The sequence below is a fragment of the Camellia sinensis genome, chromosome 10, assembly GCF_055761805.1.
Source record: "Camellia sinensis isolate YWXY chromosome 10, ASM5576180v1, whole genome shotgun sequence".
Taxonomy (NCBI): Eukaryota; Viridiplantae; Streptophyta; class Magnoliopsida; order Ericales; family Theaceae; genus Camellia; species Camellia sinensis.
The window spans coordinates 65,772,168-65,844,256 of NC_138970.1; the positions used below are offsets into that span (position 1 = coordinate 65,772,168).

Consider the following 72,089-nt stretch of genomic DNA (forward strand, 5'->3'; position numbering starts at 1 on the left):
GGAGATGCTCTTAGGCAGCATTTGGTTCTGTTTTAGAATTGTGATTTGGATTAAAAAAATTCAAAACTCATAATAAAAAACACAACTCAAAACTCAGTTCAAAAATTAATTTCAAACCTCATAACTAAGCACACAATTTAAAACTCAATTCAAAAAACTCTTTTCAAAATTTATAACCAAACTTTTTCCAAAACTCTTTTCAATTTTTTTTTTCAAAACTCTATCTAAAAAAAAAAATTCAAAAAAATATTTTTTTATTTTATATTTTTTCCAAAAAATTTTTTTATTATTTTTTTAAGAAAAATATTTTTTATTTTTTATTTTTCAAAAACATTATTTTGTTACTTTTTTCAACTGTTGATCAAATAATTTGTTATGATTTAGATATATATGGACGATTCAAATTTTTTTTTAAATTTAAAAAATTAAATATTTAAAAAAAATAAAATATTTTAAAATATTTAAAATATAAAAAATAAAATATTTTTAAAAATACTTTAAAAATAAAAAATATTTCAAATAAAACCATAAAAAATATTTAAAGTAAAAATTATATATTTAAAATAAAAAAATAAAATATTTTAATTTTTAAATATTTAAAAGATTTTAAAAAAATATAGCACACAAATGTAGTAAATATAGCTCACATTAAAAAAATATTTACCATAAAAAAAAATTAAGAAAATTTTTAAATATTTTAAAAAAAGTCAATTCAAAAAATTTCAAAATACAACTCAAAACACAAAAACTCAAAAGTAAAAACTTAACTTTTTTTCTTTTCAAAAATCAAAACTCATAACTAAACAATTTTTTTTCTTCTCAAAAATCATCTCAAAAACTCAAAATAAAACTTCACCCTCAAACTAAACTAAACAGAGCCTTTAGTGATGTAGGAACACTTGGTGATAGTAACTGTTTGCACTATAAATAAACTTTTTGTCGATTATAGTTGGTTTAAATTTTTTATTACTTACTATTATTATTGTTATTGTATTATGATTATGCAGGAAAATCTTAGAAATTAAGAGAAGTTAAGTTAAGGTTTGAAGATTCATGGGATGGAGGACAAGTGGCAATGTAAAAAGGTGAAACTTATATTGGTGGTTAGATGGTTAATAGAAGTTTTTCCCCCTACATTTCTTTGTATAAATTGCCATTAATGGCTCTATTGTAAATGTACCAACAAATTAATACATGACTTAATTTCTATTTCTTTTTTATTCTAGGAGTATATCTAATCTAGATAGGAGTAGTTCAAACTTAGATAAAAGTAGTCTTAATGTATTTTATTTGTAATTTAATTGTTTATTCAATCTTTTACTTTATCATATTCTTCTTCTTCTTCTTCCCCCCTCCCCCTCTCTCTCTCTCTCTCTCTCCTTATTTGTTTTGTCATTATTTTTACTCCAAGGAAGCCCTTGAAACTTTCAAGGTATAGAACCTCAACACAATTGTTTGATCATTGTGTTGTTTGGTGAGATTTTAGTTAAGACTCTGCCAATCTAAGCCTAATAAAAATTTTATTAATAATTTAAACCCAGTGGGACATTGTCCTAATTTAGAAGAAAAAAAATGGTACAAAAAAAATATCAAGAAATTATGCCATCAAGTGGCATGTTTACATCTTGTGCACCCATGGATGCAAATCACTAATGGAGTGGTAATGTTTTAATGGGTATAAATTATCATTGGAATGTCTCATCTTCAATGCATAATGATTGTCAATATTGTGGCAATGATTCTACTGCCTATTGCTAACATAATGGCATGACAAAAGAAATGGAAAGAATGATTCCGCATTGTAAGGATGAAATTTATTAGTACAAGAGTGAAATTTTGGCCTTACAAAAAGCAATTAATTCTCTTGATTGGGAAAATTTTCCTATAATTTCGTCACCACCATATTATTTGATGCAAAAAGATGTAAATTAATGTGATGGAAAAATTCATCAACTTAGTTGTCAAGTTTATCAAGTTGATAGAGAAATTCAACAATGGAGTAAAAAATTAGAAAATCTTAAAAAGTACAAATTTTATGAGTTACTAAGAGGTATTTCCAAGCAAAACTTTCTATCTACAAAAGTCATGGCCAACAAAAAATTAAGTTTTGAAAATGTCATGACGAGGGAGAGGGGAAAGGGGGGAATTTTTCAAGCCATTAAATGAAAAAGAAGACCAACTTCTTTTAGTAGAGGATATTGAGTATTTTAATATTAACAATCCAATTGGAGGGCATGGTTGTAAGTGAAATATGACAAAGAATGTTGAATAATCATCACAAAATGATAGTGAAAATTCAATTGGAGGACATGATTTTATGCCAAACATAGCTAAATTTGATGAACAACTAATGAAAATTCAATTAGAGGACATGGTTTTAAGCCAAACATGGCTAAATTTGATAAACAACTATCACAAAATGATGGTTTTAAGCCAAACATGGCTAAAAATTGTGAACGACCCACATTTGATGACTTTGAATTTTTTGACATTGTTAATTTTGTCAAAAAACTTAATTTTCTAAAGTTAATTGACATTATGATTTCTGTCATTCAATAACCACATTGCCTCTGTGGTTCCCATCAAAAATTACTTTTGATGAATTGGTTTACAAAAAGAAATTCTGAATTTTATTTCTATTTTTTATGTAACAGTAATGGAGGAGTATTTCGATGTGGTCACAACAACCAAAAAACTATATATATATGGCCAATAGTTTATAATTTTCATAGTTTTTATTATATATTTATGTTCATACAACTCTTCAAGAATTTGAGTACTTTCATTCTTAATAGTTGGGGGGCATTATTTGCATCATGAATAAAATTTCTGTCGATTATGACTAAGTTTAAACTTTCTATTACTTATTATTATTATTGTTATTATTATTATGATTATGTAGAAAAATCTTGAAAGTTAAGAGAAGTTAAATCAAGTTTTGAAAATTCAAGGATGGAGGATAAGTGGCAATCTAAGAAGGTGAAACTTATATGGATGGTTAGATGATGGTTAATAGAAGTTTTTTCCTATATTTCTTTGTATAAATTGTCATTGATAGCTCTATTGCAAAGGCACTAACAAATCAATACATGACTTAATTTCTATTTCTTTTCTATCCTAGGAGTAGATCTAATCTACATAGGAGTAGTTCAAACTAAGTATGGCAATTTGAACCCGGCCCGAGGGGGACCCGCCTCCCCGTCCCCGATAAGAGCGATTTTTTCCCCAAAAACATCCCCAACGGGCCGGGGATGGTATTCAAAATTGAATCCTCGATCAATTTCGGGCTGGGGACGGGGATAGCTTTCACAGTCCCGGATTCGACCCGGCCCCAACCCTAGCCCTGGCCCCGGCCCCGTTTCTCCCCGAAGTAAAATTACTTTTGTACCCCTCTCTATATATATGTCTGTCTCTTAGTTTGTTTTCCTCATTTTAGGGTTATATAGACACACACAAAACACATCAGTCCCTCACAGTGCTCTTTACAGCGCCGATCTCCACCGTTTCTTCGTGTTCTTCATAGCTCTCGTTTCTCTGCCACCGTCGCTCTTCCCTTTACTCTCTCTCACTCTCTCTCTGATATCTCACCGATTTCAATCCTTCACAGTGCTCTGATCACCATTTTTGACGATGGGAGAGAGCTTCACGCCGTGAGAAAAATGGGGAGAAGAGAGACAAAGAGAGAGAAGAGAGCTGCCATGGAGTTCTGTGATCGCCATTTCCGCCCCTCACAGTGCTCTTTACAACGCCGATCTCCACCGCCAATCTCCTCTACTCCTTTTCTTTGCCGCCTTCCTCCGCCGATCTCTTTTGCCGCCCTCCTCCGCCAATCTCTACAGCTGCCCTTCTCCGCTTCTCTACCGATACCTTCTATCTCTCTCTATTCCTTTCTCTTTCTCTATGTGCTATATATATATATATTATAGATTTTAGCTTAGATCTGTCAGATCTATGATGATCTGTTGTTTTTTGTTGATCTGTTGTTTGATGATGATCTATGTTGTTGATCTATGTTGTTAATAATGATCTTCTGTTGTTTTTTTTTTAATCTATTGTCAGGGATTTTTTGAGGTCGAGGAAACTTGATCCCTGTTAGGGGGTGGAAGCGGGGGAGATAATGGGTTCCCCGTCGGGGATTGGGGACAGGGGCGGGGGCGGAGATAGAGAATTGTATACCTTCGAGGATCGGGGAACAGGGAGTGTAATCCCCGGCCCGCCTCGGCCCGTTGTCATTTTTAGTTCAAACTTAGATAAGAGTAGTCTTAATGTATTTTATTTGTAATTTGATTGTTTAGTGAATCATTTTACTTCATCTTCTTTTTCTTATTCTTCTTCGTCTTCTTTTCTCTCTCTTTTTTCTTATTTGTTTTGTCATTATTTTTACTCCAAGGAAGTCTTTGAAACTTTCGAAGCATAGAATCACAATACAATTACTTGATCATTGTGTTTTTTTGGTGAGTTTTGGTTAAGACTCCGTTGATCTAAGCCTAACAAAAATTTTACTAACAGTAATGTTATTTCAATGGGATTTGCTCCTCACATAAATATGGTAGGGACTGTAGATATGTACTACACATTTATACAGTGGCGGAGCTAGAAAAATTGTTCAAAAAGGACACTTATTAATTACAATTTTAATTTTTTTTTCTTATAACCAATAACAATAGATAATAATTTTTTTTAGTTAATATTAAGCACGAAATCTTAAATATATAATATAAAAGTTTTATTTTTTTAATATTATTATAAGCAATACAAAAGAGTCATGTTTGTCTTATGATAAATTATATAATATATAAATAATAGTGATACCACAATATCATATATATATGGTATCATTAATCTGTAGTAAAATAACACATGGAGAGTTAATTCTACTTGTCAAATATAATTAATAATTTAATAATTTTGTATTTTCGTAATGGGGTTAACTACGTTTACATGTAAATGATGATACGGTATTACTATTGCATTGAATTTTTTTCGCATAATGTTCATACATAATAATATGGCTTATTATAGTTTCTTTATTTTTAATTAAAACAACTAGCATTATTTTCATAATTAGAAAAATGCCATTAACAAATCATTTTAAATATTATTTCTATACAATTTTTTTTATTTGTTGATTATTTTCCTTTAAAAAAAAAACTTACAAAATTAAGGGGGCGCGTGCCCCTTTGGCCCCGTCATAAATCTGCCCCTGCATTTATATAGGGGTGTTTGGGAACCAAAAGTTGAGGCTAAAATAACCTCAAATACAGAAAAAGCCAAATAGCCTACTAAACTAATAATTTATATTTATTAAAAAAAAAAACAAAAACCAAAGCACTGGCAGCCGGCAGTGGGTAGGCCCAACCTAGTTCCACAGGCCGAAAAGACACTTTTGCCCCTATACAGTAATTTTGGAAAAAGTAAAGTTAGGGACAAATTTGTCATTTCAACCTTAAACATCATTTCAAACACATTTTTCAATACAACAACTCAAATAAAAATCCATCCTATCTTCCCAAACACAAAAACTAAAATATTCTACTAAAATAGCCAAATAGCCAAAATGCTTCTAAAATAGTCACTTCCCAAACATGCACATATTATCAACCTCATAAATTTTATAATTGTACAATAACATTTTAAAAAAAAACACAAATAAAGAAGAGACAAACCTGTTGTGAGAAATTGTGGAGTGAGAGGGAGAGAAAAGAAACCCAAGAAAATAATTGAGAGGGAAATTTATATCTAAATTGGGCCGAGCTGAGTAGTGGGCCGTTGTGGGCCACGGTAAGAAGGGCTGAGTATAAAGGCCTTGGAGTTAGCCCGGCCCAAGATAGCCTTGGAGTTAGCCCGGTCCAAGATGGCCTTCAAGTTAGTTCGGTCCAAGAGAGCTTCGCACTTAGCTCGGTCGCCATGCTCAGAGTTAGCCTGGTCATGGTGTATTATTGTTAGCTCGGTCAGAACCTTGCTATTAGTTAGCTCGGTCTAAGCACACCATGGTTTGTACAGGGGAAACCGAGGTAAGAGCAGTGAAAGGAAGAACCAAACTAGGCATAGTTTGGTCTACTCTACGGCTTAGCATGGCCATGCTTACCTCGGTCATATTGGAATCCGACCATGCTAAAACCATCTCACTTGATTTAAACAGTGAGGGGGTGTTGAAGGATAAGCATTATCTTTCAAGAGTATGACTCCTAGGAGGACTCTACATGGAGGAGTAAAAGTCCTACTAGGATTGTGCCATGCGGAACCTATAAAAGCTCACAGCATCACCTATGGAGAGGTAACACAACTTTGATTCCTGAATACACAGAGCTTTTTGTCTATTTGTCTATTTTGTTGACTTAGGCATCGGAGAGGTATCCGGCACACACCCGCCGGCTAGCTCACGTTTGTGTTTTCAGGGAGTAAAGCGACGTCGTACGGAGGAGCACAGACTTGATCAACAGGATTATACGAGAAGGTTTATTTCTTTCCCGTACAATTGGCGCCGTCTGTGGAAAAATCAAAAAAAGAACAAAACCTCTTGATCAAGTTTCCCTCGCTAGTTGAATGGTGCACAACGAAGATTTGCCGCAGTCCGCCATCGACGGACAAACCCCAGAGGGGGGTGGGAGGTGCGAAGGATTGCCCTCCATCCCTCCCATGGCGGACTTAGAGCCCCAGCGACAGAATCCCCGGAGGGGTACAAGGGGGAGGCAGAACAACAGCCCCCGTCACTCTTGCTCACAAAGTCCTGAAAGGCAAAGGTGAAGAATCGACCCTCAAGTTCTGGAGGATCGCGTAAAAGAGCAAGATGAACTAATAAGGAAGATGGCGGCGGACATGGAGGCCATGAAGCGCCAGATCAAGGAAAAAGGGGTGGCGACAGGAGAGGGGCGCAAAGGCAATACGCCTCCTCGCCACTCAGAAGATCGTGGTAGGCATACCACGCCATCACAAGCAGAGAGTAGAAGCCTCAGGATAGGTGACACTCAATCAAGGATTTCCAGAACTCGTTACTCCTGGTCTGAAAGAACGAGATCATTGAGGTCTTACACTGAGGGAAGTACCTATTGGACCTCGCATACGCACCAGACGTCATCCAGGCAAACTGAGTTGCCTAGATCATTCAACTTACAGACAATGTTTGAAGAAAGGGCGCGACAGAAGGAGGATGCCAGGGCTCGCGACCCGCACAAAGTTTCAGCCCTTCAGCGGTTGGCTCCTCGGACACATGGAAGCGTCGAGGTTGGAATGCCAATACCGCACATTACCTACGAACCAACAGATAAAGCATTGGCAAGACTACATAGCTCGTCGTTCGTTCCGACGATTGAGAACGCACCATTATCCTTAGGCTTCATCCAGCCTAAATTTACCACGTACGAAGGGAAGACAGACCCTTACATGCACCTAAGCCACTTTCGCCAGGTCATGAGTATACCGGCGGAACGAAGCTTTGATGTGCATCCTATTCCCATCCAGCCTTGGCGACCTAGGTTTAACCTGGTTCGAAAGGCTACCAGAAGGCAGCATAGCCTCTTGGGCACAATTAGCAGAGGCGTTCGTGACAAGATTCAGAACAAACACCAAGACGCCAGTGGAGATTGATCAGCTACTCTCCATTGACATGGGCGACAAAGAAACATTGAGATCCTACAACGATCGTTACTGGGAGACGTTCAACCAGATAGGGGACTGCCCCACCAATCTCGCCATCGCACAATACGAAAGAGGACTTCCAGTCGGAAACAGATTAAGGGATTCGGTTACTATGACTCCATCCCTCACAATGGAAGCCTTGATGGAAAGAGTGCACCAACATAGTCGGGTGGAGGAGGATGGCGCCCGTGCCAAGGCAAAATCTGGCACAACAGCAACACCAGACAAGAAGACTACAGTGAAGGTCAATACGGTAGAACGTCAAAGCAAGAATGGACGAGGTAGGCGAGACAACGAAGAGGACCGAGATAAAAGATGGTTGAGAGTCCGCACTGCCATTACCACAGTATTCAAGAAACAATCTACCGGATTCTCAGTGAGATACGCGATGAACCTTTCGTCAAATGGCCAACCAAATTGAGAGAAGCACAGAAGGACTACGACGAAAGATCTCGGTGCACCTTTCATAAGGAAAAGGGGCACGCACTAAAAACTGCACACCGTTGAGACAGCATCTGGAGGAATTAGTGGTAGCTGGTCACCTGGACCGGTACATAGAAGGAGGGACGCAGCCAGCCCCCCAAAACCACGACCACCCAGACGGAACACCGACCGACGCCCCACCTCAAGGCGTGATAAACGTAATACATAGGGTATTCGAGCCTGAGCGAGTATGTGAGCTCAGGGGCATGATAAAGAAGGCTGAGCACTTAAGGGAGGTATTAAGTGCACAGCCCACCATTAAAAAGGGGAAAACAGAGGCCATGAACGTCATGTCTTTTTCAGACAAGGACTTGGAAAGGATATATTGCCCTCACAACGATGCACTGATCATCACTCTCCGCATCAAGGATTACGACGTCAAGCGAATTTTGATTGACCAAGGAAGCTCATGTGAGATAATGTACTGCGAAACTTTCAAACAGCTGAAATTAAAGGACAAAGACTTGGCACCCGCCGTATCTCCCCTGATTGGGTTCAACTCAATGCCAGAATGGCCAGTCGGCAAGATAATCCTCCCAGTCAGAGCTGGAAGCATGACTAAACAAGTGGAATTCTGGGTATTAAAAGTGCCCTCCACTTACAACATAATCTTGGGAAGGACATGGCTGCATGCCATGAGAGCGGTAGCGTCAACATACCATCAAGTCATGCGGTTCCCCAACGAAGCCGGAGTAATTGAAGAGGTCTATGGAGACCAAATTATGTCCAAGCAATGCTTCGTCACAGTAAATGGCAACTGAGCTGCCAAGGGGTTTGTTCAGATGGTAGAAGAGCTCAAAAATAATGAATTGTTTGCAGATGTTGGCAAAGTCGCTGAACAGAAGGCAGCGGAAGACTTGGTACAGGTAAGAATAGATGAAAAAAACCCAGATAAGTTCTTTTTGCTTGGCTCATCTATGTCCAGCACTAAGAGAATAGAGGTCATGGAATTCTTAACCTCTAACATCGAAGTGTTTGCCTGGACGCCGTATGACATGCTTGGCGTTAACCCAAGCTTCATCTGTCACCAATTGAATGTCCACCCAACTGCCAGACCCATTATACAGCGCACTCGCAGATCAGCACTCCACTATGCCGAGATAGTGGCGGAGAAAGTAGAAAACCTGCTAGAAGCAGGGGCTATCAGAGAGGTGCACTACCCCAGATGGATCTCCAATACAGTGGTAGTGCCTAAGAAGAATGGAAAATGGCGTGTCTGTGTGGACTACAAAACAGTCAACAAGGCGTGCCCAAAAGATAGTTTTCCTCTTCCACGGATAGACCAACTGGTAGATTTGATGGCAGGACACAACCGTCGTAGCTTCCTCGATGCGTACAGAGGCTACCATCTGATCACTATGTATGAACCAGACCAGGAGGTCATATCTTAACGCCAAGAGGACTGTACTGCTACAAGATCATGCCCTTTGGCCTAAAGAACGCAGGGGCAACATTCCAACGGATGGTCACCAAGATGTTTGAACCATTATTAGGCAGAACAATGGAGGCTTACATCGACGACATGGTGGTCAAGAGCAAGGACAAGAGTGACCATCTCAAGGACCTAGGTGAGATGTTTCAGATCCTGAAGAAACGCAAATTACGCCTTAATGCATCTAAGTGTGCGTTCGGCGTAGGATCTTGTAAATTCCTAGGCTTCCTGGTAACCAACCGTGGCATAGAGGCAGACCCTTCCCAAATCAAAGCAATCCAGGATCTAGAGAGGTCCAACTCAGTAAAAGAAGTACAACATCTCACCGGTATGGCAGCCGCGCTAAACCGGTTCATAAGTCGGTCGTCAGACAAATGTCAACCATTCTTTCAAGCATTGAAGGCCAAGTTTCAGTGGAATGAAGAATGCGACCGTGCCCTTGAAAGTTTGAAAGAATACATGTCTTTTCCACCGCTGCTAGTGACCCCAATACCTGGAGAAGAACTATTTTTGTACCTGGCAGTCTCACAGCACGCAATTAGCACAGTGTTGGTCTGAGCGGAAGGAATCCAACATCAGCCCATATTTTATGTCAGCAAGACATTACTGGGCATAGAGACCAGGTACTTGCCATTAGAAAAATTGGCCTTAGCCCTGATGATGGCATCAAGGAAGTTGTCACACTACTTTCACGCCTACACAATAATTGTCCTCACAGCTTTTCCAATAAAAGCTTTGTTTGAAAGGGCGAACTTTTCTGGACGAGTCTTGAAGTGGGCAGTCGAGTTGGGACAGTTCGACATCAAGTTCCAACCCAGAACCGTGATAAAAGCCCAAGCCTTGGCAGACTTTGTCGCAGAATTCACCCCAGGAAGTCATCATATCTGCCTAGTCAACCTGACTGATACAATCGAACTAGGGTTAGAAGTTGACGCCGGAATAGCGCAACCCCTGGTGCAGGATACCCAGTCAGACCTCAAGGCAGACCAGAGTAAAGTAAGGAAGGAAGAAGCAAACCATGCTACACCAAGCCAAGACTCACCAACAAATAAAGACTTGGTACAATCAGATAGCGAGGGGCAAAAAGCAAGTACGGACCTTGAAGAAAACACCAGCAACACTCTTGATCCCAAGGCATCATCTGATCCCTCCACTTGCTGAAAACTATTCGTTGGAGAGATGTGGAAGCTCTTCGTGGATGGAGCGTCCAACAGGCACGGCGCAGGATTAGGCATAGTCCTCATCTCACCAGATGACCTAGTGATAGAACAAGCAGTCAACCTTGGCTTCCCAGCATCAAATAACAAAGCGGAATACGAAGCACTTCTGGCAGGCTTAAAATCAGCATCCTATATGAAAGCCACCGAGCTAATGGTTTACAGTGACTCATAGCTGATGGTAAACCAAATTTCAGGTGACTACGAGGCAAAAGACGACAGGATGGCTAAGTACCAAGAATTAGTCAGAAAAGAGATCAAGAAATTTGAAGTAGTGTGGATAGAACAGATTGGTAGGGAAGAGAACAGTAGAGCGGACGAACTAGCAGGCTTTGCTTCAATGGCAGATACATCTGTCCCACATCCGTTACTGATTGACTACTTACCAAGACCAAGCATTGAAGAACCTGAAGTAGAAGAAGTATGTTGCGCCGAACTAGGCCCTTCATGGATGGATCCCATCATAGCATTCTTAAAAGACGGCGTCCTACCAGAAGAGAAGAAAGAGGCCAACAAAATAAGAACCAAGTCGCAGCGATTTTGGCTCTCCTCATCAATGGCCTTGTATAAGAAATCCTTCACAGGACCTTATCTAAAGTGTGTCCATCCTAGCAAAGTTGAAGCGTTCTTGTTCGAAATACATGAAGACCTATGCGGAAGCCACCAAGGAGGAAGATCACTAGCTTACAGAGCCATTTCGCAAGGATATTGGTGGCCATACATGCAAGCAAATTCAGAGAAGTATGTAAAGAGGTGCGAGAAATGTTAGAAGTTCACACACCAAATACATCAGCCAGCCAGAGAACTTCTACCATTAACTAGCCCATGGCCTTTCGCAATGTGGGGCTTGGACATAGTAGGGCCACTCCCAACAACACCCGGCAATAGGAAGTTCTTTCTAGCAGCAACAGACTACTTCACAAAGTGGGTGGAGGCAGAAGCACTAGCATCAATAAAGGAGAAAGATGTGAAGAAATTCGTCTGGCAGAATATCATTACTCGGTTCGGCATACCAAAAGCTCTAATATCAGACAATGGCACCCAGTTCGACGGTAAAATTTTTAGAGGCTTTTGTGAAGAGTAGAAGATAGAGTTTTACAATTCTACACCGGCTTACCCCCAAGCAAACGACCAAGCAGAAGCATCAAACAAAGTTGTCTTGGATGGATTCAAGAAAAGGCTAGAAAAAGCAAAGGGCAAGTGGGCTGAAAAGCTCCCTCATGTTTTATGGGCTTACCGTACCACACCTCGTCGATCTACTGGGGAAACACCTTTTTCCTTGGCCTATGGCATGGAAGCAGTAATCCCACTGGAAGTGGGCCTCCCCACAATTACAAGTGAGAATTTTGATCCAGACTTAAATGGAGAAGCCATAGCATTAGAGCTCGACCTTGCGGAAGAAAGAAGAGAACGAGCACTGGTTCACATTGCCTCGTACCAGCAAGAGTTATCCAGAAAGTATAATAAGACAGTGCACCCAAGGCAATTCAAGATTGGAGATTGGGTACTGCGCAAAGTAATGGGAAATACCGTGATACCTGGAGATGGCAAGTTGGGGCCCAATTGGGAAGGACCTTACAAAGTGGTCGGATTAGTAGGAAAAGGGGCATATCACTTGGAAGATGAGGACAGCAAAGCCATTCCTAGGCCATGGAACACTGCCAATCTCAAACTATTTTATTTTTAGCTTTTCTTCTAAGTATTTGTAATTTTCTTTTTTCTTTCTCAATAAAACAAGTAGCATCTTTTCAGCACAGTTGTTTCATTCTGTAAAAGATTGTTTTAGTGAGTTAGGGACATTGTAAGCATAGTTGGCCGGAAAAACACCCCTGTTAAGCCCAGGATCAGGATCTAGGCTGCAGGACGTTTGGTCGGAATAAACCAAACACTTTACTCTAGGTCGGCAGGAAAAACTAACTTAGAGGTTGGCTGGAAAAACCAACACCCTTCCTAAGCCCAGGATCAGGATCCAGGCTGCAGGACGTTTGGTCGGAATAAACCAAACACTTTACTCTAAGTTGGCAAGAAAAACCAACTTAGAGGTTGGTTGGAAAAACCAACACCCCTCCTAAGCCCAGGATAAGGATCCAGGCTGCAGGACATTTTACTCTAGGTTGGCTAGAAAAACCAACTTAGAGGTTGGATGGAATAACCAACACCCCTCCTAAGCCCAGGATAAGGATCCAGGCTACAGGACGTTTGGCTGGAAACACCAAACACTTTACTCTAGGTTGGCAGGAATAACCAACTTAGAGGATGGCTAGAAAAACCAACACTTAGTCCTCTTCAGCCGAGATAAAGATTCAGGGTGAAGAGTGGTTGGCTGGATAAACCAACACTTTGTACTCTTCAACCGAGATAAGGATTTAGGCTGAAGAGTGGTTGGCTGGAAAAACCAACTGTAGACACCCCATTTTTGACCGTCCTCAAGACTTGGACGTCACCGCTCGAACACTCGGTGATTACTCATGTTTGTGTTTCGTTTTGAGTTCCTGGAGGCCTTGGCTACGCGCCTTGCCTCAGGATCTCTCAACTCGACTGTTCTGTGTTTGGTTTTGCACCAAACACTTGTGTTTTTGCTTCTGAGGGTAGAAAGTAGCTTGTTAGCTACCCCTGACACCCACCGGCCTTGGTTTGAGGCCACCGGCCATGTTTTGAGGCTACCGGCCATTGGTAAATTATACCATTGGCCGGTCGACACTCAGTATGGCCGGTGACCTCCTTTTCTGGCCGGTAGCACCTTTTTACCTTTTTCAGGCATGGTGCATACCAGCTATGCCAGCTGGAATGCACCAAACCTGCCCCGGGGCATACATGTGGCTGTTTTGCCTTTTTTGCACCCTTTTGGTCAAAGCTTCTTGAGGAAGCTTGACCCTTTGTCAAAGCTTCCTCAAGAAGCTTGCCAGCTGTCCTAGCTTCCTCAGGAAGCCTTGCCCCGTTTGCCCCTTTTGACCCCTTTTTTGTTTAGCTTCTTTGAGAAGCTTCAAACCTTTGTTTTGTCTATATATAGAGCCCCCCTCCTCCATTGTTGGGGGTTGAACGAAAAAAACCAGAGCTTATACATATATTCTGATATACATCACTCTCTCTCTATATCTTTCCCTCTCTCTCCTCTTTTGTGTGTGTTTTGTGGCCTAAAAGTGTGTTTTGACCTTAGTTTTGCACTAAGACACACACCATTACACCACACTTCGACCTTGAGAGGCTTAGAGGGTCTGTTCTTGAGTTTTTGGACTGGTTTTGATCATAGGAAGGTGGCTTATCTTGCTGTTCCTCAAGGGTTCTTCAAGGGTAACATTTTTACTTTAGATTCCCCAATCTTGCACTAGATTTTTGCCTACCTTTCTTGCTGTTTTAGACTTTGTGTATAACTGAAAAAAAGTCTTGTATTTTCATGCTTGAGATCTTTCATTAAGGTCATTTGGTTGTTTGGGGCCGATCTCCCCCTCTTAGGCCTTATTTGGCCCTTTTTGTACTCTCTTTGTTAAGCTTTGGAACCTCTTGTGTATTGGCCTTCTCACCACTGAAATCCAATGGATTTTCAATGGTGAAGAAGGGGCTTTGAGGTCTTGCATAGGGGAGGGACACCCCTCTCCCTTGGTCTCTCTTTTGTTTGCATCTTTGGCTCATAAGGATAGCATGCATGATCAGTTGTTCTTAGCTCAATTTCAGAGGTTTTTGGGTGTTATTTGGGCATATCTTACCTCTATTTTTGGTCGGATTAAAGGTCCCTTGCATGCATAATATACTTGCTTTGTATTCCCCCATTTTGTCTAGAAGTGCATCATGCATTTAGCCTACCATGCTCTTATGTTTTGGCCTAACTTTGTGAAGTTCTTAGCCATGTCTTACCATGCTTAAGGTCTGTTGGGTACTGTTTTGATCATATTTTCCATGTTTGGTATAGCCCCTTTGTATTTTGGCTTGTGAGCCTTGAGTGTGTGAGTCACTAGCATGCTTTAGTTGGGTTGTTTCAATGATTTGGAGTCATTTCACATGCCATTTCAATCCCTAATCCATGCTTGTATGCTTACATTCATCATCACTTTCTTGCCTTGAAAGGTTGTTCTTTTGTGCCTTGGAAAAGGTCATAATGCATGCCTTGTGATTAAGTCATTTGGGCTGCCATATCAGTGGGTTTTGGGGCATATTTTGATGCATGTAAACTCTGTTTTTAGTTGTGTAGCCCATGCCATGAGTGGTTGAGGTGGTTGTGGTACAATGCCCTCTTGTTGGTCTTGAATTCACCTTTGTTTTGCATCCATTCCTTAGTATGATTTGGCCACTGTCTATGGCAAGGCTGAGGTCTGTCCTTTATGGTTTAAATCCACTATTACATGCTTGTCACACATTTATTGCATATTTGACTCATTTCGTGTTGTCACATGCTAGTCTCATTGCATATTTGTCCATGTTTGCTACATTGCATGTTGCATACTTTAGTACATTGCACATTGGCATGTTTAGTTTGCATGGCATTTGGCATGCCTTGCTTACTTAGTTTCATGATTGCATATTTGTCCCATGTTGCATACTTGAGGTACATTGCATACATGCATAGCATTTCGCTTGGTTTGGGGTGTCAAACTAAGCATGAGAGTTGAGGAGTGTTCATACTCAAAGTGATGAAACACGCCTCAACCCTCGGTCGCCAATACCCTTGACCTCAACATGATAGGGCATTGGTACTCATTTGTTTTGTTGCAAGCATTTGCATTGATTGGCAAACTTGGCCTCTTAGGCCATCACGCATCGAAATACGCAATTGATGACCCGAGGGTCGAGGGTCACACTCCCTTGAGTCCATAACATGATTGGGAGAGTGGCCATGCTCACATTTGCTTGAAAATTCCATGCCATACACTGCTTGCCCTCTGCTGCTGTCAACTGCAGGATTCTGCAGAAAGCAATGGCCGGCCGGCTACCTACAGTGCCGACCAACCATCGGTGGCTGGCCGGTGGTACTACATTTAGCCGATAAGCCCATCCCCATGGCCGGTGGTACTTTGAATTGGCCGGTGACATTCCAGGGTGATCAGGAATCAGTTCATAGGTGCCCCAAGAATTTTCACAGTCTTCAGAGGATCAGGGCAGTGTAAATAGAGGCAACAGTGCTATGGCAGTGAGTTTCCGGGCGAGATGAGTCAAGCACGCATCATTCACACACCTCGAGGCGGGGTTGCGGCCACCTTTCTTCTGCATTTAATTTGTTAATTAATTAGAAATTTTGTAATTAATTATTTAGCTTGAGAGTTAATTAATTAGGTGGTTTGTAATATTTATTCGGACCCTCCGAGCGAGGGCAATTGTATAATAAGCGTGCGTGAGTGTGTGTATGTCTCCCAACCCCACGTCTTTCTTCCCTTTTATTTACTAGCTTTCGATGGTTAGCCTAGGGCATGTTTCAATTAGCATACAGTATGATAGCATGCGTGCATCCATACATTTGTCTTACATGCACCGGGCTCGGCGCATCATACTAACTGCATTTGTATTTCAATTCCAAAGTTGAATACATGTTAGTTGTAGCATCATCACATGCTATCTTAGAATAGCCGAGCCTATTGTAGTTGCATCTTGTATGTGTTGCATTAGCCATCTTAACATAAGCTAGGATCATGCATTGATTACTAACTAGCTTTTGTTTTGGCTCGGAGTACTAGGTAAGCTTTTATGCTTTAGCATCTTGCATGAGTGTGAGTGTTTGCCACGACAGCATGCTTACCATGAGGTTACGTGTTTACGTGTTATAACTGCCTGAATGCCTGTGGGTGAAGGTTGGGTTACTTAAATTGGAACAATGCATTGGATGCGAATTTTAAGCCCACTAGATAGTGGCAAAATCATCTTTTCTAAAGCCCACTTGAGGGTGGCAAAATCTATATTTTTAGCTTACTTGCGAGTAGCAAACCATTTTCAAAACAAGCATGAAATGTTTTGTTCCAATTTAGGCGATTTGGTCTATACTTGTTTGCTGTGCGCATAACATAGTAATTCTAGGCTAATAACCGGAATAAGAACACATAACGTTTTCAAAAACAGATATCACGGTTAGTAGAGGCCGATCTTCGAATCGGGCGAGAGGGGGTGCTCATAGCTGACCTTCCCCAATCGTACCCAAGCTCCCGAGCCGAGGCAACTTTGGTGATGACGGACACGTGGCCTTTGGCACCGAGTCAGGGTTTCCTCAATTCCCCCATAAAAAATATTTAGGTGGCGACTCTGTATCTTGCAAAGCAGTCCATGTTTGGCACTTCTTTTCTAAAAATCTGTTTTCTCAAAACGATTTGCCGAATTTGGACTCTTTGGTTCAAGATTAAAGACCGTGACACAAATCGAGTACGAACTGTGGGGTGAGGCCCTCACGCGGGGCGCGTCCACACCAACACTTACTGTTCTTCAGCCGAGATACAAATTCAAGCTAAAGAGTGGTTGGCTGGAAAAAACAAACACTTTGTACTCTTCAACCGAGATAAGGATCTAGGCTGAAGAGTGGTTGGCATGAAAAACCAACACTTATTGTTCTTCAGCCGAGATAAGAATCTAGGCTGAAGAGGTTGGCAACTAGGGCTTCATAGATTGGAAAGCTATGACCAGGATAAAGTATCTCGGCCAGAGAATGTTCTACTTCATTCAGACTACAGTTGGAAAGCAAAGTATATGCATAGAAGTAAATTGAAATAGCAGTTGGAACAAAAGAAATTTCATTGATCATGAAAGCCAAAGTACAAAAAGGGGACTTCAGCCCGGTTACCATTTCTTGACCAAAAATAAAAAGAAGAAAAATACAAAGTCAGACAAATAAGTCGTCAAGATTAGCATACTAGTTCAACTCGGAGCCCAGTTTCGGTCGGGAGCACGGTCTCGGTTGGAAGCACGGTTTCAGTGGGTTGCTCGTTAGTCAGGTTTTCCACCGTTGGCTCCACCCGAGCTGACTGATCGACGGGATCATTGATGACCGGGGTATCGAAGGGCACGGTTTCTTCTTCATCATCTGAAGCTTCGAGAAATTGTTGCTAAGTGGTGGCAGCATACTCCGCAAGTGAGCTCGGTATGAAGTATTGAGGAGGATTGAAGACCTCGGTCTCAGGCCCATGACCAAGCTGCACCACAGCACCCCTCCACCCGTACTTAAAGAAGAGGTCCTTTGTAGCTTCACACTGTTTAATGTACAGGGCTTCACCTTCTTTAAAGCCACGATCTTCCGCATCTTCCAGCTTCTTCTCAAGCTTAGTTATCTCGGCATTCTTTTTCCTTTCAAGTTTGGCCAGCTCGCGCAAATATTTGTCTTTTATCACGGCTACAGCCTTTTGTTTGTCCACCTCAGCCGAGCTAACAAGACCAGTCAGACAACCATTCTCGGTTCGTAGCTCGGCCAGCTGCTTCCTGGCCTCTTCTAGCTCGGCGGTCTTTTCAGTCACCTCGGCCATAGCCTGCCTTGTTTTTTTTCGAAGCTCCAACACTCGCTTATGAGCAATATGGTTCTTCTGTATGGCCTACAAAAGGATGGAGAGAAACGTTTTTAAATACGACCGAGCAGAAAGTTGTAAGAATTTGAAAGATAAACAAGAGAGCTACTTACCAGCACCACGGATTTTGTGGATGAGCGAAGTGCCTTTAGCTCGGTTAGGTGGTCGTGGTGCTCCATGTCAGGTGGAAGGCAAACACTTTTGGCTAGATTAAAGGCCATTAGGTGATCTTTTTCAGCGACCACCGAGTCTGTATCCCGTATAGCACGGTTCTGAAAAGTGATTTTTGGAGCCCACTTGGAAGAGTTAGCTCGGTTTGAGTGCTCCGGTTGTGGGCTTCGTAGAGGGCTTGGAGGAGGAATAGTATCTTCTTCATCAACAAGGCGTGGCTCGATCGTGGAAGTTTGAGCACGCTTGTTTGGACGAGATGAAGAGGGTTGATACGTCGGTAAGGCCATCACAGTCTCTTGGGGTAGGCTTGCTGGCGGTGCCACGGCTTGGTTTGTTTCGGTCAAAAGGGCCCTCACAGCTCGTTTCTTGGCCATCTCTTGCTCAGCAGTTAGAGGAATCAATCTGATTTGGGGCAAGTTTGGGTCCGGTTCAGGAGAGGCTTCCAATAAGAAATCAGTTTCCTTGGTCTTCCGTTTGCCACTATAGCGATAGGTCGGTTGAAAGTCCAGTAGCTCAGTCCAACTTCAGTTTGGATATCGCAGGGCGGCGCGAAGTATATTCAGGTTGGGGTAGCTGTATTGGGACTTGAGGAAGTTTGAATCTGCATAAAAAAAGACAAACAGTTAGTACGGTTTAAGATGAGAAAACCGAAGTAAAGAAAGGCATAGTATGAGGCCGAAGTAACTCTACCGACTACACCCTTGTTCCAATTTATTTTGTCACCAGGGAACTGGGCTTGTTGGTCTTCAAAATTTCCAGATACCCAAAGGAAGTCATCATCATTTACGTCTTTATCTGGGGTATCCTTTATTATTTTTTCACGCCGGCATCTTATTCTTAAATAATAGACCCATCCGTCTTCGGCGGAGCCTATAGAATATTGATGGAACAGCTCGGCTAAACCGAGATTAAGGCCAACCCGGCAGTTTAGCTCGGCAATACCATTTATTATACGGTAAGAATTGGTGGAAAGTTGGGTTGGGCAAAGGTTGGTCTGCCTAAGGAATTCACAGAGGAGAGGCTGTACAGGGAATCTTAGTCCAGTCTCCACTATGGATAGCAGGGTAAAGGGAATGAAGCTGTGTTTTCCCCATGGTATGATATCCAGGTCAGCTAGGGAGAGATGGACATCATCAGGAATGTTATAATCTTTTTGGAATTCGGCCATGGCGCCTGGTGAGTTAACTAAGAATCTATACTTTCCCATTTATGGTTTAAGTTATGAATAAATTAAACTGGAGTGTTAGCTCGATCGAAGAGTGATGCTGAGTAGCTCGGTCGAGCGCTCAAAGGAGTGCTTGGACAGCCTAAGTCTGCAAAGTGAAAAACAAAGGTGTTAAGCACAGATCGATTGGACCATGCTAAAAGAAACAAGGCAAGTCCTAGCTCGGCTAGGTGAGATACTGCAGGTCTTAGCTCGGTTTGAGCAAGGTGTTTGTTAGCCCGGTTGAGCCTCTAGGGGCAGCGTTCTTAGTTCGGTCTTGACTAAGAGGGCTGGTTTAGCCCCAAGCTGTAGCTCGATCGTGGTTAAGGCATTCAAGGACACTATTGCGTAGACTTAGTATAGTTCGGTAGTTCGGTGAAAATGAATCAAACGATGGTTCAACTTGTTGAAACTACTAAGTATAGCGCGAAGTATTAGTTCGGTTGGTTAGTCTGGCCAGACTGACATCAACTACAAACAACTTCCTAGTTCGGTTAGATGGTGATTTTGGATCAAATACAATGTTCTGCAAATTATTTCGTAAATACAAATAGTTTTTACAAGGTTCTTTCCTAGCAAACACAAGGCAGAACAAAAAATGGGAAACATGTGTTTTGCAAAAACACAAATGGGATGACATTTTGTTAGCTAGTAATGACCTTGGGTTATTGCATGAGACCAAGGAATATCTCTCCAAGAACTTTAAAATGGTCGATATGGGTGAGGCAAACTATGTTATTGGCATAGAGATCTTTAGGGATCGATCTCAAGGATTGCTAGGACTATCTTAAAAAGGATATATTGATCATATTCTGGAGAGATTCAATATGCAGTTTTGTTCAGCCGGTGATGCACCCATCATGAAGGGTGATAAATTAAGTGAAAAACAGTGTCCAAGGAATGACTTGGAAAGAAAACAAATGAAGGACATTCCATATGCATCAGCTGTAGGGAGCTTGATGTATGCCCATACATGTACCAGGCCAGATATTAGTTTTGCAGTTGGAATGTTGGGAAGATTCCAAAGTAATCCTGGAATGGAACATTGGAAAGCAGTAAAGAAAGTTATGAGATATCTTCAGGGAACAAAGGATTATATGCTCACCTATAGGAGATCAGAACAGTTGGAAGTTATCGGATACTCAGACTCAGATTTTGCTAGTTGCCTTGATAGTAGAAAATCTACATCAGGTTTTGTTTTTCTACTAGCTAGTGGAGCAATTTCATGGAAGAGTGTGAAGCAATCCACTATTGCTTCATCTACTATGGAGGCTGAGTTTGTGGCAAGCTTTGAGGCTACAAATCATGCTTTATGGTTGTGAAATTTCATCTCAGGACTTGGTGTTGTTGACTCAATTGCCAGGCCGCTGAAGATATATTGTGACAATACCGCAGCAGTTTTCTTCTCTAAGAATGGAAAGTACTCCAGTGGTTCCAAACACATGGAAGTAAAGTACTTGGTTGTTAGAGAGAGAGTCCAGAAACAACAAGTGTTAATTGAAAACTTAAGCACCTCTCTTATGATTGCTGATCCATTCACAAAGGGATTGCCACCAGAGACATACAAAGAGCATGTTATTAGGATGGGTCTTTTAAGCAACCCTTGATGTGTATGGTTAATCATGAGTGCTTATTTTTTTGACACTATTTGCGCAATAATAATTTTGTTTCTGTTTTTCCTGTTTCTAAAAGTGTGTGTACACATTATTTTGAATATTGATAAACAGGAAATGTCTTAACAAGACAAATTACAGGGGCCTTTCAGGCAAATAATTATATATCCCAATAAAGGACTGGGTTGGTGAAGGTTATCAATGGTGTGGTGCATAGAAGGAAATATGACATAAATGTTATATAATAGCTATGACTCACATTGGTGATCTGAAGTAATCACAGTATTATAGTTTCTAATATATCTGAACTTATTGGCTATTTTTTAAAATTCGTGATCACATGTCAAAGTTTTTAGTGTGGAATCCAATGAGTCAAAAGTTTTTAAGTTGCATATTTTTGAAAAAACTCATAATTGCATCATAATCGGCTTAATGGGCCAAGTGGGAGAATGTTGGATTTATTTTTCTAGTGTGGCCCAATAGCCTACATATTTTCTACATGTTTTAATTTATTTGGACTCCACAAATAGATAAAGCCAATATTTTGAGATCAAGTTCAGTAAATAGAATTTTAATATAATCACTATTCTAAGATAAGAAGGAAACCTTGATGGATTAGGAATTCTTCTGATAGAGTTTATCTGGCCCTCTTCTCTCCTCTATATAAGGATGGGTGACTCCCCTTTCATATCATGAGTATTTTTCCATCACTTTAAGTTTTATAGTCATCCTAATTAAGAGAGACAGAGAGAAGAAGGTGAGCCAAAATTAAAGGTTCAACTCTAAGGGGTATTTTCTCAACTTCTCTAATTCAATGGCTGACAAAGGTATATTCGTTTTATTCTTGAGTTGTATTGAATTCAAGATTCTGTAAAGTTTAATTCCGCATTATTATTATGGTTACATGTACCATTATCTTCTAAAAATAAGATGACGAAGAATATGATGATAATGATAAAAAAAAAGAAAAAGAAAAAAAGAAGGGGTTAATCTGATCAAACTCAATCTACCAACAAATTCTTACAAGAGGAGGAGATTTTCTTTTAACACCAATTATTTAATCTTTATCCATAAGTCATGAGATCAAAAAAAAAAAAAAAAAAAAAAAAAAAAAAAAAAAAGAAAAAAAGAAAAAAAGGCAACATGAATGACAATCAAAGAATGTTGCCAAGTAAGAAAGAGAAACTTTTAAAATTATGAAAATTTAATAATAGTCATTTAGAATTTTCACAGTTGCTTATATAGATAGATAGATAAATATAGTAATATATATATATATACATTTTATTTAACGTGGTCATTCAAATATCTTATTACTATCTTATTTTTATACATAAGTTGTTAATTTTTTACATTTATAATCGTGTTCTTAGATAGTAATAAAATTAATTTTAAAATAATTATTTAAAATATTTTTATTTGTAAAATGATGGTATATTACTTTATGTTTGAACAAATTATGAATAATATTATATTTTATAATCATGTAATGAATAATGGTAGAGCTATGGGAAAGTGCTTATAGCTTATACCTAAACAGCTTATAGCTTATAACTAGGGGTGTGCATAATACCGCCGAAACCGTCGAAACAGCTAAAATCTCACCGAACCGCACCGCCAAGGCAAATTCGTTATTATTTGCCAATCGAACCGCCGATTTTTGGTAAGAAAAATGGCAAATTCTAGTTATACTTTTATTAATCCGCCGGTTTCTATTTTTCTTCCAAACCGCACCGACCCACACTGCTATTAAATCATGTTTTATAAGATTCTAAAAATTCTTTTTTACTTAAGTTTGCTTGTTGTTCTATACCTTATAATATAGTATTACATTACTGCTCGAGGGGAATTCAAGATGTCAGTAATCTAAAATAAAGTTGGATTCCAATTCACTTTTCAATCTTTTTTTTTTTTTTTTCTGGCCATGTTGCAAACTTGCATCACTCACTTTTCAATCTAAATACTTTTCAACAGTAAACATTTTCAATATATTGTAAACCCTGAATGATATTAATTTTATGTATTGTATTTGATCATTGTAGCTTTCACAGATGTTTGTAATGAACTGATGGCATAGTCGTTGATATTATCATGTTGTTGCTACACTTGCTGCATCAGAAGAAAGCTTCGCAAGATGCTTAACATCACGGTATCTCTCGTCTTTTTTTTACTCTTTGATTTAAGTTTTGTAATTTGAATTATATTTTTTATAAACCGCCAATCCGCCCGAACCGCCAAGGCAAATCTGCCATTATTTGCCAACCGAACTGCCGGTTTTTGATAAGGAAAATGGCAAATTCTAGTGACACTTTTATCAATCCGCCACCCGCCATATGATTTCTATTTTTCTCTCAAACCACACCGACCTGCACCGCACACACCCCTACTTATAACTATGAACATAAGCTGATTTCTAACTTATAAATTAAGCATCTCCGGCCCCACTCAAAGAATAAGCTGATTTCTGACTTCCAAAAAGCTATAAGCTATAAGCTAAACCAAACACATCAAAATAGCTTAAATTAAGCTGAAAGCTGAAATAAGCAGCTTTTAAGCTGCACCAAACAGGCACAATGTTATAAAAAAATTGTGATTTTAAATCAAAACAAACAATATAGTATTAATTTGATTGATTTGATTATAAAATGTTCATAATCTAATTTAATTTTAAATTTTCTAAAACCATCAATAATAATTTGATTTTAATTTTAACTTATTCAATCCAACCAAATTAAACCCTACTCGGCCCCATTCATTGCTGTAATAATTGACCAAAAAGCAAAAGCAAAGACAAGTAGGAATGGCAACGGGGCGGGCTGGGGACCATACTCCCGTCCCTGATCCCTGATAGTGAGAAATTCCCCGTCCCCATCCCCGATCCCCGATGGGGACCCCATATCCCCCCCGCTCCCGCTTCTGATCGGGGATTGGGTATCCCCGACCCCGCAAATTCCCCGACCGAATTATAGTTTTTTTTTTTTAAAAAAAAAACAATTTTACAATCTGTCACACAATTTTAAGATTCTGTACATGTTTCGAAATTAAAATAATCTGTACATGTTTTAAAGAATCTGTACAATCTGCCACACAATTTTAAGAATCTGTACATGAATTTTCAAAAAACAATTTTAAGAATCTGTACATGTTTTAAAATTAAAATAACTTTCATCCTATCACAAAGAACTTTAAAAATTCAACATAATCAGCACATGTTTAAAAAATCCTATCACACACAACTTTCATCCTATCACAAAGAACTTAAAAAATTCAACATAATCTGCTAATATATACAATCTGTCCAGCAGCATCTGCCAATATATACAATCTGCCAATATATGTCAACAAATTCAATAAATCTGTCCAGCAGCATCTGTCAAATACACAACCCAAACACAAAACATCCTGTAGCAACAAAATAACACAAACAAAACATCTGTCCAGCAACCCACACACACAAGAAAATTCAACAAGTAGCAAAGATAATAATTAATCCCAAGCACAACCCGCAAGGGATAGGTTACCCAAAAATTGAAATTAAAAAAAAAAAAATATTCATTACAACATAAAAAATCAAATCCATTGTTTGTCCAATACCCCATACAAACCACACAACTTCCATCATCTCCTTCAACTTGAATTCCTGTTAAATAACAAAAGGAAAAAAATAAATAATCAATACTAATAATAAAATGTAAAAAATGTTAACAATTAAAACAAAGTGGGGTTTTGAAAAAATAATTACAAATCAGTAAGAAACTTTATAAATATCAATAATGAAAATTGTAAACTCTTTCATATATGTATTTTTTCCCCCTGAATTTCACTACAGTGTAATTACCCCTTTCTGTTTTTTTTATAACGAGTACAATGGACACAACTGCATCCTCACTGCAGCTCAAGCTAACAACTAACACTTGCTCAATTGGTATAGCATGTTATGACAACACTTATACATGCACTTCAATATTGGGTAACTATTACTTCCCAAGGTTGCAGTTTGGCTGAGTTTAAGGAATTTGGGAACCAACCAAGCAAGAACTAATGTGAAGACCCACCAAAAGCCAAATATTCATATTCATTTTCATATTTAAATTATAAATGTTAAAAAAAAAGAGAAGAATATAAATATTCAATGTTGTATCCAGTTTATAAAACAACAAATTACTGAATTTTATATTAGTACTAGCAGCTTTATAGTCTGTAGTCTACAACAGAGTGCTGTAACGAAAGTTCCAAACAAGATAATCTTGACATTCTAGCTCTAGAGACATCTCCCAGTTCCAAACAAGATCTCACACATCAACCCATATGTGAAATCAACATGAATACATTAATGTTATGTTTGGAGAAAGATATAGCTGAGCCAAATGATGCATCAAGGAAGAGTTCAGTTCATAACTGGACCAAATTAATTTCCTTGGTTGACACATGAATTCGAAGGGGAGTTCAAGAATGATAATTATGAAATCTTTCAGAAGCATAATATTTTCATTTTAGCTAATCAAATTTTAAAAACAAAGGTAAATCTTGGAGCAGTAACTGACAAGCATTGCAAGTATTATCCAAAGAAACTAATTTATCAAAAATAAATAAATAAATTATCCGAAGAAACTATACCTTATGCAGTAGTCATATTTAGCAGGAAAGTCAATCTTAGTCATAAAAACCTCATCAAATCCACCATCTCTACATTTATCGATGCAACCAAGTGTCAGAGCAGCTTCATCTTGCAGCTGGAATTATGAGAGAAGAAATATAATATTTAGATTAGTGCACTACCTCAAAAATTGGAGACAAACATGGATTTATGTCTATATCTAAAGTCATATAAACCAAAGGTTAATATGATTGCAATAGTACCCCCGAGAAAACCGCTCCTTGTCATGCGAAATGTCAAATTAAAGCCAGCAAATGGATCGCATATGATTAATGGAAATGATTGTAAAGATGTCCTCCTTTCCTGAAAATCAAAAGTTTAGAAAAGATAATTACATGAGCTATAATGTAAAGATAAAAAGCTAAACCACAAGTTCAGAGGAAGAATACAGTAAACTAACACCCAGGAGTTGAAGGGATCATAAAATGAATTTCTGGGCTTAAGGAAGATAAAATATTTGAACTCTATGTATTCTGATGAAGACGTAGTTCAAGTCCAGAGGTTAGCAATATTATCAAGGCTAATTGGCTGAGAAGTATATTTATAGGTATAAACTTCATGATTGTTGACCCTGCTATTGCAATTGATTTTCTTCCATGTGTGTGTGTGTGTGAATTAAGAGATTCCTCATCAGCACTCAACTGTAAAATGAAAATAAGGAAACTAAACCCAATTTGAACCATGGCCCATAACTTGCTCCGCATCCCCCCAACCCGGAAATGTAAATATATATATTATATACATCAGTATCATAAAAGTCGTGAAGAAACATACCTTCAAAGTATTGCTCTCACCTTGAGGCTGGAAGAAGAGCCCAGTTCCCCATAATTTTGAAATGACTGCAAAAAAACAAACAAACAGAAACAAAAAAGAACTTTCGTTAATTCACAAACATACCATCTGCTAAATGGTTATGAATTCTTGTGCACAACAGAGCTAGCTGTCAATTGAAAAAGGAGACCAAAAAATAGTTTCATTGCAAATCCTACAAGATATACATTTACAGGGAAAATAAATCATTTGGTTCTCCAGTTTTATTCAATGAAAAATAAAACAGATCTATACACTCATATTCAGATATATATATATAATAAATAAATTTGGAAAAAAAAAACAGAGGTTGAAGAAACAGATCTATACACTTAGTCTCAGATATACAGATCTAAAATAAATAGATCTATATACTCATATATATATATATATATAATATACATATATGTAAACCGTAGATCCAAATCCCTAGAAAGAGAGAGAGATACCAGCGGCGGAGGAGCGTCGGACCGTCGGTGAGGGAGGATCGGAGGATCGCCGGTGATGAGGGAGGCGCGACGGTGACAGATGAAAGAATAATTTTTTAAAATATTCTTTTTACAAATATTTAGAGTAAAAAAAATGGTTTAAAATTTTAAAAATATTCACCACAAATAAAAAAATTACAAAAAATTAAAAATTAAATTTAAAAAATTGAAACCAAACATAATAATTAGTTTTGAATCTTTAAAATTTGTATAATAATGGGATCCATAATCATAAAATTATAATGTTAAAATATATATTGATACATTAAGGTAACGTTTGGTAACGTTTACGTTTTTTATTTATGTTTACAAAAAATTTATAAAATGATTTTTGTTTGTTTTTAAAAAAACATAAACTACCAACGCACTTGATTTGAACAAAATGTTTGAAAATTTTTAAAAATATAAACTAAAAAATATGTTTGTTCATGCCTAAAATATTTATATTTATTTTTTTATTATTTATGACAATGGGATCATACACATTATAATTAAAAAAAGTTGAAAAAATTATTTTGAGAAAAAAATTAATTGAAAAAAGATTTGTTAGTCAAATTTTTTAAATTTCTGTTTAAAAATTAAAAAAAACTTATTTTTTAAGTTTATATTTTTTTTCAAATTTATAAATTGAGACAACCATTTATAAATTAAAAAAATTCTCAAATAAATTTTTATGATAATTTTTAAAATTTTTATAAATATAAATTAAAAATGAAATGATTATCAAGCCTAATTAATATATCGATATATACATGTAAGCGTTATTAATTTCAGAAAGGACAGAGTGAAAAGACCAAGACAAGCAGTCAATGAAAAATTAATTTTAAATGTAAGAGCATCAGATGGTGCAGGTATAGTACTGATCTCAAAATTATTGCTCGGTCCTCAAACTCTCCTCCAAAACCCCTTTGATTGTTTCTTTTTGATGGATGGTAATGGTCTTGTTTGTCTTTGGTGAAAAGCTTTTCTCTTCACCGTCGACTGAGTTGTTTCATCTCTAAGACACTCCGGAAAGTTTTCAAGGTTTTTCTTCACTTCCACTTCCACTTCAATTCTATTATTTTTTTCTCTGTTTAAATCTCAACTATAATTTTACTTTCTGTCTTCAGTTTTATTATAAATCTCTGTGTTCCACTGTTGCTTACCAGAAAAAAAAAAAAAAAAAATCCCTGTATTCTCTTTTGATTTTAGGAAACTTTGTAATCTTCTCCTCTGCAACTCTATTTTATTTACTCTGTGTTGAACAATTACCAAAAATTCCCTGTATTCTCATTTCACTTTACTTCAAAAAAAAAAAAAAAAAAAAGAAAAAAAAAGAAAAAAAAAACTTTAGATTCGCTCTTTTGGTTCATATCTTCATATCACTTTCCTTTCATATCTTCACTTTCGTATCTTCATTTCACTTTCCTTTCATATCTTCATATCTTCTTTTGGTTGTAGAAATCTTTGTAATATCTTCCTCTGCCTCTCTATTTTCACTCAGTTGGCTACTGGTTTGAAACAGAGAGAGAGGTACACAACTGAAATAGAAGTGAGAAATGGCTACTGGTTTACTCGGCTTTGTTGGCCCGATTGTAGGCAAGATTGGAGAATTTCTAATGGCTCCAGTTGGCCGTCATTTCGGTTATCTATTTTCCTATAAAAGCGAGATCAAGAATCTGAAAGAAGAAGTCGAGAAGTTGGATGAGAAAAGAAGTGCAATGCAGCTATCAGTTGATGAAGCAGAAAGAAATGTAAAAGTTACTGGACCTGATGTAAAGGGGTGGCTGGGAAGGGTTGATAAATGCAGCGAAGAGGCCAGAGAAATTCTAAAAGATGAAGTTGAAGCGAACAAAGGGTGTCTATATGGGTGGTGTCCAAACCTGAAGTTACGTTACTCACTCGGTAAGAAAGCAACCAACAAGGCAAAAGACGTGGCTAAGTTGCACGAAGAGAGGAAACTGACGGAAGTGGCCTACAATGAGCCTCCACCAGGGATAGAATCCACATCCACTGAAGGTATTAAGGTTTTTGAATCTAGAAGATTGATTACGAAAGATGTCATGGAGGCACTGAAGGATGATACATTCCACATGATTGCGATATGCGGGATGGGAGGTGTTGGTAAGACAACAATGGTGAAAGAAGTTGCCAAAAGAGCAAAAGAAGAGAAATTGTTCGATGAGGTTGTGATGGCTGTCGTGTCCCAAAGTCCTAATGAAAGGAGGATTCAAGGTGAAATTGGAGATAAATTGGGTTTGGAATTTAGGGAGGAGACTGAATGTGGAAGAGCAGATCGACTGCTTGAAAGACTAAGGGGCACCAAGAGAATCCTTGTCATATTGGACGATGTTTGGGATCGTCTCGAACTGAAAGACATAGGAATTCCATTTGGAGATGGTCATGGAGGCTGCAAAATTTTGCTGACTTCTAGATTTGATGATGTATCCAACGATATGAATGCTCAAAAGAAATTTACACTTGACGTCTTAACTGAAGAAGAAGCATGGAATCTCTTCGAGGAGATGGCTGGAATTTCCAGTGACACAAGTCACACAAGTACTGATTTGTATATCACACAGAAGAAAGTTGCGGATGAATGTGGATGTTTGCCGATTGCTATTGTTACAGTTGCGAGGGCACTCAAAGATAAAGATAGGCATTCATGGAATTCAGCCCTTCTACAGTTACGCAAGTCCATGGTAAAAAACATCAGGGGAGTAGAAGAAAAGGTGTTTAAATCTCTGGAGTTGAGTTACGATTTCTTAGGAAGTAAAGAAATTAAGGAATGCTTTTTGCTCTGCTCCTTATATGCTGAAGATTTTAATATTCCACTTGAAGATCTCGTTAGATATGGTGTTGGGATAGAGTTGTTTGAGGCCATTGATAGCGTTGCCGAAGCAAGAGACAGAGTACATGCCTTTGTCGATGACTTAAAAAAAGGCTATCTCTTGATGGATGGTGGACAAGACGGTTGTGTTAAAATGCATGATGTAGTTCGTGATGTTGCTACATCAATAGCATCTAGGGAGGAGCATTCATTTATGGCAAGATGTGACCAAGCATTGAAAGAATGGCCGGAGAAAGAACGACACAAAAATTACGCTGTAATTTCATTGCGATGCACTGGTACGAGCAAGCTGCCTGATAATCTAGAATTTCCAAAACTCTATCTTTTACGGCTAGAGGACAATCATGCATCAAATCTACCAAATCTCCCTGATAGTTTCTACGGAGGGATGAAGGAACTCAAAGCTTTAAGCATGTTGAATGTGTACATAGAAGGATCACTGCCGACATCCCTGCGATGGTTGACCAACCTCCGAAGCTTGTCACTATACAAATGCGGACTGATCAATGATATATCTGTAATAGGAGCATTGGAGAATCTAGAAATTTTGAGTTTTCAAGTCACCGAAATCGAGGAGTTGCCAAAAGAAATAGGTCGGCTTAGTCACTTGAAGCTACTGGATTTGTCGCAATGTGGTGTGAAGAGGATTTGCCCAGGTGTTTTGTCGAGCTTATCAAAGCTAGAAGAGTTGTATCTTGGGTCTAGCTTTAATGATGAACATAGGATAGAAGAAACTAAAGCAACTTTGACTGAGCTGTGTGGGTTGTCTAATTTTACAACTTTGGCCATTCATCTACGACATTTTGCATACTGGCCAAGAGACTTGGTCCTTACGAATCTAAAAGCATTCGAAATAGCCTTTGGCTATTTATACCAATTTAGATATTATCAATTACAATATCAATTACAAAACCAGTTGTTTCTCTGGGATCTTCACGAGAGCGATCTTGTGGAGAGTGAGTTCAAGAATCTTCTCAAGATCACTAAAATTTTAGACCTAAGACGAGTAGTAGGTGTGAAGAATGTTGGTGGCTATGATTTAGACAAAGATGGTTTCAAAAAATTAACACAATTGCTCTTGGAAGATTGTCAGGATCTGGAATATGTCATTGAAACAGCAGATGGGGTTCCAGTTCCGCAAATAGCCTTCCCTGTGTTACAGTTGCTACATCTTGAAAATTTAGAAAAATTGAAAAAGATTTGTCATGGCCAACTACCAGAGGAGGCCTTCAGTGCGTTGACAGAGCTGGAACTGCGAGACTTGCCCGCATTGACACATTTGTGGAAGGGTCCTACTCAACTTGTACGGCTCCGCAACCTCACTTCTCTAACATTGAGTAATTGTGATGAACTGGAAAGCATGTTCTCATCATCCATAGCCAGAGATCTGATGCAACTACAGAAACTTTCTGTAACTGAATGTCGTAAGATGGAAGTACTTATTTTGAGTGAAGAAGAAGGAGATCAAAATGAGATAGCATCAACAACAACTGAAACAACAGATAAAATTGTGTTTCCTAAACTAAACGATTTGTACCTTCGAGACCTGCCAAGTTTTACTGCTATCTGCAAGGCTATAAATGGAATTGAGCTGCCGCAATTGAACCGGCTGGACCTCTGGTGGATACCAAAGCTCAATAGTTTTTGCAATACTTCGGATAGCAATTACGATAATATTCAACCTCTCGTCAATAAGGTATGCTTCTTTGACTTAAGCTTATTTATTTATTTAAGCTTCATTCCTGTGGGGCATCCATAGATTTTATTTATTATTTTGCTATTTTCATTTGACCTTTTGGGCTATAATGAGAACACAACATATTTTGGATGGAATATGTTGTTGGATGCAAAAATAAGAACGGCAAACTACACTTGATATTAATTAGTATTTAGGAACCAAATTCCGCTTTTATGTGTTGTATTTCTTTAGACAAATTATTGTTAATTCTTGTAGTTTGTTTATATCAATTTGGTTCTTATAATTTTAATTGCAACAATTTTACCTTTCAATTTTGCACATGGTATCAATTAAGGGACAAAATGGTTTTTTAATTCCACTCAAAGTTATTGAAGGATTCCAATTTCAAATGATTCATTCCCTTTTTAATAGATCATTTTGCCTTTGATTTTTATTCAATTTTTTAACGGCTATTATCATTTGGACTAGATTGACACATTTTGAAAAATTAAAGGGCAAAATTAATATTACTGAAACCAAATTGACATGAGAGGCAAGTATAGAGACTACACGTATAATTTGCCCTATTTCTTTTGACTAAAAATTTAGCTAAACTAATATGAATTGAACTGTAATTTTGCGAACTTTTACCAAGTTATTTGAAGGGCAAACTACCAATAAGTCTTAATAGTTTGACTTAATTCCCATCAAGGCCTAGTAAAACCGTTGCTAAAAATAATTTTTTATAACGATTTTTTGTATGTCGCTAAAAATTAACAATTAGTGACTTTTTTTTGTTACAGTTTTTTTAAAATTATCGTTAAAACTTACAATTAGTGACATTTTCCGTGATGATTTTTTCAAACTGTCGTTGAAAGTTAAAAATTAGTGACTTTTTTTGTGATAATTTTTTTAAACTGTCATTAAAACTTATAATTATGACATTTTTTGTGACAATTTTTTTAAACTGTCGCTGAAAATTAATAGCCAGTGACATTTTTTAATAGTGTTTGATGAAATGCACCATTAATTCTCATAGGACATATTGGACAATAAGTACAATCATGACATTTTTTGTGACAAAATTTTCAAGTTGTCACTGAAAATTAACAACCAGTGACGTTTTTTTAATAGTGTTTGATAAAAAACGCCATTAATTCTCATAGGACATATTGGACAATAAGTCTATATATTAGGACTTACATGTAAGTCCTCTTATTTAAAAATACTAAAATTGTATTTTGGATGGAAGAATTTAGGGGAAATTACACACAAAAAAATAAATCAAAAAAATTGACCCTTGTAAGAAAATAAACCATAAATTTTAATTTTGTCAATTTAAAACTTGAATTTTTTATTTGTTTTCAATCTAAGTCATTTGCCTATTTTTGTTAAGTAAAATCAATAGAAAAATGGGTATATTAGTCATTGAACTCAATGAAACTGGGTATTTTAGATATTTTATGTATACCTACATAATAACTAAAATACTTTTTTTGAGGGGGTAAATTTTAGTTAAAAAAGTAGACAAATGATTTAGATTAAAAACAAATTAAAAGATTAATGTTTAAATTGGTAAAATTGAAAACTCAGAGTTTATATTGTTGCAAGGGTCAAACATTGGAGGGTTTTTTTTTTTGTTTTGTTATTATCCCTAGAATTTAAAAAGGTTGAGGTTAAGGGACAACCATTAGTCTCTATAGTTTAAACGAAATGTCAATTTAGTCATTGTAGTTTCAATTTAAACCTTATATTTTCAATTTTGTTGCAATGTGGTCTTGCTATCATTCAACATTAGAATTTTGCACGGATAAATGCCACATGCAAAACTAAACTAACGTCGTTTTGTTGCACATCCCCAAGAAAATAATTTTGAAACGAAATGCAAGAGCAAAACATAAAAGCGCCAAAGAAAAGACCTATAGGCAAGAGAGAGAGAGAGGGAGAAGAAGAAGGTGCTTGACCGATACTACCCCTCTACTATTTGACTAACCTACTACCCCCGCTAACACCAGCGCTGGCAAGATCGAAATAGAGATAGACATAAAGAGAGCTTGCGGCGGCAATGACGGTTGGGAATGGGCAAGTGAGGGTAGGAATGGGTTAGAGAGGCTCGTTGGAGTTGAGATGGAGGAAGAATTGGTAGGGGTGGGGTTACAATGGGAAGATGAGGTGGATCTTGTAGGTGGGGGGTCGCCAGAGATGTTAATGGCAGATTTTGAGAAGAGAGGGAGGGGAGAAGATGGGAAATGAGGGGTGATTGCCAGAGGTGGTCATGGAGGTCGATTGTGAGAAAGGAAGGTAAAGAAGTGCTCTGTTTGCACTGTGGGTCTTCTTCTCTTTGGCCTTTTCTTCTCTTCTACATTTCGTTTCATTTTTTTATTTTTTATTTTTTTTTGTGCACGCACCAAAACGACGTCATTTTGGTGCACTACACAAACACTACAAGGAAAAACACTATAGAAGATCTGGACTGGTCTGAGTAGCGGTTCCAAAGAGATTTTTATAACTTATAAGGTTTTTGTTTTACTTAGAATTCTTGGGAAGAACTTTTGAAATGATTAGTTTTATAGTGTTATTTTGTAGGGTTAATCATCTAAAAGTCCTATTGATAAGGTTGATATTCCATTAAGTCCTCCTTCCTTTTTTTTTAGAGTGATTCTATTTACATGCCACAAATCCTTTCAGTACACACCACTTGCTTACTTCACACAACACAAATTGAAGCTTTTAATTTTGTCTCAATACACACCACTAATTTTTAAATAATACCAAATTATTCTCATCGTCTTCGACCCTAACCCTAACCGAAAACCTTGTCCATTACTGGCCATCAGCCGCCGGCCTCTACCCCTCTCTCTTTCTCATCGCAACCCTTATCTTCATCCCTACCACCATTACCTCACCATCATCGCAACCCTCATTGCCGCAATGCACAGTTGTCGCAACCCCACAAATCTCTCTCTACAGACTACGCATGGTTGGTCATTAGATGTAGGCGAGTTGCGATGGTGGTGGTCTCCACATGATGAGAGGCGTGATGGTGACAGGTCATTGTAATGGTAGTGATTACGGGATGGCGGCAGCAGCGATGGACTGAGAAAGCGAAGCAGCAATGGCAGCGATAGCGGAGCAATGAAGAAGACGAGTTGCAAAGGAAGGTAGTGATGGTTGCAACGAAGAAAATGAAAGAAGGAGGAGAGTGGCGACAATAACGGTGAAGATGACTTCATGATAGTAGTAGTTGGCCAATCGGTGATGGTTGGTCGGTGGTGGTGGTTGTAAATAGGTTAGTTTTGGGTTTGTTGATGAAGGGATGGAATAGAGATGAAGGCAATTTGGATGTTTGATTGAAAGATAAAGTTGCAATTAAAAAATTATGAATAATGGTGTGAACTGAGAGTAATTAAGTTGTAAATAGAATTACCATTTTTTTAACACACGAAGTCCTATTTTCAAAATATTTATGTATGTATGACTATTTTTGCCCTTATTAAAGGGCGGAATGAATTGAGAAGCGTCAATTCATTAAGTGCTAATAAAAAACAGCAATGGTTGGTGGCCTGAAAATACATGGCTCAAATGGCTCGAAACACCGAAAACGACGTCGTTATGGGTGCAAAACGACGTCGTTTTGACAAATTCGAGCCATTCGAGCCACAGAATTCGGGCCACCAAACATTTTTCAATAAAAAATTATTAGGTGTTACAAGTGCAATACATGACAATATTATCCACCAATCACCCAGCATTATGCTTCATGCTTCAATATAAATTGCGGCCCCACCCTTTCCACATACACAAAACTTTTGGTAATCACGTAACCATGCCTCAAAAGTACCAGATATTTTCCATTATTCAAATGGTATTGTTGATGTGGCATTTTACGTTTATTTTGTTATTTCAAAACTTAAAAACGTCATAATTAAAAAAAAATTATATTTTTGGAGTCTACACAACGAGATTTATCAAATAAGACCAATACTGAATATAAAATTTTATAAAAATAAAATATTATATTTTTAGCCTTACAAAACTAATCATATCTCAGTTTGCGAAATTATCCAGCAAAACTGAGAAATTTCTATTTTGTTTCAATATTAATTGAGAATATTCTCAATTTTTGGGAAATTTCTCAATTTTTTCTAGTTTTAAAACTGAGTTAGTTTTTCCAATTTTAAACTAAGAATATTCTTAGTTTTAAACCTGGAAAAAAAGAATTGAAAAAATTAGATCAAAAAAATATTGTTAGTTAAGTTAAAACTTACGATTAAAAATGGTTTAAATTGTAAATTTGTAATAAAAAACATATGTTAATTTTTATATAATTTTGTATTTAATATTAATTTTAATTGATAGATTTTGTTGTGTTGATTCTAAAAACATGAAGTTTATCAAAAATAAATGTGCATTGTAAAAATTATGATGATTTGAAGTTTTGAAAATCAAAATAAATGTCACATCACCATACTTTTTTATAAACAATTAGAAATGATGAATAACCATTGTTTGAAGGGTAATTTTGTCTATTAAAAATTAATGGAACTTGAAGGAACAAAAAAATCTTGGGGGCTGCTATTACCACCTACTTAATTTCTTTGGACCACCCATTTCTTTGAACCCCCAGCTTAAACCCTAAATTTTAATAAATTTTTTTTTGAACACTCCACTTAATACCAATTTTATTCATATTCATAATATTATCACACCCAAGTGTACACCCACCTAATTTTGCACACCTCTTTTTCTTCTCTTAGTAAACAATGAACAATTGAGAAACGATTGAGAATAACAAACGATTAAGAGATGAATCGACTGTCCCTCTCTTCTCCTTCTCTCATAAACGATGGTTTCTTTCTCTCTGTCACCATGAACAATAGTATCTTAGTCAGAAATCTCTTTGACAGTCTATTTCTTCTTCTCTTAGGTAACTTCCAACTCCCTATTACACACACACATATATATATATATATATATATCCTTTATTTTGGGATAGAACCCTCGATACAGGGGGTTTTAGAGGGAAAAACCATCAGACAAAATAGAAATAGGGGAAAAATCCTACAAAGTGGAATCGTTAGGTATTCCAGTGCCGAGCAAAATATTTATGTTCAGCACTATATTACTGAACTAAATATTTTTGTTCAGCACTGTATTACTGAATAGAACTTTAATAGTCGGCAAATTAGTACCAAACCAAAAACAACCAATCATAAATGCAAGATAGATAAACTTACCAATACAACGTCAACCTTATCAGAGTTGTTGTCATCGTCCTCCATTACTCTATAATTATCAACGAATGGTGAAAACGACCACAAATGTATGAAAACGACCACAAATGTATGAACTTAAGAGTCTGTAATAGGATTGTTTGTAACGTTAACTGATTTGGAACACCGAACACATTTGAAACTACCGAACAAAACGTTAACTGATTAGGTAGTTTCAAATGTTTTTCATTGAAGATGAATACGTGGGTTTAGGATGGTGATGAAGAAGAATACGATTAGGGTTTAGATTGGTAAGGAATATGTGTAGATGGGAATGAAGGTGCGTGTACAATATTATAGAGTGTCATTCTAATTATTTTCATTTGGTGGGTGAGTATTCCATTAAATGTTGTCTTTTAATGTAACTTTACTTCAAGGTATAATTGTAATAAATAAATAAATAAATAAAAGTAAGAATTGGAGGGTCCAAAAAAATTAGGTAAGTGCTAATAGCAGCACTCAAAATCTTATTTAAGACAATGGAATATAAGTTCACAAAAGGGAACTTGCGTGTAATGCGCCTTTTATATTCATTCTTATCAACCTTCGAAATCATCACTAAAATGAATAATATAATTGTGTTTTTAGATATGAATTTGAAATAAACAGATTTCACATCACTCATTTGAGGAATATATGCTTAATTCAATCTATTTTTTTTTTAGACGTACATTTTAGTAATGGATTTTATGGTTTTAGATTATTGGATATAAAATAATATCTCGTCTCCTTCTTCCCTTTCCCCAGTAGACACCTCCTCACCATCCTAGAGTAAGCAAGCAAGGCTTAGGCCTCCAAAATTTGGACCAAAGTAGGGCTCCAAATTTGGGGGGAGTTACAGGGCCAGTCCAACAACTTAATACCCACTAGGTCCTAACCCCAAATTATAACCATGTTTTTCCAATTTTACCCTTAGCCCAAAACTCATTATCCAGCAACTTGCCCGCTACCCAACAACACTATAATATCTTTCTCCCCCTCCGCCAGCAACCACCTCCGATCACCGGTACCTTCGGTCATTGGCAATCACCTCCAGCACTGGTGACCACCTCCGGCGATATTTTAATGAATTGTTTCAACAAAAATAACACCTATCACCACTACATCACTACTGCCACCACCTCCACCACTCAATTACTCAGTCATATTTACACACACACTTTCATCAATGATAATAGTTTTTTTTTAAAAATTACAAATAAATTTGAATCATTCACTCTTACTCAGGTTCACTCACTTATGTACAATAATCCATACACACACACAATAAACAATAGAGACTGATAAATTTATGATTAAAAAAAAAATAAAATGAATCCATCATAGATCAATACAAAATCAACAAAAATTAATAATACATTCAATGATAAATTTGTCACTGAACACAACTAGATACTGATAAATTTATTACAAATTTTTTTTTACAGCAAATCTATTTTTAAAAATAGAGAGAGAGAGAGAGAGATGGAAGGAAAAAGAAAGAAGGAAGAAGAGGAGGAGGAGAAGAAGAAGTAAGATCTGAAAAAATAGTGTTGTTTGGAGTCATTTGGAGTCGATTTCACCATTGAAACAACTAGATCGATGTAGATCTACAACTAAATTGATGGATCGGCGACAATAGAGTGAAGATCAGAGAGGTGAAGTATAGATCAGTGATGGTTGATGTGGTTGGTGAACGAGGTGGTGGATTCGTGACGGTGGAGTGTAGATCAATGGTGGTTGCGAATGGACGATGACGGTTGTGAATGGAAGATGATGGTGGAGGTGGTGGTAATGGTTCGACGACGACCGTAGTGGTGGTCTTGGTGACGTTGATGGCAACGGAGGAGAACGGTGGATATGGTTGGTGAACAATGGTGATGGCAGTAGTCGGCGAAGGTGGTAGTGGTTGATGACGGTGGCCATAGTGGGTAAACAACCAAGGCGACGATGGTGGTGCGACGATGAAACTCTTTACAGAATGGTAGAGGGAGATGAGTCTTCTCTGTGTGAGAGAGAGAGAGAGTCTGGACAAATGGTGGAGGAAGAGAGAGAACAAAGGATTGTTTAGGGCAACACAAAACACTCAAGGGTAAAAAAGGGAAAATAATAGATGGGCCAGGACTTATGTGTACATCAGATTCTGAGTCAAAACCTAATGGGTAATAAAATCCAAAAACGAGACCGACCAGTAAATAACCCAATTCATTAGTACCTTATACTATATTATTCAAATAGACCCAATAAACATTAGGGCCCAATTTTTATTATTATTTTATTAAGCAATATTTTTTATTTAACAAAATTGACTGAAAAAATAAAATTTTTAACTTCTCTCTCATACAATCATAAAATTATATGAATTAATTAATAAAATAAAATTGAGAATACTTATAATTTTCCAAACCATAAGGGAATCCGTATTTTAAGAAAATTTTAAAAGGTGTAGTTGTAATTTACCGTAATTTTTTTTTATTGATTGAGGCCTAGTCTAAAGGGACCCTAAAAAAATTCATGTTCCAGCCACGAACAATTTTTTATTTTTTCATGTGTTGTTGGGCCAAATTGAATATATATATATTGAATAAATCTTTCCTTTGATCAACAATGTACAAGAATTATTGAATGGATTAGTTATATTATCTATTGAAAAAGATTTGATAAATAAATTAGATTATGCAAATTTAATTAGTGATTTTGCCGCTAAAATGTGATAGTTGGGTCAATTGTAAACTGAATATTGCTAAATTATAAAATAACAACATCAAATTTTTATCTTTTTTAGTCTTTGCAATGATTTCTTTTTATATTAATATATGGAAGTAAATTTTAATTTATAATTTCAACGATTATTTGTGCAAGTAAACTTTTTTGTGACTACTAACAAATAAAAAAATTATTACTATTTATCATTTTATCTATAAAAGTTTCACAAAAAAAAAGTAGGGTAAATTATAAATACCTCTTGAGATTTGCTTAAAATATAAATTGCCCTTGTGGTTTAGAAAATTACAAATATCTCATTGTCAAAAAATTTTATTTAACAGAATTAATTGAAAAAAATAAGAAATTTCTAACTACTCTCTTATTCAATAATAAAATTACCTGAATTATTAATTAAAATAAATTTTTGATAGCATTAAATATTGTTAATTGGCTTGATGATTTATTAATAAAATACGCTATTTGTTATGAGATTAGAAACTTCAAGAGACAAGCTGTAATTTTCAAAACCACATGAGGCAATTCATATTTTAAGCAAATTTCATGAGATGCATTTATAATTTATCCAAAAAGATATATATGTATGAGGGCCTCATTTCATAGTTTGCCTAAGATATCATAAATCTCAAGAGTGGCCCTACCTCTATCTCCCTAAGCCACCCTGATATCTCTCTCTCTCTCTCTCTCTCCCTGTATATGATAAACCTATTTTGTTTTTAGGTGAGTTTTCCCCAGATAAAGTAGAAGAAAGCCTCTAATTTGTCAGTCTGCAATTTTCAAAATATTAATAAAGCAAAAATGAATTAATTTAAGCTTGATATTTTAATAGAAAACATTCTTGTTAACCTTATTTTTTCTCAATGTTAATAGTATTGAAGTAATAGAAAAGTGCATTCAATAAAATGTATCTTTACAATACAATGAGAGGCCTATATATAGGCAAGGCTGAGTGGTCACCAAGAAAGCTAACAATAGAAATATCCTAATATGGTAAAACCTAATTACAGTATTTAATATATATAGTGAATATAATATATATATAACAGTCTCCCTCAAACTCAAGGTGGTTGCAAAGAGACCAACTGGAGTTTGGAAAGAGAAACTAGAGAAAATAAAATAAAATAAAAATAATAACGCTGGAAGACAATTTATGGTTGTGTCTGACCGTTGTAAGAGCAGCCAAAACTAATGACGAAAGATAGTTTATGGTCGTATCGGACCTTTGTATGAGCAACCAGAGTTAATGTCAGAAGACAGTTTATGGTCGTACCAAACCATTGTAGGAATTGAGTGCACCAGGGGGCAGCTTAAGACAGAATGCGCCAGGGGCTGGCTTAGGTAGTGCGCCAAGGGACAGCTTAGGTGGTAGTGCGCTAGGAGGTGACATGGGTGGTGCGCCAAGGGACAACTTGGGTGGTTCGCATGGTGTATCTCTTTGCTTTCCATGATATAAGTACATTGCGCCCCCCCCCCCCTTCGGTGACTGCCCACCACCCCCTCAAACTCAAATATGTTTGAAGATAGAAACCTATTTGATGTCAAAATAGAGAAAAAGACAGAGTGGAGCGGAAAGAAGAGATCATATTCTTAAAAAAAAAAAATTAGTAAAAAGGAATTTTTATTTTAATAGTGGGACAAGCCCATGTGATTGAGTTGAAAAACATATTGTTTTGTTTGAATAGAAAGTGTACCCAAAAGAGAGAGAGAGAGAGAGAGAGAGAGAATTTTAGATGGGTTAATTAAAAATTGTGGGTTTGGGGAAGTGTGTAGGACGGGTTTGATTAAAAAAATGAGATTGTAGATTACAAAGAGGGGTAAATTTGAGAGAGGGAGAGGAAAGATCTTGAATGTGGGCTAGTAGTTGAGCAACGGCAAAGGACGGCGGTGATGGGCCGGAACTGCCAGCGTGATGGCTGAAGCTGTAGCTGGCGTGATAGAATAAATGTCCGAGGTGGAGGCAATGGCTGGAGCTGTGGTGAGTAATGGCGGCGATGGTTGGAGAAAGAGACAAATGTGTGGCTGTGAGATACTCAAGTTCAAGGACTGAGGGGTTTGGGATGAAAAGATAGCAAATAGGACTGAGATCCGGCTAGCGGCCAAGAAAAGGTTGTAATATGTCTGATACCATGTTTACAGTATTGAAGAAATAGAAAAGTGTATTCGATAATGTGTCTCTTTACAATACAATGAGAGGCCTATATATAGTCAAGTAAGAGTGGTCACCAAGAAAGCTATCAATAAAAATATTCTAATATGGTAAAATTTAATTACAGTATCTATTTTTTTTTTTTTTTGATCAACAAATAAAAGCCTTTATTGATGAAGAAGTAAAATTACAAGCATAACTTACATCAACAAAGGAGGGAAATGGTCTGTTGGTCTGCTGGAATGCTTTGCTTAGGTAGTGGTCTGTTGGTCAGCTAAGCTCTATTACTGGTCTGTCTTGTTGGTTTTTTGTTTTGTTTGATATGTTGGCTGATATATAGGGCTGGGATGGAATCTAGTGTGACCTGCTATTGGTGGTAGGGCGGTTGAGTTTGCTGTTCTTTGCTGCTCAGCTGTGTTATTGTTGTTGTGGTGTTTGGTTTGTTTTCTTGTTGGTTTCTCAGTAATTCAGGGGTGTTAGCAAATGATAGGATGGGCTTTTGATGGCAACCTAGTTGGGATGATTTAGCACATTGTGATATTTTTGCACTTCCCTTTTCTTTGTTGATGTATTTTGTTTTGTACTTTGTACTTAATTCTTACATCAATAAAGTTTCTTTTTTGCCGATCAAAAAAAAAAAAAAAAAAATATGGGAAGTGCACAAAGTATTCATAATTAGAGTCAACTATCCCAATTAAATTGGCATTGAAAAACAAACACATGCTAGCACTAGACCCAAGAATTGGAGAGGGACCAATCAAAGGAAAAACAACAACGAGGATCCCACTCAATCATTTTACTTGCTCATATTTACTTAAATTGTCAAAAATCTGATTTACATTGTAAAACTTGTTTGGAGGCCAATATTTTATTAAACTCAAAAATATATTCTATTTTTCTTGTTAACCTTATCTTGCTATGAAATGAGAAAATCAATGATTTTCAAGTATAGCGAGCTTGCATTAGAAAACATGTATAATTTTATGAAAAATGATATATAAATCCACGTTTTAGACTCATTTTTTAGATTTAATGACATGTAAGTGAAGTGATTAGTTGATAATTATAGAAGATATGAGGAAGAATATTGTCTTAGATATCTTAATTGATTGTCATTATCTAAACCACACTAGACACAAACATAATTGAAAATTCTGCTATGTTATTTTCAACATTAAATGAATGATATTTAATGGAAATAAAATATGTTGTGTTTAACTATATTTGTAATCCTGTGAATGGACTTTATAGGTTGAATTAATTACCCTTAAGCATTTGTCGATCGTTGGAATGGATAACGTGATAGAGATATGTTCTAGGGAACTTCAACCTAAAGTGAGAGACATCATTATTATGATGTGTCGTAAGCCATCGAATATTCTTTTTCCATCCAAAGTGATTAAGAGCATGCAGAGTCTTGAACGACTTAAGGTGGCGTGGTGTCAATCTGTGGAAGTGGCATTTGATCTTGAAGGAATAATTGTTAGGGAAGGCTATTCAGATATCGTACTCCCTTCATTAACAAAATTGGTCCTACTTTATCTACCAAAGTTGACACATGTTTGGAAGAACAACTTACTAAGAATTCCAAACTTTCAGAACCTGACATCCTTAACAATAGTGGGTTGTAGCAGTTTGAGATATGTATTCTCATCTTCTCAAGCCAAACTTCTTGTGAAACTACGAGAAATAGCTGTAGCTGAATGTGGTGTGCTGGAAGCGATTGTTAATGAGGAACCAAAAGTAGATGATGAAGTCGCAACAAATATAATCATGTTCCCTCAACTAAGTAGTCTCAAACTCTATCATCTGCCAAGCCTCAAGAGTTTATGTCCTCAAGCTTACACAATTAAAGGATCATTCATCGAGGAGATAAAAGTAATCAACTGTCCCAACATGAGGGCACTCCCTTCAGCATCACAACGCAATGTTCGAAAAGTGGAATTTTTTAACTCAGCTCAACACCATCTCTTGGATAGTAAGGTAAGTGAGTTGTCTTAAAATTATAGTATTCAACATTAACAACCCATTCTTTGAAAGAAAATATTTCCAATATTCATTAAACTAAGGATAAACCTCTAAATGTTTGAAGAGGAAAAAATTGTTGGGTACACAACATCAAGGAGAATAAACTCTTAACATTGATGTGGTCAAAGATTTTGTCAAGAAATTCAATCAATTCTTTAAAAAAAAAAAAAATTAGGCATAATTTTTTGGGATTATTACATCACAGTGAATGTTAGAAAAGAAAAAAAAAATACAACTCCGTGAAAAAGTTCACAATTTTGATTAAATATTTATTAAGTTTCTCACTAATTTGTAATTATTTTTCAAAACTCTACTGATATGATATTTTTCCTAATTTTTTTCTAGAATGATGTAATGGTGGTATTTTTTGTAATTAAATGTCATTTTAATGGGCACATAATTTTAAAAGGATAAGTCTTAGTGTAACCACATCATTCTGTATACAAATGTTATATGTTTTTTCTGTTTGTATATCATTATTCTGTTGTCAATTGTTCCCAGCTCCCAAATAAATGGTGTTAACACTAAGAAGTGTTTGTTTGTGTCACGCCCTCAAAATAATAATATTAAACCCATCAATATAAACATACATTTATATACAAAAGATCCACATTCCCTCAAATAATCAGAGTACTTCATTACAAAAGTATTACATGTTAACAATAAAAGTAAATGCCCTGCGGGCTTACAGCTTTCCAAGTTATTACTTGGTTACAAAAGAGAGTATTAACTCGGTTACACATTAAGCCCTTGGCTTGAAATTACATGTAATACATCAAAGGAAAATAAGGCAACAAAAGTATGTCTTGTCCCTAACCTCCCAAGCTATGTTCGTAGAGGCGGCATGCTACCAGTACCTGAAAATGATGTTCCCATATAGGGTGAGCCACAGCCCAGCAGAGATATACTAAACCAACTATGAACAATGATTAAAAGATTAGCAACTGATAGGTGGTCGATACTTACACTTCCATTCACATCTTATTTCAATTCCATGACAACCAAACCTATGTTACAATTCACCTTTCATTTCTTATTCAACTTTGAGTTTGAAAACGGGGTGCAGTACTCTGGTGAAAACGTTTTGATGAGATTATGGTTCACCACTAGAACATTTTCAAAATTCACGGTGGATACACATTTTGGTGTTGTATCAATGACACATAAACTACTTCCATACTTCACAACGATGATGATATACATTTTAATGCTATATCAAATCAACAGACTTTTCAATAGATAAGCATATGAGCTATATCACTACTACAACAGATAAGCATATCACACATCAACAGACAAGCATATTAGCTGTATCCACACTTCACTAGACAAGCATATGAGCTGTATCTACACTTCACTAGACAAGCATATGAGCTGTATCTACACTTCACTAGACAAGCATATGAGCTGTATCTACGGAGTTCATTCCCCATCTCCTCCCAATCCTATCCGGTTTAGAGGTACATCCCCCATCTTCCCTTAAACCGCGGAGTACATCCCCCATCTCCTCCTCTACACACTGCATATAAACACAAAGGTTCTATACACAATATAACGCATGTAAACACAGAATCACATACGCAATCAATCAATACATAAAGTTAATGCATTCTACCAACCGTCTACACATAATGCATATAAACACATTGGTCATATACACAATCACTCAATACATAAAGTTAATGTATTCTATCAACCGTCATACTCTATGACACATCCGATTGATTAGTTTTAGTTTGCCTAATCATCATGCATTGTCTACAACAATCCACACTACCCTCCACCGGTAGCCCAAAGCAATTATTTCTAAGCAGGAAATAAATGCACAAATGGATATTCAATCAACATTTCAATTCGGTGAGTGATAAATAATTCAACTACACCCTTTTTCCCCATACATTCCCAATCTCAACAATTCCATTTCATTTCCTCATTTCTCACAATTAATTATCTCAATTAATCAAACAATGTAATTAGGTCATTTTCCATAATTACCATCCCAACCCTTAGGTCCCATTTTCATCAATGATTCAACATTTATTCCATTTCTCTATACCAAACATGCTTCCAGGTTTATTATAAATAAAACCCCAACTTTTGTAAAAGTACACAAAGGCCCAAACTTTCTCAAAATTACCCAACAACCCCCCCCGACATATCAAAATGCTAAAATTCAAAGACAAAGCTCATAAAGAGGAGTAGGATATCCCTACCTCGAATGATGGGGCTCAACGAAGGAGATGAAGAAACGGAAATGCTCCAAATCCCGAAATTTTCAGATTAGAAGATAGCCCTCGACGATCAACACAACTTTTGTAAAGGCCCAAGGTGAGAAAATAACTCCTACTAGATCAATCCTAAGAGAGAAGTTAGGGTTTTAGTGAGAGGAGCTCTCAAAATAGCTTTTTTTGGAAAAGTAAGAGAGAGAAAGGATGTTGAAAAGTGAACAAAAAGGTGATTTCACGAACTGATATAAAACAGGTCCGCTCGAGCGTACAACACCCCGCTCGAGCGTCAGACACAGGTTCACGCTCGAGCGTCCAAAGATCCGCTCGAGCGCCGGATGCACTCTCCCAGAATTTTCTGCAGATGTCCAAAATGCTGAGAGAAGGAAATTCACGCTCGAGCGTCCCAAATGCCGCTCGAGCGGAAAGGCAACAACAAAAACCCGCTCGAGCGTCAAATCGCCGCTCGAGCGTAGAGACCAAAACTTGGGCAAAAATTCTAAGTTTTAAAACACAACCAACTTATTCCCAACTTGCCCAACACAACCCAAAACTCTAACACAAAGAGTAAGGGATAGAAATGAGAATAAAACAACAACGAATCCACGGAACCGAGTCCGGATTACGGTTAAACAATAGCAGGGAATACCGGGATCGCTATAGTTTGGACAGACTAGATAGAGGCGAATTACGATACAATGAACTGTTAGTCCTAAATAATTAGTCCCTTGACTATTTTGTTAGAAATGATATGTATTTGACTATTAATCCGATCTTCATTTTTAACTAAACAATGGATTAGTAAATATGTCACTAACACAATTGAGGTGATAACAGTTGCAGTTTATTTTAAGCACCAAGGGAACACTTAATGTCACAGGAATAGATGAGCCAACTGAGATATGGCACAATCAACTTGAAGTCGGATGCCTTGACAAAGTAACATTCATGCGGGTCCAGTGTTGTGGAAAATTATCAAGTGTTGTCTCGTCCAAGTTAATGCAAAGGCTGCACAATATAGGAGGGCTAAAAGTGTGGTGGTGTGATTCACTGGAAACGATATTTGATCTCCAAGAGGGGGCATGTGCTGATGTTGCTGAGAAAGAAACATTAATCGCTCAGTTAATCGTATTGGAATTGATGTATTTGCCAAAGTTGACGCACATATGGAAGAATATTTCCCAACAAACTCATTGTTTCGAAAGTCTAACATTTCTAACAGTGCAGCACTGTGACAACCTGAGATATATATTCACAATTTCCATGGCCAACGTCCTTGTGAATCTACTTGATCTCACAGTTGAACATTGCGAGAAGGTAGAAAAGATTGTCACCAGGGAAAACGAAGAAGAAATCTTTTCGCAAAAAATCTTTTCGCAAGAAATCTTTTCGCGAGAAATTTCCATTGTCAGGCTTCTAAATCTTCCAAGTCTCGTGTGTTTTGGCCCGAATGTAAATGATACTGAAATTCCAGCCAGAACCAAAGCAAGACTCTGCCCCAAATTTCCAGGTAAAACTCCAATTATATATTTGCAAGGCAACTTCACTACTCGATTTTTTACCTATGCATCTTACAGCTAAGAAAAAAGTAGTTATGATAAGGTACTATTTGATTCATTGGAATAAAAATGTGGATTGAAATGGAATAATCATATTTTAGCCTTTTTGTGAAATGATCAATCTTTTACAATAGCAAACAATAATTCTATTTATAATATATTTTATATTATATTTTTAGTACACCAAATATGAAAAATATGTTCTAATGGAATGACCATTCTATTTCATTTAATTCCAATGAACCAAACATAAGATAAGGGAACACAAACCTATGGCATGTCCAATGATAATTGAACACTGTTAGGAATCCCAAATATTTTACATAATATTCTACACAATCTCTCACATTACTAATGAATATGGCTAACTTTAGGGAAGATTACAGTTAGGTGCTTATAAGTTTGCAAAATGATAATATTTATTTATTTTTTAATTATTATTTTTATTTTATTTTATTTTTGACAAAGTTAGGAATTAGCAAGTTAGTAATTAGATTGGATTTAATTGCACTTTTAACTCTTATAGTTTAAACCCAGTTCCACTTTGGTCCGTATGATTTCAAATTAAATAGTTTGATTTCTATACTTTAAATCTAGTTTTAGTTTGGTCCTTCTATTCAAGTTGGAAGTTAAAAATAACGATTTTGAAATGTACACATAGAAAAAATTAATGAAAATTTGGATGACAGAATCAAATTGAAATGGGAATTAAAATGTAGGGACCAAAATAAAATTTGAGTCAAATTATAAAAGTGAAAAATAAAATTAACTTCTAAAAATATTTTCACAAGGTAAATACTAGTCAGTCAAACAAAAGGGTGAAATAAGGTATTAAACCTAACCACCCAGCTACCTCACTAACAACCATGGTTTGTCCAACACAGTAATACTACAAATTTAGATTTATCATTTTATGGTTCAGATTTATTTCACACATGGACCACACACTATACAAATTCAATCTCAATTACACATTTTCATTCTAGGTAAATTCGGCATAGTTAAGTGGGGTTCATGGTGTCCAACAATAAGGGAAATCCTTCCGGAGGTGGTGCTAGTATTTTTTTTTAAAATATATTTTTATAGTAAATATTATGTAATTTTTTAATAAAATTACTATAATTTGTTATTCAAAACTAAAATTAGGCATTTTTGTAATGTTTAACTTTATTTTTTAATAATACACTCTCGTAATTCTATCAGAAAATTAATAACAATTGTCACAAATTGTCATAATATATACCAAAAAAATACGTAAAAAAATACATATGATACACACCTTATCTCATGCTTGAGATACAAATGATGTTAGCAACAATGAACTTGGTATTTAAGAATTAATAGTATATATATATATATATATTCTTAAGATGGATCATACAATACACAAATTTTTAGAATGTGTACTATATGCAAGTTATGATAATTGTGGTACTAATATTACAAATATCATAATTAAATCACTTTCACTCATAATTAAAATATAAAAAATAAAAACAATGGGTCATAACCAAAATTCACTTGAGACATAACTAAAGACCTCATTGGTCATAATTAAAATAGTAACCACAATATTTCATAATCAACACCACAATAAGTCATAAACCAAATATCATTTGAGGTAACTAAATTTTTTTTGATCATAACCAAGGTAACAATTACAATAAGTCATAATTAAATCATAACCAACACTATAATAAATCATACCTAAATCCTAACAAGCATCACTACTGATTATAACTAACCGCAAAATTCATAATTAAACATTTTGTTTTGAGCAAACTTCACTTTGCCCACTGTGGTTTGAGTCATGTACAGTTTACCTTCTAATGTTTGGAAATAATTACATAACCCCCACGTAGTTTGTGGACTAAAGTGTACTGTTAAACATTCCGTCCAACTTAACAGCAAATGTAAAACACGTGACAGACATAAGAAGGTTATATGCTTATTTTCAAATTTCAAGGTAGCAAATCGCACATGAAATAAAGCACAAGGGGTTAAAATGAACTTACCTTTCAAACAAATGAAAAAATACACGGGTATTTTAGTCTTTTTTATTGAATCGTTAACAGCTTAACAGTGCACTTCAGTCCACAAACCACAAGGGGTTATGTGGTCATTTCTAAATATTAAGGGGGTAAACCGGACATAACCCAAACTATAGAGGTAAAGAGAAGTTTGTCCTTTTGCTTTTGAACAGAATAATTAAACATACGGTACAAATCATTTTTATTGTGTGAATTATTGAATTTCTCTCTTCACATAAGGGATGGAGGGAGCATGGGCCTAGTGGCCCGCCTCAACTTTCTAAAGCTATGTTTTAGTATAGGTTTATAAATAGTTCTTTCAATTTGCCCCCTCTAAATTTGATGATATACTCTTTTTTTTTTTCTTTATTTTAAAATAGTTCTTATAATTTGCACTATTCAAATGTTCATTTTATGACAAAAATCACCTTTATGATGTAATAAAGTCTATATTTAAATGTTTGTTTTCTTGTTTATGATAATATTTGCTAGTTAGTTCTTATTGGTATTTTTTCTCCCTTCTGTGACAAATATATATACAAATATGTAGAATGATTATTTATTTTTTTGATGAAATCTCTCAATAAAATAGTTTATTTTGTTTGGAGATGATCCTTACAGTCTAAGTCAATGTCATGATTAGACATAAGGGTTGAGTGTATTAGGGTCGAAGCGCGAATGAGTAACACTGTTATAGACATAACATTTTATTTTACTATTACCTCAGCCAAAATTCTAACTCCGCCATTGCTTCAGATATGCTTCATGCCACCACAAATTGTTTACAGTATAGAAGATGTGGCTAGGTTCATTATTTTACAAACAAATTATTTTTACTTCAACATTGCCAAATATTAACATTAGTTTCTCTTTAATTGCTACATAGGCAATGAGGATGACATTGACTATGAGGAACTGCACTTTGACTGTAACTTTGACTTTTACGTTGACAAACTTGTCGAAGATGAAGATGACTTTGTTGAAAATAATGACTTTGTCGAAGATAACTAATGTTAACACCGTTGTCAGGTATTAACAATTGCAGATTATCAACTCTTTAGAGGAAAGGTTTATGCATACATATCCTATTGATACACACACACACACATACACACACACACACACACAAATGTCATTGCACAAAATGTTAGTTCTTCTTGTTTTTACTAATTAACTTTATTTTTGAGGAATGCTAGGTATGGAAATTTTATGGCAATGTGTACTATATGCACTTTTAGTTAGATTTATGTGTCATTTGTTATGACTTATGGTGTTATTAGTTATGACATATTGTGATGTTGGTTATGACATTATTTTATTTATGATCCAAGAGTTATTTGGTTATACTTCATATGATGTTTGGTTATAACTTAATTTTTATTTTTTTTTTAGTTATGACTCCCATGGTATTAAGTTATGCCATTTATTATAATCAAACTCACAAATGACATATCTTGCATATAGCATTTCCCTGCATCAATTTATGTTTTTCTTCCAATTTCAATATGTTCAACTTTAAACATATCACAAAGGATTATCCAGTTCAAACATATGCTAAATGCAATCGTTCTTTTCACGAAAGAGGATGTAACTAGATTTTGCTTTCTTTTTTTTCTTTCTTTCTTTCTTTCTTTACTCGATAACTAGCAAGTTGTAAGTTGGGGAATGTGATTAAGACTAAAATGTATACCATTGAGGCCTATAATTGAGATTTCTTAACCCTTTTCTTGTTGTAACTTTGTACATTTTACCAATGTTTGATGTGAATCATGTTCGATGTGTTTGAAGTACAAAATGAGCCAAAAAGTGATATTTTAGTTGAAAAGCATGCACCGCACGTGCGGAGGGTCATTCCTACACGTGCGGCCCCTTTCCTGAAAGTCAAAATGAACTGCATAATCCGCACATGCAGAGGCTTTTTTTCCACACATGCAGAGCCTTTCCCGTATGTGCTGCCTTTCCCGCACGTACGACCACATTGATTTTCGTGCACATTTTTTCTAAAGTCACCTGTTTTTGCTAGAAAGAATAAGATGAGGAAAAAAAAGGTTGTTATAGGGTTTGAAAATTCTCTGAAAAAATAGGCAAATGAGGCTAGGGTTTTGTAGTTGAAGGATTGGAGGTCTTCCATTGCGGCTTCTTCATCATCTTTCTACTCCTTCATGAGCGGCTAGGCTTCTCTTTCTAGGTTTTTGATGAAACCCTAGCCATGTAAATACAGTTTTAACTAGGCTTTGACTATTTAAATGGTTTGAGCAAGTTATATGAATATTTTAGAAGTTTTAATTTCAATTCCTTTCTATTCATTTCAGTAATCTACTTTTTGTGCTTATTGAATACTTTTCATACAATGGTTTTTTATGTGCTATACTCAAAGTATGAGACGAGTCATGCTATGAGAGATGAGTCATATTGCTACCGTAGTTTAGAGCGAACAACTTGTACTACTTGAAATGATTTGTGCCTACATGTTGAACGCAACGATCCTTTTGATCAATGTTTCAAACTTATAGTTATGAAACATTGAGTAGTTCAAACCGTATTGGAATTAGATGTCAATGTTAAACCCTGTGTTCGCAACTAGTGGTGGATTATTTGCCCTACGATTTTTCCCAAATCAAATTCTCAACCTTAATCTTTAGTGTTAATTTAAAATTTTGAGTAAATTAAAAATACATCCCGTGAGGTTTGATTAAAATAAGAATCGTCCCCTGTGGTTTTGGAAATTACATTTCACCCTTTGAGATTTCTAATTTCATAACACATTGCCCATTTTATTAATAAATTATCAAGTCAATTAACAGTTTTTAATATGTTAGAAATATATTTTAATTAATAATTTAAGTAATTTATTATTGTATAAGAGAACAATTATGAATTTCATTTTTTGGTTAATTTTGTTAAATAAAAAATTCTGAAAAGAGGGTATTTATAATTTTTCGAATCACAGGGGGCAATCTATACTTTAAGAAAACCTCAAGGGGTGTATTTGTAATTTACCCTTTAATTTTCTAGTTGTTATTTTAATTCTCACTTTAATTTAATTATCATCAATTATTCTCGTCTAAATTAATCTAGGAATCTTGCCATTAAAATTAGTTGAATTTCACATTAGTCCTTGTGAATTTATATCTAGACTTGCCATTATTCTATGGAATTTAGGTATAGTTTGGACCTTATTTTTGTTGTGTTTAATGGCCCACCAGTTACCATTATCACCTCTCTACCATCAACCACCCTATAACTACCATTGTCACTACCATTACCATAGCCACCACCCCAACCACACTATCACAACCCACACCACCGCTACCACAACTATTAGTATTGATAAGAATATACAGCCTATACAACAACATCCGAAGTCAAAGCTTATGCTGCTACAATCTAAGACATCAGTGCCACCACCATATCAGCAACACTCAACGCCCATCTCACAGCTGCAGCTTCAGATCTAGCTCAGCCTCTGTTCCTATATCTATCTGTTAGAGATATTAGATATTTGTTAGAGTTAGATATTAGTTAGAAGATTGGTTACAAGTTTGTTAGACAAGTTGTTAGATGGTTAGACAGTTATTTTACAATGTTTATATAAATAATAATGTAGCTACAATACAAGTATTGAATAAAGAATTAAGAGGTTCATCTTTTCTTCATGGTATCAGAGTGATGAGATGCTCTAACGAGCTTCATTGATCTATGGCATCTCTAATGGCTTCGTCTTCTTCGTCTTCTATTCCTTCCAACTTATCTTTGTTGATCACTAATCTATCATCCCTTTTACTGCTTCTGCTGCTCATGTTGGTTCCCCACACGCACACATTGCTGCTTCTGCTTATCATTTTGCTTCACCACAAGCAAATTCTGCTTCAACTGCTTCCAGTTCTCTTTGGCACCATAGATTAGGCCATCCTTCTCTTTTGAAATTACAGCATCTCACCCCACATCTTGGTATTAAGCTTTCCAAGCAACAGTGCCTTGATTGTATAGACTGTTCTTTTGCCAAGAGCCACAAACTTCCATTTCATCTTTCTAATTCTACTGTTAATAAACCTCTATCTTTGATTCATAGTGATGTATGGGGACCATTTGAGTCTTCTTCCTCTTACAAGTATTATGTTCTTTTTGTAGATGATTTTAGTAGGTTTACATGGTTGCATCCCTTGACCTACAAAAGTGAAGTTTATACTAAGATTCTTGAGTTTAAAGCCTATGCTGAGAAGCAATTTTCTACTGAACTCAAGATTCTTAAAACTGATGGTGGGAAAGAATTTATGAATAATAAAATGAAAGATTTTCTATCCACACAAGGCATTATTCATCAACATTCCTGTCCTTATACACCACCACAAAATGGTGTTTTTGAGAGAAAGCACAAACACCTTACTGAAATAGCCATTGCTTTGATGCATCATTCATCTCTTCCTTTACAATATTGGTTTGATGCTATTACCTGTGCCACCTTCTTGATCAATAGGTTGCCTTCTTCTAATCTCACTCATCAAACTCCCTATGAAGTTTTGCTTCAGACTCATCTAGATTTTTCTATGCTTAGAGTGTTTGGTTGACAATGTTTTCCACGGCTTCGCCCTTATTTCTCTCACAAATTACAGCCTAAGTCTATTCCTTGTGTTTTTCTGGGTTATCATTCTTTTGCTAAAGGATACAGATGTTTGGATCCTCTTTCTGGAAAGATTTATTTACCCAGACATGTGGTATTGAATGAACACATTATTCCTTTTGCTCTCCCATCTGCTGCAGATTCTTCCTCTGGTAAGTCTTTTGCAGATGCTTCATCTGGTGATCTATCTGTTCTTTATTCCTTTTTCTGATCTCCTATTTCCCTATCTGTTAGTTCTTTAGTTTCTTCTTCTCCTTCTTCACCTCATGTTTCTCCTCGTGTCAACTTTTGCTTTTTTATCTCATACAACTGCTTCTCTGCCTCTAGTCTCTTCTCCTCTTGCTACTTCTATTCCAATTCAATCCACTTCCATTCAATTTCCTAAAACCCTCATTTCTTCTAATGTTCATCCCATGACCACCAGGTCTAAAGCTGCTGCACTAGTTACCTCCACCACTGTTTCTCCATCATTTGCTGCCACTGAGCCTCCATCTCACAAAGAGGCTTTGCTTTCTCCCATCTGGCATCAAGCCATGACAGAAGAACTTCATGCTCTTCATAAACAGCAAACCTGGTCTCTTGTTCCTTTACCATCTGGCAAAGCTGCTATTGGATGTAAATGGGTGTTTAAAGTGAAATGAAATTCTGATGGCACCATAGCCAGACACAAGGCTCGATTGGTTGCTAAGGGATACCTTCAACATGAGGATATTAATTACCAAGAGACTTTTAGTCTTGTTGCAAAATTGCCTGCCATTTGGATTCTTCTTTGTCTTGCTCTTCATCGCAATTGGTATATCAAGCAGCTTGACATATCTAATGCTTTCCTTCATGGAGTTCTTGAAGAAGAGGTTTATATGTTGCAGCCTCCTAGCTTTGTTCATCCTACTCAATCCACTCATGTCTGCAAACTGCATGTAACAACCCTCACTTTACTCTAGTCATGCTTGCATATATTACATGATCTTGTCTTGATATGTTGCATTTGCAAAACCTTGATTCATCTTGCATAAGTGTTACTTGCATGCTTTGTTCCTTGTTTGGCGTGTGTGATTAGCCTAGGTTAAACTAAGCCGAGGTCACCTTAAGCTTAGAACCATCTTGGAACCACTTTGGTTGACCTCCACCTTCACCAAGGCATGTTGGCTGAGATGTCATCATCTAGGCCGAGGTGTTCATCACCAAGGCCGAGATGTGTATCATCTAGGCCGAGATGTTACCTTTGCGCCTAAGTGATCTTGTTCCTGGATTGGTACGACCTAGACCGAGGTGTGGCACATCTAGGCCAAGGTGTGGCACAGCTAGGCCAAATGTTGTCCTTCCTAACCGAGGTCATTCTCTCCTTACTTGCCGAAGCTTTGTCCTTAGCCGAGATTGTTACTTGCCGGAGTACCCTTGTCATCTTGCTTGTTGAACACACTTTGTCATAGCCTTGTCCTTTTACTCAGTCACCTTTTTGAGGAAAACCAACCCGGTAGTGCCACGTGTCCGAGCTGAGTGTTAAGTCAGCCGGTAGACCTGGAAATGTATCATTTGTTATGTCTTTGTTCTTGAGGAGAGAGAAGCTCTAGAAGAAGAAGAAGAAGTCTTTAGAGAGAGAAGTAGACTTCCAAGATTGATCTTTAGGGTTCAAACCGTTTGATTCGTGTTTTGAGGTTAGAATCTTAATCTACTCTTGTTGTTCTTATTGATCATCTAGCTGCATTGCGTGATCGAACCTGATTTACAAGCCATACATTGATTTAAAGTTTGGTTTTAGAAAGAGGAAGTGATATTCATGTGTTCTTGAACAAAAGCCTTGTTTGATCCGAAAGCTTGCATCAGGATTCATATTTTCGTGTTTGTTTTCATAAAGTCTTCGAGTATGGGTACCCAGATCCATGTTTTTGAATTCGTAGCATGAAATCATAGATTTTGTAATAACAAGTTGTGATTGAGCATTCAATGTTTTTCATGTTCTTCATGTTCATGTTCTTCAGCAGAGGGAAACCCAGATTTTTCCGACTTCATTCCCTTGAATGTGGCCATCGAGACCACACCTCGGCAATGAGGTGTGGGACCTTGGCCAAGACCTGGTTGGTGCCCATTATGTTTTCCCGAGATGAGGGACAGTGTTTTGTTTTGGTATTAGTTTTAAAGGAATGCCGAGATCATTTGCATTCATGTAAAGCTTGTTTGATAGTGCATTCAATGGGATTTGTTATGTGCTTGTAGGCCTTGGATCCTTGCCTGTAACCCCGACGTTTGAAGAACTATGTGAGTGGTATTTTTAATAAAGCTATGTTATAACGTTTTGTTAAAGCTTTGCTTTGCTTTATTTTGGAAAAGTATTTGTCAGGCATGAATGATATTCCCCATTTTGTGTATTAAGTGTTAGCCTTGCTTGGATGACAACCTTTGAAAGTCCGTACGTGCTAGGGGACTATAAGCATTTGTAGCACAGCCTTTGAAAGTCCGTACGTGCTAGGGGACTATAAGCATTTGTAGCACAACCTTTGAAAGTCCGTATGTGCTAGGGGACTATAAGCATTTGTAGCACAACCTTTGTTAATGTCATCCCTTGAAACTTGAAAGCCATGAATGACTTGATTGATGAAGCTTGAAAGATTTGTTGAATGAACTTGATTCACCCCATGTTGTTACAAGCTATGATTATGTATTGTTTTGTTAAAGATCTCGAATATTGTTCATGCAAACCCTTTATTACTTGTACCATTCATTGAGTATCCAATTCACCCTCTCTATATATATGTAGGTGATGAGCAGGACGGCGACGACGCCTAGATGTGCTTTGCAACTTGTTTTGGATTCCCATTTTGTAGCATCTTGAAGATCATGCTTCTTAGCGTGCATTTCGTTGTGTTTTGTATATGATGGCTTGAGAAGCCTTTTGGTCAAGATGTATTTTTGTACTTCATTGTATTGTACCCAAGTTGTAAGACCTTGATAAGATGTATGTCATATCATTTGATTTATGCACAGCTCTCAGGGACTAATTAGATTTGTATATATTGCTTCCGTACATGTTAGCCCCATATGTAATACTCTGTTTGTGTGTGAATCCTTGTAAGTTGGCCTTCGGTAATCTCGGATTACTGTCCATCACGGCACCATTCTACTAGGGGCGGAATGGGGTCGTGACAGATTGGTATCAGAGCACAAGTTTCTTATAGTACGTTATTCACACACTTTGAGTCCTAAAGAGCATAGGATGTCCCTTAGAATGATATTAGGATTGCATCATAATGCTTGCTACTTGACAATGTGTGCATCATCTCGGCGTGACTATTTGTTATTTGCATGCATATTATTTGATCGTTTTGTTTTAAAGTCACATTTTGCATACTCTAGCATCATGAGAAGGGGTAGACCACCAGTTGGCCGAGATCATCCCGAAGACAGATTGGACAGATTAGAGAGATTAGTCGAAGGTTTGGTCTGTGAGTTGAGACAACCTAGGCCACAAGACACTAGTACTACTTCTACCCAGGCCGAGCAGACAAACGGCGGACATGCAGTTCCACCTCCACCTCCTCCAGCGCCGCAAGTGCCTCCACAACAAGCCTTATATGGGGACGACACCATAGCCCTAATCCGAGAGTTTAAGAAAATAAAGCCGCAAAGATTCTTTGAGGGTATAGAGCCGATGAAAGCCGAAGCGTGGGTCTTGGAAATGGAGAAACTGTTTGAGATTTTTCCCAACACCGACGCCCAAAAGGTGTCATTGGCCGCGTTCACATTGGACGACGATGCACGAAGATGGTGGATGATGACCCGAGAAAGCAACCCAGGTCTGACTTGGGCTAGATTTTTGGAGTTATTTTACAACAAACACTTTCCCCTTAGCGTTCAAGACCGCAAGACTACGGAGTTCCAGACCCTAACACAAGGCAGCAGGACAGTGGCAGAATATGATCGTGCTTTTACCGAGTTGGCGAGATATGTGCCTCACATGGTCGATGATGAATATAGAAAAGCCAGGAAGTTTGAAAGTGGGCTTCGTGGGCCGATACAAGATCGAGTTAATATGCTCAACATGCCGACCTACGCCGGAGTATTGGACAAGGGCATCCTTGCAGAAGCTAACTTGAACCGATATCAGAATTCAGGAGAGAACCAGGGAAGAGACAGAACCATGATAGTCGCCGAGTTCCGTTTAACGCCAAGAAGAAAGCGAATGTGGGCAGTTTCAGTAACTTGAACCAGGAAGGCAATGCTAAGCCGACGTCTGCAAGTTGTGGGAAACCGCATTCCGGAGTTTGCCGCTGGGCATCAGGAGCCTGCTTTGAATGTGGTGAAATGGGTCATCGCATGAAGGACTGTCCGACGGCAAGGGCTAATGATGGTGAGAAGAATGGGAGTACCTCGGGCTCTACACAGAGGAATAACATTGGGAGGACCCAGACGTGACAGGGAAGAGTTTTTGCATTGGTACCAGGAGACGCTCAGAATGCTGAGACAGTTGTGTCAGGTACACTCCCAATCTGCACTCAAGATGCATACATATTGATTGATTTGGGTTTTATACATTCATTTGTATCTGCTAAGTTTGCCAAGAAGTTAAATAGAGAACATGAACCCCTTGATTATGTGTTATATGTGTCTACTCCATCTGGGAGAACCATGATTGTTGCATCCATTTATAGGGCATGTGTTGTTGTGATTGGGGGTGTAGAATTGTTAGTTGACTTGATGCCGTTAAGCATGACTCACTTTGATGTCATATTGGGAATGGACTGGTTGGTAGCAAATCATGCATCCATTAATTGTGTTTCTAAGAGTGTCACTTTGAAACCCCCAAACCAAGCCGAGATCATTTTCCAGGGTAAAGGAGTAGTACCCCCACCTTACTTGATCTTATCCATGAAAGCCTATAAGTTGATCCAAAAGGAGTGTCAAGGTTATCTGTGTAGTATACTAAGTGATTTGAATGGAAATGTTGAGTTAGTCGACATCCCAGTGGTTAGAGAATTTCCCGATGTTTTTCCAAGTGAATTGCCTGGCCAGTTAGTAGATAGGGAAATAGAATTTACGGTTGATGTTATGTCGGGAACCCAACCTATCTCCAAAACACCCTATAGAATGGCCCCAGCCGAACTCAAGGAACTGAAACTACAATTACAAGAATTGTTGGATAAGGGATTTGTTAGGCCGAGCACTTCACCTTGGGGAGCACCGACTCTATTCGTCAAGAAAAAGGATGGTACACTTCGTCTTTGTATCGACTACTGAGAACTAAATAAGGTGACCATTAAGAATAAATATCCATTGCTGAGGATTGACGATTTACTTGATCAACTACAAGGGGCACGGGTCTTTTCTAAGATCGATCTGAGGTCGGGCTACCATCAGCTGAAAGTTAAGGCCGAGGATGTCGAGAAGACTGCTTTTCAGACAAGGTATGGCCACTACGAATTTTTGGTAATACCTTTCGGAGTGACCAACGCTCCTGCATCATTCATGGATTTGATGAACAGAGTTTTTAAGCCGTACCTAGACGAGTTCGTGGTTGTTTTCATCGACGACATACTGATCTATTCCAAGAGTGGTGAAGAGCATGAGAAGCATTTGAGACTAGCCTTACAAATCCTAAGAGACAGGAAATTATATGCCAAGCTTAGCAAGTGTGAATTTTGGCTTTCCGGCATTTCATTTTTGGGCCATGTGATTAACGAAGAAGGAATCTCTGTTGATCCAAGTAAGATTGAAGCCGTCGTGAATTGGCCGACGCCGACTAATGTGTTCGAGGTTCGTAGTTTTCTGGGTTTGGCCGGCTATTACAGGAAGTTTGTGAAGGATTTCTCAAGGATTCCAGTACCACTGACACAGTTAACTCAGAAAGGAGTAGCGTATGAATGGACTGAGGATAGGGAATCAGCTTTTCGGGAGTTAAAGATGAGGTTGGTTACAGCACCGATACTTACAATACCGTCAGACCAAGAAGGATTTCAGATTTATAGTGATGCTTCACATAAGGGATTGGGTTGCGTGTTAATGCAAGGAGGTAAGGTTATAGCGTATGCATCCCGTCAGTTGAAACCTCACGAAAAGAATTATCCTACCCACGATTTAGAGCTAGCAGCCGTGGTGTTTTCTTTGAAGATTTGGCGTCATTAATTGTATGGGGCTTCTTGCCAAGTTTTCACAGATCATCAGAATTTAAAGTACTTATTTACTCAGAAGGAATTAAATTTGAGACAGAGAAGATGGCTTGAGCTATTGAAAGACTACGACATGCAAATTTAGTATCACCCAGGTAAAGCAAACTCAGTAGCCGACGCATTGAGCAGAAAATTAGTTGGGAGTCTAGCATGCTTAACCATGATTTCAGGGGAGCCGACCATTATAGAGGAAGTGAAGGTCAGACAAATGGAAGACGGATTCTTCAAGAAAGTTGCCGATGAGATTGTCATTAAGCCGAGGCCAGGGTACGCTATTGAAAATCAGGTACTTAAGTTTGAAGGAAGATTGTGTGTGGCCGACATTCCAGAGTTGAAAAGAAGGATTCTGCAGGAATCTCATGGTTCCAGATTTGCTGTTCATCCAGGGAACACTAAGATGTATCAAGATGTGAAACAAACTTTTTGGTGGCCAAATATGAAGAGAGAAATAGCCGAGTTCGTATCCCAGTGTTTGCATTGTCAACAAGTGAAAGCAGAACACCAGAGGCCAGCAGGACTACTTCGACCTTTGCCGATTCCTGAGTGGAAATGGGAGCACATCTCCATAGACTTTGTGGTTGGTCTGCCGAGGACACAAAAGGGCATGGATTTAATTTGGGTTATCGTTGACAGATTAACTAAGTCAGCACACTTCTTGCCTGTTCAGACTACATTCAATGTTGACTGACTTGCTATACTGTATATGAATGAGATTGTGAGACTTCATGGAGTGCCGATGTCCATTGTGTCAGACCGAGATCCTAAGTTTGTTTCTAGGTTTTGGCAGAGTTTACAAAGAGCTTGGGGAACCGAGTTGAAGTTTAGCCCAACTTTTCATCCCCAGACCGATGGACAAACAGAAAGAACGATTTAGACACTCGAAGATATGCTCAGACCGTGCGTGTTAGATTTCAAGGGAATTTGGGAAGTACATATACCGTTAGTAGAATTCGCTTACAACAACAGTTATCAAGCTAACATTGGCATGGCGCCGTACGAAGCTTTGTATGGGAGGAAGTGCAGATCGCCGATATGTTGGACTGAAGTGGGAGATAAAGCTTTAATTGGTCCCGAGCTAGTTCAAGTTACAACCGAGAAGATTAAGCTCATTCGACAACGGATCAAAACTGCTCAAAGTCGACAGAAGAGCTATGCTGACCAAAGAAGAAGAGAGTTGGAGTTTGAAGTCGGGTCTCATGTATTCCTGAAGATTTCACCAATGAAAGGAATTTCTAGATTTGGGAGGAAAGGTAAGTTAGCACCTCGTTACATCTGGCCGTTTGAAATACATGAGAAAGTTAACCCAGCTGCCTATAGACTGGCTTTACCACTAGAATTAAGTCAAGTTCACAATGTGTTCCATATTTCAATGTTGAGGAAGTATATTCGGGATCCACAGCATGTAATTGATTATTCCGGGATTGTGGTTAATGAAGGTTTAGGCTACGAGGAGAAGCCGATAAGAATTATTGGCAGACAAGTGAGACAGTTGAGAAACAAGTCAATACCGATGGTAAAGGTTGAATGGAAGAAGCATTATGGCAAGGAGGCTACATGGGAACAGGAGGAAGAAGTGAAAATCCGTCATCCGGAGTTATTTGTAGAGCAAGGTAACTTAAGTTTGGGGACCAAACTTCTTTAAGGAGGGTAGGATGTAACAACCCTCACTTTACTCTAGTCATGCTTGCATATATTACATGATCTTGTCTTGATATGTTACATTTGCAAAACCTTGATTCGTCTTGCATAAGTGTTACTTGTATGCTTTGTTCCTTGTTTGGCATGTGTGTTTAGCCTAGGTTAAACCAAGCCGAGGTCACCTTAAGCTTAGAACCATCTTGGAACCACTTTGGTTGACCTCCATCTTCACCAAGGCATGTTGGCCGAGATGTCATCATCTAGGCCGAGGTGTTCATCACCAAGGCCGAGATGTTACTTTTGCGCCTAAGTGATCTTGTTCCTGGATTGGTACGACCTAGACCGAGGTGTGGCACATCTAGGCCAAGGTGTGGCACAGCTAGGCCAAGTGTTGTCCTTCCTAGCCGAGGTCATTCTCCCCTTACTTGCCGAAGCTTTGTCCTTAGCCGAGATTGTTACTTGCCGGAGTACCCTTGCCATTTTGCTTGTTGAACACACTTTGTCATAGTCTTGTCCTTTCACTCAGTCACCTTTTTGAGGAAAACCAACCCGGTAGTGCCACGTGTCCGAGCTGAGTGTTAAGTCAGCCGGTAGACCTGGAATGTATCATTTGTTATATGTCTTTGTTCTTGAGGAGAGAGAAGCTCTAGAAGAAGAAGAAGAAGTCTTTAGAGAGAGAAGTAGACTTCCAAGATTGATCTTTAGAGTTCAAACCGTTTGATTCGTGTTTTGAGGTTAGAATCTTCATCTACTCTTGTTGTTCTTTTTGATCATCTAGCTGCATTGCGTGATCGAACCTGATTTACAAGCCATACATTGATTTAAAGTTTGGTTTTAGAAAGAGGAAGTGATATTCATGTGTTCTTGAACAAAAGCCTTGTTTGATCCGAAAGCTTGCATCATGATTCATGTTTTCGTGTTTGTTTTCATAAGGTCTTCGAGTATAGGTACCCAGGTCCATGTTTTTGAATTCATAGCATGAAATCGTAGATTTTGTAATAACAAGTTGTGATTGAGCATTCAATGTTTTTCATGTTCTTCATGTTCATGTTCTTCAGCAGAGGGAAACCCAGATTTTCCCGACTTCATTCCCTTGAATGTGGCCATCGGGACCACACCTCGGCAAGGAGGTGTGGGACCTCGGCCAAGACCTGGTTGGTGCCCATTATGTTTTCCCGAGATGAGGGACAGTGTTTTGTTTTGGTATTAGTTTTGAAGGAATGCCGAGATCATTTGCATTCATGTAAAGCTTGTTTGATAGTGCATTCAATGGGATTTGTTATGTGCTTGTAGGCCTTGGATCCTTGCCTGTAACCCCGACGTTTGAAGAACTATGTGAGTAGTATTTTTAATAAAGCTATGTTATAACGCTTTGTTAAAGCTTTGCTTTGCTTTGTTTTGGAAAAGTATTTGTCAAGCATGAATGATATTCCCCATTTTGTGTGTTAAGTGTTAGCCTTGCTTGGATGACAACCTTTGAAAGTCCGTACGTGCTAGGGGACTATAAGCATTTGTAGCACAGCCTTTGAAAGTCCGTACGTGCTAGGGGACTATAAGCACTTGTAGCACAACCTTTGAAAGTCCGTACGTGCTAGGGGACTATAAGCATTTGTAGCACAACCTTTGTTAATGTCATCCCTTGAAACTTGAAAGCCTTGAACGACTTGATTGATGAAGCTTGAAAGATTTGTTGAATGAACTTGATTCACCCCATGTTGTTACAAGTTATGATTATGTATTGTCTTGTTAAAGATCTCGGATATCGTTCATGCAAACCCTTTATTACTTGTACCATTCACTGAGTATCCAACTCACCCTCTCTATATATATGTAGGTGATGAGCAGGACGGCAGCGACGCCTAGATGTGCTTTGCAACTTGTTTTGGATTCGCATTTTGTAGCATCTTGAAGATCATGCTTCTTAGCGTGCATTTCGTTGTGTTTTGTATATGATGGCTTGAGAAGCCTTTTGGTCAAGATGTATTTTTGTACTTCATTGTATTGTACCTAAGTTGTAAGACCTTGATAAGATGTATGTCATATCATTTGATTTATACACAGCTCTCAGGGACTAATTAGATTTGTATATATTGCTTCCGCACATGTTAGCCCCATATGTAATACTCGGTTTGTGTGTGAATCCTTGTAAGTTGGCCTTCGGTAATCTCGGATTACTGGCCATCGCGGCACTATTCTACTAGGGGCGGAATGGGGTCATGACACTTCACAAGGCCTTATATGGGCTCAAACAAGCACCTAGAGCCTGGTACTCCACCTTCTCTGCATTTCTTCTATCTCAGGGATTTCAGAATAGTAAATGTGATTCATCTCTATTCATTCAAAAGTCTGATAACTATTACTGTGCTTTTAGTCTATGTTGATGACATATTACTCACTGGAAATAATGATGCTCATATTACCTCTCTTATTGCTCATATGCATGAGGTTTTTTCTATGAAAGAATTAGGTCATGTGTCCTATTTCTTGGGTATTTCCGTTCAAGCTACTGCTACTAGTTATACACTTTCTCAACAAAAGTATGCTCATGACATACTTGTGCGAGCTGAATTAGCTGAATGCAAGCCCTGTTCTTCATCTTTGTCTATCAAGCCTAGTCTCACTAGTTCTTCCACTGAACTGTTTGTCAATCCTTCTTTTTATCGCAATATAGTTGGGGCTTTGTAGTACTTAACTATCACCAGACCTGACATCTCCTTTACTGTTAATCAGTTATGTCAACATATGTATGCCCCCACCTTGGGTCATTTTTCTACTGTAAAAAGATTACTTTGGTTTGTCAAAGGCACACTCTCTCATGGTCACTCTTACTCTCCCAGCTCTTTTGATATTCATGCCTTCTCTGACTCTAATTAGGCTGGAGATCCTTCTGATAGAAAATCTACCTCCGGCTGCTGTGTGTTCTCAGACTCCAATCTCATCTCTTGGTCAGCCAAGAAACAGCCAATAGTTTCTCATTCTTCAACTGAAGTTGAGTATCTCTCCTAAGCTCATACTGCTGCAGAACTCTCTTGGCTTCGCATGCTCCTCACTAATTTGTTTATCATTTCTCCCACTCTTCCTATTTTGTGGTGTGATAATGTCTCGGCTGTTGCATTGGCCTCCAACCCTGTATTTCACTCTCGCTCTAAGCATATTGAGGTTGACTGTCATTTCGTTCGTGATCAAGTCCTTGCTAAAAATCGCATTTTGCGATACATTCCTACCATTGATCAAATAGCTGATATATTCACCAAACCTTTATATGTCGCTCGGTTTGCCTATCTCAAAGCCAAGCTTATGGAGTTTCAGCCCTCCATCAGCTTGCAGGGACCTAATAAGAATATACAGCCTATACAGTAGCAGCCGAAGTCACAGTTTATGCTGCTACAATCTAAGACATCAGTGCCACGACCATATCGACAGCACTCACGCCCATCTCACAGCTGCAACTTCAGATCTAGCTCAACCTCTGTTCCTATATCTATCTGTTTGTTAGAGATATTAGATATTTGTTAGAGTTAGATAATAGTTAGAAGATTGGTTACAAGTTTGTTAGACAAGTTGTTAGATGGTTAGACAGTTATTTTACAATGTCTATATAAACAATAATGTAGCTACAATACAAGTATTGAATAAAGAATTGAGAGGTTCATCTTTCTTCAAGTATCATCATTTTTAGAATCCTAACCAAATATAGGACAATGTTTTCTACTGAACACATTTTTCAAAAAACCTCTCATAGATTTTTGTTTCCCCTTCAGAACAAACAAAGCATAGTACATAGTAGTTTGTATATAGGCTTCTTTTTATTGAAAGAAATAAACTTAGAAATAAATTTATGCTGAAATAAATTTATGCTAAAATAAAAGTACAAACAAATAGATGGAATATATAAGTTTGTACTTTGTTCCTATTTTAGCATTTTTATCTTCTTCCTTTGAGGTTGACCTAATAACTAATAACTATTTGGCTTTGCTTTTTTTGGCATCTCTGGATTTATTAACTAAACTGACTAAGATACGACATATGATGTTCAGAAATCCATATGTTGTCTATTCGAAAGAAACGAAAGTATAGAAAAAGAAACATATATATATATATATATATGTGTATGTGTGTGTGTGTGAGAACATGTGTTTGTTCCTTTTCTAGTATTTTTCTTCTCTCTGATTTATTTATAAACTATTTAGATTTGGCTTTTTTCCTCACAAGTGATTTTCAAGGCATGATTTTCTCAAATTCTATGAAGATCAAGAAGTTGGAGAAACCAACCAAGGTTACAGGGTGGTCTCATATATCTATAGAAACTATTTAGTTGTTACGATTACGTTTTATCGGACTATTGTCTAAATTTGAATAAGCTATTAGCTTTTACTATTTGCTCTTTGTAGTGTGTGTTCTTGTTTGTTGGGTTGATGATGCTACTAGTAAAACCTTGTGTGCTTGTGGGTACAACTGGACTTACTTTATTACTAGCCATGTAATAATTTATGGGTGAATTTGGAAATTTGTGTTTTGTGTGCAATTGCACCAATGTCACGAGTGATTGTCAATATTATTGAATAAATTATAGAGGAGACTCAAAGAAGTTGCTTTTAATCTTAATGTGGGTTGATTGAATGAAAAATGGGCAGTGACATGTATAAACTTCCAGGTTGATATTACCCTACAGTTATAGTCCTTACAATTTAACATCTTTTTTGTTTAAATACTTAAAGTTTTGATTTTGTCAATTAAGTCATTAAAATATTACATTTGAATTAATTTAGTTCTAAAGACAATACAAAATGAAATATAAATTTTATAGTAAAATTTTAATCTGATTCACAATAAGTTTTACTGTGAGACAGTGTAAAATCTTACTATTGAAATTAATTTCAACAGTAAAAGTTTTATTAAGTTTTTTTTTAAAGAATTTCATCAATCTTATTTAATAGATCTTGATGAGAGAATTTTAAAAATATTAATTTTATTAAAAAACGATATTTAAATCAAAAGTTATATCAGTTTAAAATTTAATTTTTTTAGATAGGAATTTAAAATTTAAATTATTAAATTACTCACTAACAATATTTTTGATAATAGTGATGTGTAATGGACTTTTCAAGAAAAACTTGTGGTTGTCCTTGATGTATGAAAATTTTATTATGAGAAAGTTTTGACCAAATTTCCCTTTAAACAATTGTTGTTTGTAAAATTATGACATATTGTTTTATGTTTTGAGTGTATTGTGATCATATTGTAAATAATGGCAGTATATAAAAATCGTTGTTCCAAACTGAAGCAAATTACATTTTCTAAGTTCAATTTGATAAAGGATTGTTTGGGATGATCTAAATAAGTATACTTTGTAACTTTTTACGAAAAAATGTGTAGAAAAATAGAGAGGTAATGTGACCCAAATAAGTGCACTTATTTAGTTTATGGCAAATAGTACCTAGTTCCAAAATTTTCATAATTTAGTTTGATTCTAAATTTCATAAAACTGTAAATAGTGATTTAGTCTGAACCATGCTTATGCCTATACCTATCCATTTTCAGTAATACTACGAATTCGGAATTTTTATCCCGAATTTTATCCAAAAACATCAATCTATGATTCAAATTCATTTATGTGTAAACCCCATACTACATCAATTCAATCTATGGTTCAAAAATATAAGCTAATAAGTCTGGGACCTTAACATTAATGATCCATTTTTCACCTATAGTACTTAGTAATAGCCCAGTCTAGAAGATTTTCTTGCAAGTGAGAAACCCATTTGGCATCTCTTATTCTGAGAGAGGGACTTGGCTGCATGGTTATCATGGAAAGCTGGAAAATGCAACCAGTGACGTAGCTGAATTCTGGGGAGTTTATAGAGGTCTCACCAATATCCTAGAAAAGGGCATGACAGGCATTATCATAGAAACAGATTCTGAACAAGTGGTGTTGTTCATCAAAGGGGACACTCCTCCTAACTTTGCACAAAGAGCTCTTCTAGAGAGGCTTGGTGAATAAATCAGCAAGCTAGTTCATAGAGGAAATATGATGAACAAGAAGTTTCTTGGCCGCAACTCTTTCTCAAACATAATGGTAATCGACCTCAATATGCTTAGACCTGGCATGAAACGCAGGATTATTGGATAACGAGATTGCAGACAAATTATCACACCAGAGGGTGGGAGCGGGAACTGAAATATGAAGATCAGACAATAGCATTCCAAGCCAGCTCAGTTTAGCAGCAGTTTGAGCAAGAGCTCTATATTCAGCTTTACTGGAAGATCTAGACACAGTAGGTTGTTTCTTGGCTGACCAAGAAATCAAATTAAGACCCAAAAACACACAATAACTAGTTGTTGATCTTCGATCAAATGAGCAACCTGCCCAATCTGAGTCAGAAAAGGCATGTAAGGTAAGAGGGCTAGGAGTAAACTGGGGACCTTGATGAAGAGTGCCTTTTAGATATCTGAGAATTCTTTTAACCAAAGCAAAATGACTGGTGAGAAGAGTCTGAAGAAATTGGCATGCATAGTTAACAGCAAAAGCTAAGTCAGGTCTAGTGATAGTAAGGTATTGTAAGGCACCAACAAGACTGCGATAGAGAGAAGTCTGAGAGAAGGGTAAATCTGCTTGATCAATAGAAGATTTGAGAGTCATAGTAGAAGGAGAAGACTTGCAATTTGTCATACCAGCTTTAACCAAAATTTCAGTAGCATACTTCTGTTGGGATAAGAAATATCCTGAAGAATAAGAAGTAACAGAGATACCCAAGAAATAGTTTAGAAGCGTCAATTCCTTCATAGAGAATGTAGAATGCATCTGAGTAATGAGAGTAGAAATGTAGGAAGAATCACTTCCTGTAAGTAAAATATCATCAACATAGATTAAAAGGATAGTGATGGAGTGTGGAGTCTTTTTAACAAACAAAGATGAATCACAATGATTGGCCTTAAAACCATGAGTGAGAAGAAAAGAGGAAAATGTAGAAAACCAAGCCCTAGGAGCTTGTTTGAGTCCATACAAGGCTTTATTCAGTTTGCAGACCGTGGAAGGATTAGTTTGATCAACAAAACTAATAGGTTGATGCATGTAGACCTCATTCTCTAGAATACCATGAAGAAAAGCATTGGAAATGCCCAGTTGTTTGACAGACCACTGAAAAATGAAGAGCTAAACATAGAAGAAGTCTGATAGTGGGTTGTTCGGCTCTGATACCATAAAAGAAACTTTGCAGAGATCAAAACTAATCTATTAATTCAATTTAATATACAATTACAGAGACTGAGATATTTATAAACCACAATGGTTAAATGACTCTAAGTAACTCTGGTTCAAGTTAACTAAATCATAATAAACCAACTAACTCTAGTTTACTCTATAACTGCCTAACTGTCTAACTGGTGCAGTGGCTCAGCTATTGCAGTAGCTGTTGAAGTTGTCGACTGAATATGGTAGCTGGAGTTGGACTGTAGCTTAGCTGGAGCTTGACTGTGGCTAAGATAGCTATCATGGCTAGGCTCTTTATCAAAAATTGCACCAAACACTAACAAACTCTGAAAAACATATCCTAACTTGCACCAAACAACACCTAACACACTGCCCTTGTCAAACCAACCTCAAAAACAATTTCATCATTACTAGTAAAATGATTGTATGTTTTGTCAATACAAAGACTCTGCTAGCTGCCAAGATTTTGAGCCCCCAAAGAACATTCACATATTTTCCAGACTCCCAAACAAAACCTCCCTTAGGGTTCAATGTTCATATCTACAGAACATGACATGGAAGCATCGGTATGAACAATCTCACAACACGTTTCTTGTCTGAGTGGACCAAGTCTAGTCAAATTGAATCGAGATATATTTTGAAGTATTCAAGCTCGGCTAGCTAAAAATTTGTCAAATTCAAGCTCAAGATGAGCTCAACAAACTTAAATAACCGAAGCTTAAGCTTGAGTTCAGTTCAAGCCAACTTGATTATATAAAAAAGCCAAACTCAAGTTCGAAAATAATTTTTTTTTTATTTAAAAAAAAGAACACTAAACTATAATGCGCATTAAGAGAAAAAGGAAAATATTATGAGCACCCAAAAAAATACATGTTATTTATAAATTTTATCAATCAAATATTTAAATTTGTACAAACACCAAACACAAATAGACAAATAAAATATATTTAATATATCATTAGAAAAATATTAATTTATGTAACTATATTCACAAGCTTAATCGAGTTGAGTTTGAGTCTACTCAATCTCGACTCAATAAAAACGAGTCTAAAAATTTAATTTGAAAATGTTTATTTAGTAAATGAGTCAAACTCAAATGGGCTTTAAACAAGCTAAGTTTGTTTGCAACCCTACACATAATGACCTCACATGGTACATTTCATTTGCATGCAAAATCAAACTTGGGCATCAAAATATTTTGTAGTTTTTGAAAGAGTTGCTTTTCTCTAGTTTAACTTCACAGCAGGTCTTTTACAGAGTTCTTTCTTATGGAATTTTGTACGGACAAAGCTAAGTCATTACATGGCATGGATGGAGCCAAAGGGCAACATCTGTACGGTAACCTTGTACAAACAAAAAACATAATAATTTATATATTGGACTTTTTATATATATAACATAATATTCATCCATTGAAAAACAGAAAATCTAATCATTTTGCGATTCATGACTATAAAAAAAATGATGCCCAAAGAGATTCTGTACAAGTTTTTTTTTGTATAAAGAAAATATTTATGTTTAATATTTTCCTTGTTTTCGTAATCAAACTGGGGGTTAATGCGGGTCATGACTCCTCACTTTTTCATGGATGTTTGACCAAGAATGCAGAAAATAACTCCTAGTTCTCTCAGGAAGTTGTTTGATCAACCAGTTCATACATGTAACATAAGAGAATAAATCAAGGCTAGCCATCAAATTTCTAATCAACTCTGAAAAACAAACATGGTACTTTGATCCAACTGAAAAATCTTTCCCACAAAACAAAATCATGGCTAAATAAACATCACACAGAGCCTGGTTCATTATTCTGGTCGTAATTCAAGCCATTCAATTTTATATTTATGGAAGCATAATGCAACCTAACCACGTTATCACATTTCACACACATTACTTCCATGCTGCGCTAACTCAAAATCAGTCATAGATTGGTTATACTTAGATGATCCAAGCCATTTAATTAGCAGACTTCATATTGAATCTACACAATCATTATACTGGTCATAATTCTAGCAAGAGGCTACAATACTATTTCACACTTCTAAATATGGTATATACAAAGACCCATCATTGTCCACACAAGTAAGTCACTAGTTAAGACAAAGGGTTGCTTTCCTTTCCTTTCTATTTCATAGAACCACCACATGTAATTGATTTAATCCTATTTTATTAGCCAACATCAATGCCCTAATCTGCATGAGAATACGCCATATATAACCAGTACACTGTGCTCTCTAATTCACATAGACCTCCCTCGATAATATCGGTAGTTAATTCATCCTAGGTTCCTCCATCAACAAAAAAGAACAAAGCCCTTTACCATGGAGAAAAAACCCAAATCAAATATTCAACTTCCACCTGGTTTTAGGTTCCACCCAACTGACGAGGAGCTCATGGTGCACTATTTGAGAAACAAAGCAACCTCAAGTTCACTGCCAGCAGCTATTATTGCTGAAGTTGATCTTTACAAGTGCAACCCTCGGGAGCTACCAAGTCTGTGTTGTTGCACCCAATGCTTTGTTCTTGTAATCTTCTTTTATTCTTTTGATAGTCAAACTTGCTAAGAGAATTTTTTTTTCTCTCTTTTAAATAGGGAAAGCTTTGTTTGGTGAGGAGGAATGGTACTTCTTCACCCCAAGGGATAGGAGGTACCCCAACGGAGTGAGGCCTAATAGGATGGCAGCTTCAAGTTATTGGAAGGCTAGGGGAACTGATAAACCAATTCGCCATTCATGCAGAGCAAAGATAATTGGAGTGACTCACAGTCATCCCTTCAAGGGGAGCCTTGGTGTGAAGAGATTCCTGTTC

At 37.0% G+C, this 72,089-nt stretch overlaps 3 protein-coding genes and 1 pseudogene across 4 annotated transcripts in view; 3 read left to right on the forward strand and 1 right to left on the reverse strand.

Annotated features, from left to right (window-relative positions):
- Positions 1 to 20,534: 20,534 nt before the first annotated feature.
- On the forward strand, positions 20,535 to 23,296 carry LOC145800447 (secreted RxLR effector protein 161 pseudogene; annotated as a pseudogene).
- Positions 23,297 to 24,546: 1,250 nt separating this feature from the next.
- LOC145800448 (uncharacterized) lies at positions 24,547 to 28,455 on the reverse strand. The gene is made up of 6 exons (XM_082890126.1): positions 28,434 to 28,455; positions 27,144 to 27,248; positions 26,659 to 26,723; positions 26,088 to 26,187; positions 25,845 to 25,960; positions 24,547 to 24,867 (listed from the first exon to the last, which is right to left on the reverse strand). The coding sequence occupies exons 1-5, from the start codon at positions 28,453 to 28,455 to the stop codon at positions 25,950 to 25,952; spliced, it is 303 nt and encodes a 100-aa protein (XP_082746252.1). The 3' UTR covers positions 24,547 to 24,867; positions 25,845 to 25,949.
- Positions 28,456 to 28,591: 136 nt separating this feature from the next.
- On the forward strand, positions 28,592 to 50,978 carry LOC114310385 (disease resistance protein At4g27190). Of its 2 annotated transcripts, none has more exons than XM_082891565.1 (4): positions 28,592 to 31,708; positions 43,064 to 43,795; positions 46,903 to 47,575; positions 50,541 to 50,978. In XM_082891565.1, the coding sequence occupies exons 1-4, from the start codon at positions 28,721 to 28,723 to the stop codon at positions 50,663 to 50,665; spliced, it is 4,518 nt and encodes a 1,505-aa protein (XP_082747691.1). In that variant the 5' UTR covers positions 28,592 to 28,720; the 3' UTR covers positions 50,666 to 50,978. The 2 variants fall into 2 exon arrangements, with proteins under 2 accessions (XP_082747691.1, XP_082747692.1); XM_082891566.1 differs by having other exon boundaries at positions 46,909 to 47,575.
- A 20,624-nt stretch (positions 50,979 to 71,602) lies between these two features.
- The window catches only part of LOC145800449 (NAC transcription factor 25-like), a 2,591-nt gene continuing 2,104 nt past the window's right edge, over positions 71,603 to 72,089 (forward strand). Inside the window, exons 1-2 of the mRNA XM_082890128.1 lie at positions 71,603 to 71,774; positions 71,875 to 72,089. The exon at positions 71,875 to 72,089 is cut by the window's right edge and continues 11 nt beyond it. Coding sequence (XP_082746254.1) covers positions 71,603 to 71,774; positions 71,875 to 72,089 — 387 coding nt within the window. The remainder of the gene's footprint in view (positions 71,775 to 71,874) is intronic.

Bases quoted from the DNA above. Each gene is read 5' to 3' on its own strand.
- LOC145800448 (XM_082890126.1), bottom strand. From the start codon at position 28,455: ATGAGAATACAGGGAATTTTTG. The intron at 26,724-27,143 runs GTATCTCTCTCT...GTTTTTTTGCAG, and splicing joins CCGACGCTCCTCCGCCGCTG to TCATTTCAAAATTATGGGGA. The intron at 26,188-26,658 runs GTATGTTTCTTC...TTTGATTTTCAG, and splicing joins GTGAGAGCAATACTTTGAAG to GAAAGGAGGACATCTTTACA.
- LOC114310385 (XM_082891565.1), top strand. From the start codon at position 28,721: ATGGCTACTGGTTTACTCGGCTTTGTTGGCCCGATTGTAGGCAAGATT. The intron at 43,796-46,902 runs GTAAGTGAGTTG...AGGTGATAACAG, and splicing joins ACCATCTCTTGGATAGTAAG to TTGCAGTTTATTTTAAGCAC. The intron at 47,576-50,540 runs GTAAAACTCCAA...ATTGCTACATAG, and splicing joins ACTCTGCCCCAAATTTCCAG to GCAATGAGGATGACATTGAC.